The sequence below is a fragment of the Pelophylax lessonae genome (assembly GCF_965119305.1).
Source record: "Pelophylax lessonae genome assembly, chromosome: 9".
NCBI classification, from domain to species: Eukaryota; Metazoa; Chordata; class Amphibia; order Anura; family Ranidae; genus Pelophylax; species Pelophylax lessonae.
Window position 1 is genome coordinate 249,434,953 of NC_138776.1, and position 72,089 is coordinate 249,507,041.

Genomic DNA, 72,089 nt, shown 5'->3' on the forward strand with positions numbered 1-72,089 from the left:
AAAGTTTAGAGGGACGGCCAGGTCTTCGTAGATTTGCAGTGGTCTGATACTCCTTCCATTTCAATATTATCGCTTGCACAGTGCTCCTTGGGATGTTTAAAGCTTGGGAAATCTTTTTGTATCCGAATCCGGCTTTAAACTTCTCCACAACAGTATCTTGGACCTGCCTGGTGTGTTCCTTGTTCTTCATGATGCTCTCTGCGCTTTAAACGGACCTCTGAGACTATCACAGTGCAGGTGCATTTATACGGAGACTTGATTACACACAGGTGGATTCTATTTATCATCATTAGTCATTTAGGTCAACATTGGATCATTCAGAGATCCTCACTGAACTTCTGGAGAGAGTTTGCTGCACTGAAAGTAAAGGGGCTGAATAATTTTACACGCCCAATTTTTCAGTTTTTTATTTGTTAACAAAGTTTGAAATATCTAATAAATGTTGTTCCACTTCATGATTGTGTCCCACTTGTTGTTGATTCTTCAGAAAAATTACAGTTTTATATCTTTATGTTTGAAGCCTGAAATGTGGCAAAAGGTCGCAAAGTTCAAGGGGGCCAAATACTTTCGCAAGGCACGATAGATAGATAGATAGATAGATAGATAGATAGATAGATAGATAGATAGATAGATAGATAGATAGATAGATAGATAGATAGATAGATAGATAGATAGATAGATAGATAGATAGATAGATAGATAGATACAACTTAAACTATTCACAGAAGATAAGGACAAATCTCACTTGGCCTCACCAGGATATTTCTGGAAGTAGACACACTTCTTTGACCATACTGCCACTTGTATGGAAAAAGTTCTCTTGCTTTCTATAGCAGTAGACTTGATGCAACTACATTACCTTCAGGACACTCTCTAGCTTCCCCTTGACTGACACCGGTCCACTGACTCTTCTAGCAGAAAAGGTGGCCCTCTCAGGACAGGCCCCACTACACAGATCTGTACTCACTGTAGGCAGAATCAGATCCTTTCCAGTGTCTCCTTTCCAGTCAGTTCTGCAGGACCTCTGGGTTCAGGTTCTCTCTAACTCTCAGGCCCTCAGGTCAACCACCTGAGGCCACAGCTGCCCCCCTCCTCCAGGACCCTGCTCTCCAGCTGAAAGACCCTGAGCACATGTGCCCTTGACATTTATACAGTATCCCAGCATGCATCAAGGCACCTTCCTCTGCCAATCACCAGGGCTGTAGTGAATGCCTGTGCACTAATTTCTCAGGTTTCCTCCCACTGTTCAATATGCCTCCCTATTGGACCAGTGTGAAACATTTCAGACAAGCTGAGTTGCACCTGAGCACCATGAGAAGACCTTACTAACATCCCGCTCTCTGGTAGGCAGAGAGCAATATAAATTTACCTGGCAATCTCTCTGGTAAGCAGAAAGACCCAAAAAACGATACTCTCTTCTAGCATCTAACTAGGAGGGTGCGATAGATAGATAGATAGATAGATAGATAGATAGATAGATAGATAGATAGATAGATAGATAGATAGATAGATAGATAGATAGATAGATAGATAGATAGATAGATAGATAGATAGAATTCAAGACAAATAGTACATTTTTTAAGGTACTGATTTTGCACGGTTAACATTTGTAGATGTTCCCTCAAATTACTTTTTAATTCAGCCCCGTAACCTACCAATCACTGAAATATCAATTGTACTGTAGCGTTGGAGAAAAATTTACCAAGACTGGAGAGGCCAGAAGCTGGAGCATCTGTATATGCCAACCAATCAACTTCTATTTTACATTTACAAAGCTTAACTAAACAAGCTAAAGATAGAAGCTAGAAGCTATAGGCGCTTTTCCACTGCATGGAACTGAACGGTTCGGCTCGCTTTTGTGCTTTTCCACTGCTGGTACCGCATGGTACGGTGTAGGAATGGTTCGGTACGGTACGGCGGCGCTTTTCCACTACATGGAACCGAACGGTACGGCTCTCTAAAACAGTACCAACTCGGTTGTGGTTCCAAGAGGTACCATACCCGGTACCATATCCCACAATCCTTTGCATGCAGCTGACTGTTTATCACTACTAGCCACTGATTGGTCAGAGAATCGTTGTTATCCCACCCACTTACTTTAGTTGAAAAGCAAAACATACCAAACCATACCGAACCGTTCCAACACCGTACCATGCGGTACCATGCAGTGGAAAACCAAACCGGGCCAAGCAGGGCCGAGTAGAGCCAAGCCGGTACTTGCAGTGGAAAAGTGCCATAAGTGGTTACTATGCACCACTGATCCAGATTCCGTCTGCTCCAATTTTAGTAAAAAGCCACCTTGAAATATATATTTATTTTTTAATCTTATTTTTATCAGATGTTTGATTTTCCATGGAAAGATGACTCATAGTGAACGTGTTCTTTAAAAACTGGTATATCTCTTCTAGTGACTGTGAAGTGGTGACCTACCTAGCTAGCCATGGCAGCTTCAGCTCCAGGAGGTGAGAATTTTGTTATAAGAACAATTACATTTTAAAATGTTGATATATTTTAAATACGGTATCCCATAAAGAAGTAGCAGTAATAGTAGTTCTATCATGCTAAGGCCACATTACACCATAAGATCACTGTGTATCGTCAATGAGAACCCTCTACAAAACTATAGGACAGCCACTCACCATAAAATGACCACCCGATTAAGAGCTGCTTAATACATGTTTGCTAAGTCCTCCTCTGTAGGAATAACATCAATTCGAAGCTGATGGTCAAATACCGCTTCAGTTCAATCTCTGGACACCTTCCACCCAACTGCTCCCATTAGGCTCTTCTGGGATCCTCTATTAAGATTGATACTTCAAACTTTACTTTAGGACAGTGGTCTCCAAACCTCGGCCCATGAGCCTGATGCAGCCCTTTATTTGCCTTTTTCTGGCCCTTAGGGCACTATTCCTCCCACTGATATGAGGGACTACTCCTCCCACTGACATCAACAACGAGGCTCCATACACCAACATTGGGGCATAGTTCCTCCCATTGGTATTGGACACTATAGAACATTATTACTCCTACTAAAACTAATGATAGGGTACTTTTCCTCCCATTGATACCATCGATGGGTCCATATTCCTCCCACTGACACCCCTTTTGGGGCACCATTCCTTCCACTGACACCAGTGCTGGGAGACTATTCCTCCCATAGACTCCAATGATGGGGCACTCTTCCTCCCAATGATGGGGCACTATTCCTTCCACTGACACCAATGATGGGGCACTATTTCTGTGGCATTTTCCACTCCCCCTGACCACAGTTTGAACCCCCTAAAGTCTGAAGGCCAGTAAACTGGCCCTTTGTTTAGAAAATTTGGAGGCCCAAGGACATCTACATTCACACTGGTACGACTTGTCAGGCAACTTGGTCAGCCTGACAAGTCACGCACCGTCGCGTCCCATAGTGTAGTACAGGAACGGTTCTAATAGGAGCGACACGAGTCGCTCCAACTTAGAAAAAGGGTCCTGTACTACTTCGGGGGGGGGGGGGGCGACCTGGGGCGACTTGCATAGACATTCACTTTATGAAGTCCATGCAAGTCGTGTCGAAGTCACGGTGCACGCGACTTCACAGGTCGCCCCCTAAGTCGGAGCGCCGTAGTGTGAACCGAGCCTAAACTGAGGCAACCATACCTCCAGGGCAGAGGGAGGGCCTCAAACTTCCAAAAGTTTAGTCCAGTCTCAGTATTTATTAAAAATAAATAAAATAAAATCAATGAAAGGACCTTAACCTCTGAATATCACAGTTCTAGGAGCATTATCTTGGTATCCTAGAGTGAACAGAGAGTGATAGGGGCAGTTGGACACAAGCCAATAACTGGTTTATAGTTCTGAATGATTGCCCGTAGAGATATTTGTTCTTTGAAATGTTGTTGGGGTGAATCCCTATTAACCACTTGCGTACCTGGGACTCCAGTGGCCACAACAATTCTGGATCTACCTTTAGCCCCAAAAGATATAATAGGTCAATGGTCAACTCAACCTGCCAACATTAACCAAAACTGAGAAGTACGTTTTTTCAGGGTAATTTTTTATTTTTCGAAGTATCTCTAGCGTACCGATCAACATTGTACCAAACTCTTTTTGATGTTCTTCAGGCTCTGAGGCTCAGGAAGATACTACTCCTGGGGATGTCCTGGTCGATACACTTGAGGATCTCACAAATCGAGATTTTAAACGATTTAAGAACAAGTTATCAGATTTCTCTTACCAGGGTGGAAGGCGTATACCACGTGGACGTCTGGAACATGAAGACTGCGTTGCTGTAAAGGACATTCTTATAGATTTTTATGGAGATATAACAGCTGTAGAGGTGACTGTACAAGTTCTTAAAGCTATTGGACTCAAGGGCATTGCAAGCAGACTAGTGGAACACATTCAAACTGGTAAGATTTTAGAATGAAAGAATCTACAACAGCCTTTCTCAACTTTTTCAACACAGAAGAACCCTTGAAATAATTTTCAGGTCTCAGGGAACCCTCTGCTAAAAATGACTATATCTACAACTCGGAAGGTGTGCTCTCACTGTGTCCCTAAATATGAGTGCCACATCCCGATATGAGAAGCATATTTGAGGATTCCCCTTGGGGTGGGACTTTGAAGGTCACTCAAAAGATATACAAAAAATTGTATTTAAATATATATTGGTTTTATTACAAAAATAGTAAAAAGTAAACATACACAAATAACATTGAAAGCTAATAAAGTTATTGGCAAAACTGATATTGATATGAAGGTGTGCAAATCACTCAACCAATTATTCCAAGCAAGATCCGACGTTTCAAGGTAAGAACCTCTTCTTCAGGGATTTTTTGGGGAATAATTTTATCTGTAAGTATTGAAGAAATATATCAAAGCAAACAAGCAGTTGTTGATAATATAAAATATAGCAACAAAGTATTCATATGAACATGTTTTTGAGTATAGACATACATTCATTATAGAACAACATTGTAAGTAAAAAAAACGTTGTATACACTTACATGGTTGAAGGATGCATGAACACCACAATTGTTTTGCCATAGATTAAAAACATGGAACATTAGCAACACCCACAGAAATCATCGTCAGCCTTGTCTATAAAAGGGAGGTTTGGTATTTGGAGTGGATCCAATAAAGAATATAGCATATGGTAGAAAGTGTGCAGACCAGAGGGGGCCCAAATTGCTCCAGCTGGAGTCCAAATTGGCTCAACCAAGGGGGCGGGGGTCAGTCACAGTAATGCTGTAAATAGCAAGGAGATACAATGAATAAGACGTAAAAGATAAAAATAAAATACAAAAATGTTTGTTTTATCTGGGTACAATGTACAGAAAGTACAATGACGCGACAAAACCAAAAATATGCACGTATATACAAATACTACATATATAAAAGGCAATAGCCCGATAGATATATGTCTAATGAATGCATGTGTGGCATCTTATTAGGATCAGGCATGGTTGATAGCACTGCAAAAAAAGAAGCTAGTGCATAGAGTTAAATAGAGCCCATGCTCTAGCAATTTTGTGACTATAGAGGGTAGCCAGTGAGACTGGATATATAAAGATGAAATATAGTCATGACATAGGCTAAATGTGCATATTTGTATATGAATAAAGGTTGGTAAATCCCTTTGAAATAATGAAAACTGACCTTAAGACAGCAGACTCCAAGGCAAACTTCCTCCCAGCAGTGGATGTACTCTGTACTCCATGCTGGGAGTGGTGCCTAAATAGGAGCGCAGTCCGATGAGAGCAATCAAGCTGATTGCATCTCCGCCCCCTGGTGGCCCTGGGCTCCCTGAGCGGCGCTCGCCAGACCCGCCCATAACCACGCCTCGATGACCACAGGAAGTGCGTCACCGGAACGAGAGGCCAGAGGCGTAGCCGGCGGGCGTCTCCCACCGGCACGGGATGTGACGTCGCTGAGGCGCACGAATGCGTACAGCGGCGTGTCCCGGAAGTGGAGAGGACATCCGGAGATGTCAGCAGGGAAGGTCCCCACCGCCAGGAATCTCTGGGTCTTGTAAAACAGACCCGGACCCCGTGCCGGGTTAGAGCAAAGGGTCCCCGAGGATGCACGAACATATCTATATAGAAGAATGTCAATCAAACAGATGCATGTACTCTATATAATACATGCAAGTATTCGAGACAGAGATGTCTACATGTTGTAACCATAATAACATCCACTATTATGATCTTGGGCTATTTTATGCTATAGTGGTGCCAATTGGCCACTTGTTAGTAGGCAGCCAAACATACACTCAGCTGCTCTAGTGACCAAAAAGAATATATATAATACATATTAGTATCAAGGCTGAATCGACGAGGCCGTAGGTGGTGTCAGTTCCATGTCCTTTTACAAAATATTTCAAAATAAATCCATTGCATTGCATAGACAGAAAAATGTGGGTAGTCAGGTGAATATACAGAGTATCCAAGGAGCTTGGTAGGGAGAGCGTACTATGTGAAAAACTCTGGGAGGAGGAAGATGTCATCTTTCCATACCTCCAGAGGCAAACCCCTCCAAAAAGGGTCTAAACGACACCATGTCGTTAAGGCCTGGGGGTTCCGTTGCCCTTAGCGAATGGATCCATCTCAGCTCCATTTGGAGGAGGCGCTTATTCCAGTCGCCTCCTCTGGGGCTGGGATGGATCCGGTCGAGGGCCAAAAACTTGATCTTAGGGAATTTGCCCCCATGTGCACTGGACACATGGCGGCCCAAGGGCAAATCGGGGTCACGTTTACGCATACTTCTAATATGCTTGTACATGCGTTTCCAAAATTCTAATTTCGTTTTTCCAACATAAAAACAATTACATTCGCAAATCAAGAGGTATACGATGCCGATAGTCCTACAATTCACAAAGTGCTTGGCCTTAAACCTCTGGCCAAATAAGCGCCTCCTCCAAATGGAGCTGAGATGGATCCATTCGCTAAGGGCAACGGAACCCCCAGGCCTTAACGACATGGTGTCGTTTAGACCCTTTTTGGAGGGGTTTGCCTCTGGAGGTATGGAAAGATGACATCTTCCTCCTCCCAGAGTTTTTCACATAGTACGCTCTCCCTACCAAGCTCCTTGGATACTCTGTATATTCACCTGACTACCCACATTTTTCTGTCTATGCAATGCAATGGATTTATTTTGAAATATTTTGTAAAAGGACAAGGAACTGACACCACCTACGGCCTCGTCGATTCAGCCTTGATACTAATATGTATTATATATATTCTTTTTGGTCACTAGAGCAGCTGAGTGTATGTTTGGCTGCCTACTAACAAGTGGCCAATTGGCACCACTATAGCATAAAATAGCCCAAGATCATAATAGTGGATGTTATTATGGTTACAACATGTAGACATCTCTGTCTCGAATACTTGCATGTATTATATAGAGTACATGCATCTGTTTGATTGACATTCTTCTATATAGATATGTTCGTGCATCCTCGGGGACCCTTTGCTCTAACCCGGCACGGGGTCCGGGTCTGTTTTACAAGACCCAGAGATTCCTGGCGGTGGGGACCTTCCCTGCTGACATCTCCGGATGTCCTCTCCACTTCCGGGACACGCCGCTGTACGCATTCGTGCGCCTCAGCGACGTCACATCCCGTGCCGGTGGGAGACGCCCGCCGGCTACGCCTCTGGCCTCTCGTTCCGGTGACGCACTTCCTGTGGTCATCGAGGCGTGGTTATGGGCGGGTCTGGCGAGCGCCGCTCAGGGAGCCCAGGGCCACCAGGGGGCGGAGATGCAATCAGCTTGATTGCTCTCATCGGACTGCGCTCCTATTTAGGCACCACTCCCAGCATGGAGTACAGAGTACATCCACTGCTGGGAGGAAGTTTGCCTTGGAGTCTGCTGTCTTAAGGTCAGTTTTCATTATTTCAAAGGGATTTACCAACCTTTATTCATATACAAATATGCACATTTAGCCTATGTCATGACTATATTTCATCTTTATATATCCAGTCTCACTGGCTATCCTCTATAGTCACAAAATTGCTAGAGCATGGGCTCTATTTAACTCTATGCACTAGCTTCTTTTTTTGCAGTGCTATCAACCATGCCTGATCCTAATAAGATGCCACACATGCATTCATTAGACATATATCTATCGGGCTATTGCCTTTTATATATGTAGTATTTGTATATACGTGCATATTTTTGGTTTTGTCGCGTCATTGTACTTTCTGTACATTGTACCCAGATAAAACAAACATTTTTGTATTTTATTTTTATCTTTTACGTCTTATTCATTGTATCTCCTTGCTATTTACAGCATTACTGTGACTGACCCCCGCCCCCTTGGTTGAGCCAATTTGGACTCCAGCTGGAGCAATTTGGGCCCCCTCTGGTCTGCACACTTTCTACCATACGCTATATTCTTTATTGGATTCACTCCAAATACCAAACCTCCCTTTTATAGACAAGGCTGACGATGATTTCTGTGGGTGTTGCTAATGTTCCATGTTTTTAATCTATGGCAAAACAATTGTGGTGTCCATGCATCCTTCAACCATGTAAGTGTATACAACGTTTCTTTTACTTACAATGTTGTTCTATAATGAATGTATGTCTATACTCAAAAACATGTTCATATGAATACTTTGTTGCTATATTTTATATTATCAACAACTGCTTGTTTGCTTTGATATATTTCTTCAATACTTACAGATAAAATTATTCCCCAAAAAATCCCTGAAGAAGAGGTTCTTACCTTGAAACGTTGGATCTTGCTTGGAATAATTGGTTGAGTGATTTGCACACCTTCATATCAATATCAGTTTTGCCAATAACTTTATTAGCTTTCAATGTTATTTGTGTATGTTTACTTTTTACTATTTTTGTAATAAAACCAATATATATTTAAATACAATTTTTTGTATATCTTTTGAGTGACCTTCAAAGTCCCACCCCAAGGGGAATCCTCAAATATGCTATATCTACAACTCATGATACATTAGTGTGATGGCCAGTGGGATGAATGCTCCTTACAGTTGTGGACATTGGGAAGAATTACAGTGGGGATCGAAAGTTTGGGCACCCCAGGTAAAAATTTGTATTAATGTGCATAAAGAAGCCAAGGAAAGATAGAGAAATCTCCAAAAGGCATCAAATTACAGATTAGACATTCTTATAATATATCAACAAAAGTTAGATTTTATTTCCATCATTTACACTTTCAAAATAAAAGAAAACAAAAAAATGGCGTCTGCAAAAGTTTGGGCACCCTGCAGAGTTAATATCTTGTGCTGCCCCCTTTGGCAAGTATCACAGCTTCTAAACGCTTTTTGTAGCCAGCCAAGAGTCTTTCAATTCTTGTTTGAGGTATCTTTGCCGATTCTTCCTTACAAAAGTCTTCCAGTTCTTTGAGATTTCTGGGCTGTCTGCCACGCACTGCTCTTTTAAGGTCTATCCATAGATTTTCAATTATGTTGAGGTCAGGAGATTGTGAAGGTCATGGCAAAACCTTCAGCTTACGCCTCTTGATGTAATCCCCCGTGGATTTCAAGGTGTGTTTAGGATCATTATCCATTTGTAGAAGCCATCCTCTCTTTAACTTCAGCTTTTTTACAGATGGCATCAAGTTACCATCCAAAATTTGCTGAAATTTTATTGAATCCATTTTTCCTTCTACTCGTGAGATGTTCCCTGTGCCACTAGCTGCAATACAACCCCAAAGCATGATTGATCCACCCCAATGCTTAACAGTTGGACAGAGGTTCTTTTCATTAAATTCTGTGCCCCTTCTTCTCCAAACGTACCTTTGCTCATTCCGGCCAAAAAGTTCAATTTTAACCTCATCGGTCCACAGAACTTGTTTCCAAAATGCATCAGGCTTGTCTATATGTTCATTTGCAAAGTTCAAACGCTGATTTTTGTGGTGAGGACGTAGAAGAGGTTTTCTTCTGATGACTCTTCCATGAAGACCATATTTATACAAGTATCTCTTTATAGTGGAATAGTGTACCACAACTCCAGTGTCTGCCAGATCTTTCTGGAGGGATTGTGCAGTCAAACGTGGGTTTTGAATTGTTTTTCTCACAATCCTGCGATCTGTTCTGTCTGATATTTTTCTTGGTCTTCCAGATCTTGCTTTAACTTCCACTGTTCCTGATGACTGCCATTTCTTAATTACATTCCGAACAGAGGATATTGACATCTGAAAACGCTTTGCTATCTTCTTATAGCCTTCTCCAGCTTTGTGAGCGTCAACTATTTTCAGTTTCAGTTTTCTAGACAACTGCTTAGAAGATCCCATGGTGCTGATTGTTGGGGCAAGGTCAGATGAGTCTGGGCATTTAAAACCTTTGAGATTGACATCATCTGGTCTTCCCAGACGATGATTGAGAACAATCCATGACACTGGCAGGTCTCAGCCTTGCAAAGGGGGCAGTGCATGCTATAAATTCTGCAGGGTGCCCAAACTTTTGCAGATGCTATTTTTTTGTTTTCTGTAATTTTGAAAGTGTCAATGATGGAAATAAAATCTAACTTTTGTTCACATATTATAAGAATGTCTAATCTGTAATTTGATGCCTCTTGGAGATTTTTCCATCTTTCCTTGGCTTCTTTATGCACATTAATACAAATTTTTACCTGGGGTGCCCAAACTTGCGATCCCCATTGTACCTTCTTCCAGATAGCTAAAAAGATCAATGGTGTCAGGGGAACTTATAAAAGTGAAATATAAAACAGTTTAAAAAACATTAAAAAAGCACTATAATAATTTTAATTTAAGGATAGTGAATTCAAGACATTGCAATTGATCACTTATGAAATACTAGTTGTTTAGTTATGAAAAAGTAGCCACCTTTTTTATACAACAGATAAAGCCTAAACATATAGGGATTCCTCCAACTTTTATACATATATATAGATCCCAGCGAGTTAGCAATCAGTTTTACAGGGATATGCAAACTGTGGCCCTCCAGCTGTTGCAAAACTACAAGTCCCATCATGCCTCTGCCTCTGGGTGTCATGCTTGTGGCTGTCAGTTTTGCTATGCCTCATGGGACTTGTAGTTCTGCAACATCTGGAGGGCCACAGTTTGCATATCCCTTGTTTAGAAGATGAGGTAAAACATGTGGACGAATGAGATATAAAAACTATAAAGGACCTGTGGGAGAGGACAAAAAGGAGCGAAAAAGCTTAAATAGTATGAAAACTCAACATTTCATATTCCTGATATGTGCCTGCTGTTCTACTTGTATGAAAAAGTTTCCAGTTTTCTTTGTATTGCTTCCTATGTGTGAAATCCCTGCTGCCAGTCCCTCTGCTTTCCTATAAAAAAAAACTGACCACACTAAGCAGGAGAGAACAGCGTGGCCAGTTATCTAGCTATGCTGGGAACTCAGCCTGCTCTCCTCCAATGATCAGGCTTGTCCTGACACCCCCCTGCACAACCCTTCCCTGGAAAGATCAGTTTACTGTTGCTTTTCCTCCCCTAGTTGTTATGCAGCTGAGAACAGAGGGATTGTGATCCCTTATAAATAAAAAAAAAAAAAAGGAAAAAAAGGTATTTTTATTGTTCTTTTTATGTCTATACATAAATGTTTTGTCTTTAATTTCTATTTTAAACTGAATGGGTTGATTTACATGGTGTGGGTTTACAATCACTTTAAAGCGGTGCTGCCTATCAGTGTTCATTGGTGCTTCATATCAGTGGCACCTATCAGTGCCCATCAGTGCTGCATATTAGTGCCTCTTCATCAGGGCAGTCCCAACAGTGCCCATCAGTGATGCCAGTCTGTGCCCATCAGTGAGGCCAATCTGTGCCCATCAATTATGCCAATCAGTGCTGCCTATCAGTGCCGTCCATCAGTGTCACGTTTCATTGCTCATAAGTGCTGCCTATCAGTGCCCATCAGTGCTGCCTATCAGTGTTCATTGGTGCTTCATATCAGTGGCACCTATCAGTGCCCATCAGTGCTGCAAATTAGTGCCTCCTCATCAGTGCAGCCTCAATAGTGCCCAACAGTGATGCCACTCTGTGCCCATCAGTGACACCAGTCTGTGCCCATCAGTGAGGCCAATCTGTGGCCATCAGTTATGCCAATCAGTGCTGCATATCAGTGCCGTCCATCAGTGTCACGTTTCATTGCTCATAAGTGCTGCCTATCAGTGCCCATCAGTGCTGCCTATCAGTGTTCATTGGTGCTTCATATCAGTGGCACCTATCAGTGCCCATCAGTGCTGCATATTAGTGCCTCTTCATCAGGGCAGTCCCAACAGTGCCAATCAGTGATGCCATTCTGTGCCCATCAGTGACACCAGTCTGTGCCCATCAGTGAGGCCAATCTGTGCCCATCAGTTATGCCAATCAGTGCTGCCTATCAGTGCCGTCCATCAGTGTCACGTTTCATTGCTCATAAGTGCTGCCTATCAGTGCCTATCAGTGTTCATTGGTGCTTCATATCAGTGGCACCTATCAGTGCCCATCAGTGCTGCAAATTAGTGCCTCCTCATCAGTGCAGCCTCAACAGTGCCCAACAGTGATGCCACTCTGTGCCCATCAGTGACACCAGTCTATGCCCATAAGTGAGGCCAATCTGTGCCCATCAGTTATGCCAATCAGTGCTGCCTATCAGTGCCATCCATCAGTGTCCCGTTTCATTGCTCATAAGTGCTGCCTATCAGTGCTGCCTATCAGTGTTCATTGGTGCTTCATATCAGTGGCACCTATCAGTGCCCATCAGTGCTGCATATTAGTGCCTCTTCATCAGGGCAGTCCCAACAGTGCCAATCAGTGATGCCATTCTGTGCCCATCAGTGACACCAGTCTGTGCCCATCAGTGAGGCCAATCTGTGCCCATCAGTTATGCCAATCAGTGCTGCCTTTCAGTGCCCATTAGTGCCGTCCATCAGTGTCACCTATCATTGCTCATAAGTGCCGCTTATCAGTGCCCATCAGTGCTGTCTACCAGTGTTCATCGGTGCTGCATATCAGTGGCACCTATCAGTGCCCATCAGTGCTGCATATTAGTGCCTCCTCATCAGTGCCGCCCCATCAGTGCCCTTTAGTGCCACCTCATCAGTGCCCATCAGTGCCACCTCATCAATGCCCATTAGTGCAGCCTCATCAGTGCCCATCAGTGAAGGAGAAAAATTACTTATTTACAACATTTTCTGACAGAAACTAAGAAAACATTCTTTCTTTTTTAGCAAAAAAAAAACCCCAGCAGTGATTAAATACCACTAAAAGGAAACTCTATTTGTGTGAAGAAAATGATAAAAAATGAATATGGATACAGTGTTGTATGACCGGGCAAATGTCATTCAAAGTGTGACAGCGCTGAAAGCTGACAATTGGCCTGGGCAGGAAGGGGGTGAAAGTGCCCATTATTGAAGTGGTTAATGTCTTTTTGGAATTGGAAATAATTACTATTTATCAATTCTTTTTGGAGTCTTCCTGTGGGTGATGCATATGATTCATTAATGTCTTTTTACCTTTTCAGACTTGCAGCTTCTTCGAATAGCATCAGACGAATGTTTAGAAGGTATGAGATTTTTCTACGTTTTTTCCATGTGTACAGCCATATTTTTTTGCAATTGTGGTGGCCCAAAGTTCCTTTTGTGTCTCTGAGATAGGAAGTGAATTCTTCCCAATGTGTCACAGACAAGCAGTCCCTAAAACTTTAAAATATAATTACTTTTTCATGTTTCTATCATTTCTATTTAGATGGCTAGAAAAAGGTTTGAACATAATAAATATGAAAAAAAATATTGTTAAATTAGCAGACATTTCCTTTTAAGTAGCCGTCCTCAACCATTTTGGCACCAGGGACCGACTGCATGGAAGAATATTATGCTAAGGCCCGATAGGGGGATGGGTTTGGTGATGCAGTTTTCCGCAGGCAATTCATTGAGGCAATGGCTGGTGTTGACGTTTCAATCATCACGACACTATGGTTGATATGGTGTCAGGATGATTGAAGCGCATTATTTCTATTATTACATTGTAAAATAAAATGAAACAGTTCAACTCACCATATTGCAGAATCAGTGGGAGCCCTGAGCGTGTCACTTGCCACCGTAGCCTGCCACCAGATGCAGCTTGTTACTTTCCACGTCCCTTGCCACGTCCCCTGTCACCAGACGCAGCTTGTCACTTGCCACGTCCCCTGCCACCAGACGCAGCTTGTCACTTGCCACGTCCCCTGCCACCAGATGCAGCTTGTCACTTGCCACCTCCCCTGCCACCAGACCCAGCTTGTCACTTGCCACGTCCTCTGCCAGCAGATGCAGCTTGTCACTTGCCACATCCCCTACCACCAGATGCAGCTCGTTACTTTCCACCTCACCTACCACCAAATGCAGCTTGTCACTTGCCACGTCCTCTGCCACCAGATGCAGCTTGTCATTTGCCACATCCTCTGCCACCAGATGCAGCTTGTCACTTGCCACATCCCCTGCCACCAGACGCAGCTTGTCACTTGCCACGTCCTCTGCCACCAGAAGCAGCTTGTCCCTTGCTACATCACCTACCACCAGATGCAGCTTGTTACTTTCCACATCACCTACCACCAGATGCAGCTTGTCACTTGCCATGTCCCCTGCCACCAGACGCAGCTTGTCACTTGCCACGTCCTCTGCCACCAGACGCAGCTTGTCACTTGCCACGTCCTCTGCCACCAGATGCAGCTTGTTACTTTCCACGTCACCTACCACCAGACGCAGCTTGTCACTTGCCACGTCCCCTCCCACCAGATGCAGCTTGTCACTTGCCACATCACCTACCACCAGACACAGCTTTTTACTTTCCACATCACCTACCTGCAGATGCAGCTTGTTACTTTTCACGTCACCTACCACCAGACGCAGCTTGTTACTTTTCACGTCACCTACCACCAGATGCATCTTGTCACTTGCCACCTCACCTACCACCAGATGCAGCTTGTCACTTGCCACGTCCTCTGCCACCAGATGTAGCTTTTTACTTTCCATGTCACCTACCACCAGACACAGCTTGTCACTTGCCACGTCCCCTCCCACCAGATGCAGCTTGTCACTTGCCACGTCACCTACCACCAGACGCAGCTTGTCACTTGCAATGTAAAGGCAATTTAGTGGCAGGCAACAGTGACAGCAGAAAAAGAGGCTTCTCTCCCCAGCTTTTCAGCACATGTGCATTGGATGGGTCCTAGAGTAAGGGTGGGCAGTGAGAGATGATGTAATCTCTCTGCTGCCCGTGGCTGCACAGTGAGGGTGGAACTGCGGTGATGCAGAGTGGGCGGTGAAAGATGATGTCATCTCTCTGCTCGCCTGCCCGCCACACTCACAGCCCGGCTGCAGAGAGGCTACGGGCCGTTACCGGGCCACGGCCAGGTGATTAGGGACCCCTGCTTTAAAGTATATCTAAAGCCATTTCTAAAGTGAATTTAGTCCTCAATGAAAACATAGATCAGTCCCTGCCATTGCTTCTCAGGTTGTAACCTAATACAAAGTTAAGTTGGCTATACACTAGTAGATTTTTGTGAGAAAATTCATACAAACAATAAAATGAAAATAATCAGTACATTTGATGACTTCATTAATGTCGTTTGATAGAAGTTCAAAATTTAATTTGCTTTTAACAATCTGATTTGGAATGAATGGACATTACCGAACCACAAACACTGTTAAAAATTTAGTTTGCTCAAGTAAAAAAATTTAATTTTGCCCCTTCAAATTTTCTTATCCCTGGGGTCAAAAACAAATGTCCATTTGACCCCACTAACAATTAGAAAATTGAACAAATTTTCTTAAAATTAAAATTTCATACGAAATTCTTCTAGTGTTTAGCCAGTTTTACAATATTGGAGTCTGATCAGAGGGGCACAGGAGACTGTAGAAATGCCTTCTCCTGCCTGAAACAGACTGATGACACCCTCCCAGCCTAGGCAGTATTTTGTTTGATGATACCGTCACTGTATATTGTGTGATGTCATGAATTGTTCATGCAGTCTTGAAAAGTTACTCAAAGGTCCACTTTTAAAAAAAGGACAATAGACTTGTGACAGGGGCGTAAGTACAGGGTTTGCAGGGGTTGCAATCGCTACCGGGCCCCATGCTCCAGGGGGCCCGGTAGCAAACCAGTGGGTGAACTTCCAGGATCGCAAAGGTCACACTTGCGACCGGACCCTGGCATTGCACCACTGTGGGGAGGCCCCAAGATTGCAAGAAGTGGGCCCACAAGATTGCAGGAAGGGGGCCCACTGCAGAACTTGTGAAAGAATCCTGCTGCGGGACCGTAATAAAAGGCCATGCAACGAGTGTAAAGAGCCCCAGGATTAGTGGGAAGAGCCCTGGGCTTGAAGGTAAGGGCCCCGGCCAGGGGTCTGGGGGGCCCTTCATGGTTTCTTGCATCAGGGCCCTGAAGGTTCTAGTTACGCCTCTGACTTGTGAGTAAAAAAATCATGATATTATGCCACAATGATATGCTACCTCTATTGTCAACTGCAATTAGCGATTCCAAATAGACTTAAATTTGTATGTGTGACATTTTAACATTTATCTTATGCAGAATACAGAGAGAATTATCTGCATCGCCTAAAGAATAATTATTCAACTTTCGAAGAAAGAAATGCTCGCTTAGGAGAGGTGGTTAGTTTACAGAGTAGATACACCAGACTGTTGATTATAAAGCAACATCGTAACGAAGTGGAGAGAGAGCACGAAATTCGGTCTTATGGACGGAGACACTTACAAATAATGGACAACAGATCTTCAAATGAGTATTCCTCAACTAATATCGACCTTCTGTTTTCCCCTGATGAACATAAGGTTGCCCCCAAGATTGTTGTTCTGCAAGGTCCAGCAGGTATTGGTAAAACAATGACCTCCCATAAGATCATGCTTGACTGGGCCTCTGGAGATCTGTGGAAAGAAAAGTTTAACTTTGCATTTTATCTGAACTGTAGAGAACTCAACACCATCACCACAAACATAAGCCTAGCCAAGCTACTTTGCCGAGTTTGTCATTTAGATTTTGAACAAGGCCTTGTTATGTCAATCTTCAGAAATCCCGAAGAGCTTCTGTTTTTGATTGATGGTTTTGATGAGTTGACATGTTCCATAGATAAGAGAACTGGGATGTGCGAAGATCCTTTTCAAGAGGTTCCAATAGAAATCCTTCTAAACAGTTTACTTAGAAAAAGAATACTCAGAGACTGTTCGATAATCATCACCACAAGGCCATTCTCACTGATGAATCTTCGGGAACTTATTAGACGCCCTCGTTATGTGGAAATTCTTGGGTTCACAGGGAATGACCGCCAAAAATTCTGCCACAATTTCTTTAAAGACGGCTATCAAGCAAACTTGGCTCTCAGTATTATTATGGACAATGACACCATCTTTACCATGTGTGCCGTCCCAATAACATGCTGGATCGTATGTACTGTAATAAAACAGAAAATTGAAAAGGGGGTTGATGTGGTAAATAATTGCAATACAACTACTTCTATTTACCTCCTCCACCTGAAAAGTTTAATAAAGTATCACACTACTGGATCCAACCAGGTAATTGCATGTGTCAAAAAGTTATGTGCATTAGCTAATGAAGGAGTTTGGGATCAGAAGATTTTGTTCGAAGAAGAAGATGTTCAAAGACACAGGCTTTCTTTATCAGACGAAGAGTCTGCTTTTTTGATTCAGAACATTTTTCTCCAGGATGTTGATATTAAAACCTGCTACAGCTTCATCCATCTAAGCGTCCAGGAGTTCTTTGCCGCTCTGTACTATTTGCTGGTTGATGAAACTGAAAGACAACTTGTTTATACTGCCAATAAATGTACAACCGTCAGCCAATTGCTGAAGACATCAGAAGAAAATTCTCACCTGGACCTAACTGTACAATTCTTGTTCGGTCTCGCTGGTGATATTCACCTGACAAGAAAATGTCTAGGTTGCCCGATATCGTTCAATGAAAAGTCTGTTCTAGAAATGTGGCTTAGAAACATTGGTTTTTCTCATTCTTGTAAAATATTCAGACTCTTGTATGAAACACAAGATGTCAACTTGGTTGAAAGGGTTATGTCCCTTTTCCCCAACATGGACATTAAGTCGCGTGACTATGAATATAGGTTCAGTGATATGGATTACAGAATGTTATCATACTGTTTGAAAAACAGCTTAATCAAACATACGATTAAACTTACTCAATGTGTGATAAGGCCAAAGGCACAATCAATTCTAGCTGCACCTCTTCAGAAATACTCAAAGCTTTGGTGAGTACTTATCATGTCACTTAGAAATCTATAGAAAGGTCAATGAGTTTTTAGCATCTCAGAAGCCAAACTTGATTCAGGTCTAAATTAGAAGAAATTAAAGAGAAATACGAAGGCGCCTGGTCCTTTTTAAAGATATTAAAAACCTGCTGCCCTTTTAATTGTTAAATAACAATAAATAGATAGGTGAGTGATAAAAAGGCGCTGGTAATCTTTTAAATGTGACAATCTTAAATGTTAATCAGATAAAATTATTTGAATAATGTGGTCTTATAAAAGCCTACTAAAATTATTATAACTTAATATAAATACCAGTGGTAAAATATATATAAAATCAATATTTATTTATTTATTTTTTTTTTCAATTGGTTTTTATTTGAGTTTTCACAAAAGAGAAACAAGCATATAAAAAACATAATGAGTTAACATAAAATAACAACAGAAAAAAAGGAAAAAAAAAAGAGAATATTGATATGATATGTTGATTACAATACCTTGTGACATTATATGTAGCAAGAACAGGAGACAAATAAGTCCAATGCTATATACATTCAAGACCTAGGAGACTACTTAGGAAGTATATGCAAGATACATAGGAGGTACTTAAAAAAGCACCAAAAAGAAAAATAAAAAGAAAGATACCAGAAGAAGGAAGGAAGCACCACCACACTCCGAGTCGCGCCATCCGCCGGCCTCAATTTTTCCGTTAAACACCGTGGAAATAGGGGCTTTGTTGCCAGAGAAGCCAAGCTATGTGAAATTTATTACCTCGAAAAATTGAATAGGCATATGCCTTTTCCAAAGAATAGTGTTGGTTAACTAAGCCTATTACCTCTATATGGGAGGGGGCTATAAGTTGTTTCCAACTTCTAGCGATTACCGTTTTGGCTGCTATCAATATGTGTATAAATACTGTTCTGATATCAAATGGTATGTTTTCAATACCCAAAAATAGTAGCGCTATTGCGGGTTCAGGTTTGATTAATATACCCGAGACTTCAGAAAGTATTTCAAAAATTTTCCTCCAAAAACTAATAAGGCCTTTACAGGACCAAAATATATGAAAAATTGTGCCAGTTTGATCGCACTTACGCCAGCACAATGAGTCATATTTAGGGTATATTAAAGACAGGCGGTAAGGGGTCAGGTACTATCTAGTAATTATTTTCTGAAATTTTCTTAAAATCAATATTTAAAGTGCAAGTGATATACAACAAACTGTGCAAAATAAATAAAGTGCTTGAGTGTGCAACCACGGGTATATTAGATATCATAAATTAATGCACAATTTATAAATTTAATAAAAATTGTGACTTATATTTAAGTGCTTAAGTGCTTTTTAAAGTGCCTATAAATAATTCATAGTCCAAGCCAATTCATGCAAGGAAAACTGGATATATTATTGCTTGGATCCTGAGTGCTTCGGTGATGGGGTGTGTCACTCTTTACTTCTTACCAAATTGAAGCAGGTCGCAAAGACCCTCCAACGCCTGCGATCCCTTTATATAGGTGGATCAAACCTTACGAACTCCTCCTTACAAACAGAATATATTGCTCCTTTCTCCTACTTTTCCATTGTTTAATATTCATACAGGTGAAGGTAGAGCCCACATATAGGAAGACACATAAACAGCCAAAATAGTGTAATACTGTTGGTTTAATTCAGATATATAGTAATTACAACGATTGGCTCCTTACTTTTAGTTGTGCCCTCCTGGCACTGGGCAATTCGCATGGGCTGCTATGGGTAACAGGAAAAAAAAAAGCTCTGCGAGGATCTGCAGTACCCTCTCTTCAATTCCTTTCCCCCTTTCTAGCGTTCGGCGTGCGTCCCAGCCTGCGCTCCAATGCTGTTACTCGCTACTTCCGGGTTTAGCAGAGACCACAATGCATTTCGCTATGCTTGCGTCAACTCATCAGGCTAAATTAGAAGAAAAATGGCTTGGATGGGCAAAAAGAGCACCACACCCCTTAATAACCAATAGTAAAGAGGAAAGAGAAATAAAGTTTGGGATTTTCAATGGTACTCAACACCCCAGGAATGTTACATCTTTTTTTTTTTTTTTTTCAAATTCGACTTTATTGAACATAAAAGAGAACACAGTATACAAAATGCATAGTATAAACAGAGGTAGAGCACATCAGCAATAACCGTGATAAAGTGCATTCACAAAGTAAACATGTCAAAGAACTGAGAGATTCATAATACATATGAATGCATAACGTGGAGGTTAAAGAGCCTAAGTACAAGGCATCACAGAAGTAGGGTAGAAATAATCAGCAGGCGAGGCAAAGAAGCGCGTGTACTGGAAGCCAAAACCATTGGATTCGTACGCTTAAGGTGGGGTAAAGTGAAGTAGCTGTGTATGTAAGGAGAGGATATGGGGCAAGAGGAGGGAAAGATGGGTAAGAAGGAGAGAGAAGTGGAAATGGAACATGTATTGGGAAAAAGCCATGAGTGGGAATATATAAAGGGAAGAGGGTCTACAGGTAGCGATGAAAGAGAAGGGATACGAGAAACTCCGTCTCCATTCAGGCAGTGTCCGGTGGGGGGGTAGCGCTCAAAGCCTGTCCCTCATCTGACAGTATAAACATATTCCAACATGCCCATGTTTTAGAGTATTGCTCTCATCTACCCTGTACCAGGTCCTCCAGGTCATGAATCCATTTCACTCTGCACAACCAGAGAGAGATCGTCGGGGGGGTCGTGCTTTTCCAGCAGAGGCTAATACAGGACTTAGCCGCATCTGTGAGGTGTCGGGTCACGGATCGTTTGTAGCGCTTCGGAGCCATCCCAGAGCAGTGTAGTAGAAAGAATGCTGGGTCATCTGGAATAACATATTCCGTCATTAGCTGGGTAATCCTACGTACTTCAGCCCAGAAAACCAGAAGCAGAGGACAGCTCCAGAAGATGTGGGACATAGTACGCTCATCCTGTTGGCAACGCCAGCACCTGTCAGATGTCTCCGGGAAGATATGACGGAGTCTGACCGGGGGGGAATGTTACATCTTTATTCCATACAAAACATCAGAAGAATCTTAAAATACAAGAATCGTTAAAAACAAGTATACCAGACACAGTAGCCTTCAGCCCACATGATATTATATATATCATAAGTAACCCCGAGTGGAAGTATTAAATTAACAATGATAGGACATTCGCATTCAAGGACTATAAGGCTGTGAAAGTTTATACGCGTTTTGCTTGGAAAACTTCATCAGGAAACACCTAATGTGCTGGTAATAAGAAAACATATGTTAAAATACATGAATAGTCAACCAAACACACCATTATTTGATACATAGATACTAACAGCTGGTATATATATATATATATATATATATATATATATATACACAGTATATATATATATATATATATATACAAAGGTATAGACTTGTGGTCACCAAAACGAGAAAGGAGTCAGAATGGCCAAGTCCACCCTGCAAACTTTATTTTGTTTTCAGCTATATTGCTTTACTTCACAGCCCTTTATCTGTCCTGGCAGGGCAAGATGCAGGTCTGGATGGAGAAAGTTCCTCTTCCATTCTCTTGTGATGCAGGGGTTGGGGCATTCATGTGATATCATTGCTTGTTGGGATGCTGCCAGTTCTAACAACCATTTACTGCAGAGGAAGGCTGTAACCTTTACTAGGGACTGGTTGGCTGGTGGTCCAGATAGAACTGTCACTCGGTCCACCATTTAGTGATGCCTGCTCTAGTGAATCCTCCAAAGAAATAGAATAAAAGTCCAGAAGGTCAAGCGTGACACCACTGGCCATCATAAAACTGAGAAATGTTTCATTAGGGAAAGATTCTAGGGCCATTAGGAGACATAAAAAGAATTAAAGAAACCTACCGTATTCCCTTAAAAGTGAGATATTAGTCTTGTGTGAAGGGATGAATTGAGAGTTTTCACTTTGCCCAGCTAAGGCCATTTTAGTGAACTTTCGCCATTTTGGTTAAAATGCATTAAAAGAAAACATAGCCTTCGATTTCTGTGTTGTAAAATCGGTTTTAGCAAAATTATTCCACCCATCTCTATCTGGTGTTGTTGTCTACTTTTAAGTAAGCACTTTTGCAAATATTTGCTACTATTGGTCTTTTGGAACATTGGAGCCTATGGTATTGAAACTGCTATGACTGTCTTAATGATAGACAGCCATGAGTGGTACTGTTTGTTAGGTGATGCTTGTTATGTTTCTTCCCAGAAATTTTTACAGATATTTTTTTTTCAGGTTTGATCATTGCAGCTTTCCTGACCAAGAAAATATTGAACCAAAAAGGAGAGACAAATCCAGCATCTCCAATCTTTTTACATCCCATTGTGGAATAAAAACACTTGTGTAAGTATAATGGAGAACATGGGATAAAGGTGGATGTAGGTTCTCATGTAGAGCACTTAGAATACTTGGCTCAGGGCAACTCTGTTTAGTAACACTAATGGCACTTTTCCACTGCAAGTACCGGCTCGGCTCTACTTGGCCATGCTTGGCCCGGTTTGCTTTTCCACTGCTGGTAACGCATGGTATGGTGTTGGAATGGTTCGGTACGGTTTGGTATGGTTTTATTGTTTGCTTTTCCACTAAAGTAGTACTAAAGTTAAGTGGGTGGGATAACAACGATTCTCTGACCAATCAGTGGCTAGTAGTGACTGCATGCAAAGGATTGTGGGATATGGTACCGGTATGTTACCTCTTGGAACCACAATCGAGGTGGTACTGTTATAGAGAGCCGTACCGTTCGGTTCCATGCAGTGGAAAAGCACCGCCGTACCGTACCGTACCGAACCGTTCCTACACCGTACCATGCGGTACCAGCAGTGGAAAAGCACAAAAGCGATCCGAACTGTTCGGTTCCATGCAGTGGAAAAGCGTCACATCCCAGTATAAAGTTCTTGGCCCATTTTACACCTCTATGCTGCTCTCCAATTACAGATTCTTCAAAATGACAGATAAATCATACAAAAAAGTGGGAAAAAACTGACAAGCCACAGAGATAAGTAATATTGAGATTCTTTACTCACAAAACTTTGATGCCAAAAATACCCAGGTCTATTCATCATGATTTATTTATGGGGTCAGGTCACCCAAGTTGGATAGTTCAGCTTTTGGTATATGTAGTATAATTAAATTACCTTAAGGTATTCTAGAGCTTATGAGGACTCTATTAATGGTATTTCTGTTGTCTGTAGGCCTCCTACAGCCATTATGAAAAATACAGTAGCTACTGTTCTTGGATTTGGATACAAAAATGTTGATTTTGGTTAACCAGGGCGAATGAGGCACTGGATCTGCAACTTTAGCATATCTCCATCAGACTTTAGATGGGGATTAAATTGTTTAACCATGATTATGATATGGATGTAGGTGGGGTGCAACGTGGTGCGGCTCCAGCTTGCTTCCTCTGGTTTGCGTGGTGTTCTTTATCAACACCTGGTCCAGATGTTTCACTTGTTCCTCAAAAGTCTTGGAGAAGATGATAATATCATCAAGGAAAACGAGCACAGTCTAGAAATTGAAAACCTCAAGACATCTCTCCTTTAGGCGCTGGAAGGTGCTGGGAGCATTGCTGAGGCCGAAGGGCATACGATTTAACTCAGACAGGCCCAGGAGTGTAATAAAGGTGGCCTTCTTCCAGTCTTGGTCCCCTGCTGGGACTTGCCAGTAGCCACTGGCCAGGTCCAGGGTAGAGAGTAACTTGGCTTGTCCAAGAGCCATTAGCGATTCCTCAACCTGAGAAAGGGGATAAGCGTTCCTCTGGGTGCAGGCATTACGTTTGCGCTAGTCCACACGGAACTCTAGACTGCTGTTTTTCTTATGCACCAGTACAATGGAAGCTTCCCATGAAATTCGGCTTTCCTGAATCACCCCACCTTGTAGCATATTGCAAAAATAACTCCTTAACTTCTTGGCACAGCGCTGGGGAAATGTGGCGGAAGTCCATGGGTAATCTATGGAACTACTGAAGGTATGGGTGGATGCCGTCATCCCTAAATAATAGAACAGAATTGTGTTGGTTTCTCAAACCAAAATAAAATGTGGCAGAAGTCCTTCCAGAAGGGTGGTGTCCCCCCGTATAAATAGGATGGTCAATGGCTTCAGTGAATCAGTAATCTTTAGGGCTGGTGGCAAACACCAACAAGTGCTTCTCCAATAGCTGATGAAGCAGCCTCTGTTGAGGTATTGAGAAGTCTAAGGTAATGTCCAGCTAAGAGGGACTTGTATCAGGTCTCATCCCAAGAAGCTCAGCTGCCTGCAGGGGGGCACATACCGCCCTAACTCCTGGTTGGGCCTCGGAGATGCAGTGGGGAGGTACAGGATATATGTTGGCCAATGCAGCATGCCTGGGCAGCGAGATTGGTGTTGTTCCCAGGTTGATGAGCTCTATCAACACTCTTCAATGGTGGACCTTAAATATAGTAGGGTATGGCTCACCAACCATTCTCCTGGCATTACAGGATCCTTGTGGGGCTCTACCATCACTGCAGCTCCTTGTATCTCCCTGTGGCTCCCACTGGCAGGGACTGGATAGAAACCAATCAGCTTCCAGGTTTTATTGTCGAAGCTTAATTGTACAAGCTGAAGTTAGAAACTGATTGTCTACCATGCACAGCTGTACCAGATTCTGAGCGTACCAGTTTTAGTAAATCTCCCCCTAAGGCCCCTTTCACACATACGGTCCGTTCAGTTCATGAGTTCAGTCAATGTATCAGTTTTCCATCCGTTTTTCATCCATTTTTCATCCGTTTTTCATCCGTTTTTCGTCAGTTGTCATCCGTTTTTCGTCAGTTGTCATCCGTTTTTCATCTGTTTTTCGTCAGTTGTTATCTGTTTTTCATCCATTGTCATCCGTTTTTCATCCGTTGTCATCCGTTTATCATCCATTGTCATCCGTTTTTCATCCGTTGTCATCCGTTTATCATCCGTTGTCATCCGTTTTTCATCCGTTGTCATCCGTTTTTCATCCGTTGTCATCCGTTTTTCATCCGTTTTTCATCCGCTGTCATCAGTTTTTTGTCTGATCCGTTTTTTTGACGGATGAAAGATAGGGCATTCATCCGTTCATAAAAATGGACATTGACGGAAGCGGATGAAAACAGATGGTAACTGATGATCATCTGTTGTCATCCGTTTTTACATAGAGATACATTGATGTCCGTTTTTCATCCGTCAATGGATGGATGAAAAATGGACAAACGGACAGCATGTGTGAAAGGGGCCTTAGGGCCCTTTCACACGGGCGTTCCCCATGTCCGTATATCATCCTATTTTTTTGCGGATGATATACGGGCATAATGTATGTCAATGGCATTGCGGATGTCAGCGGATGACTATCCGCTGACATCCGATTTTCGTCCTTTCAGTTCTGTTCCATTTTTTGGAACGGAACAGAACCCTATATTGTTCCGTGTAAAAAAAGGAACGGATGCAAAATCGGATGTCAGCAGTGTCATCCGCTGACATCCGCAATGCCCATAGACATACATTATGTCCGTATATCATCCGCAAACGGATGGGATGATATGCGGACATACGGAACGGATGACGCAATGCGGTCCGCTCTGTGTGAAAGAGCCCTTAGGGTCATCATAAAGGATCCCATTCCAGTCTGGCCAGGAGATGCTCATGTAAAAACTAGGCAGTTAAGGGGTAACCGTAGGAGTGATAATCGGCAATCCTGACACTGGAAATGTTGCTTATATCTCATGGAGTTTTTCCAACCTTTAAGGTCCATCTTCATGCATTCGAACCAATTCTTTTCTCCTCTCATGAAGAAGGAAGGACGTTAGACATGCATACACTGCTGATGACCATATAATTGGTTTGCTGCATATTACTGTTCTTTGCATTCATCTGCTCACCGATGTCTTCTTCTCTTTAGGATGAGGAACTGTGGCCTGACCTCATTGTGCTGTGACGACCTTCTCTCTGTTATCTCCACAAATCAATTGCTGATCAAAATTGACCTGTCAGGGAATAACCTACAGGACTCTGGAATAAATATTCTGTACATGGCACTGAGACGTCGGAGCTGCACCATACAAGAGCTGAAGTAAGAATAAATCTGTTACTGAAACAAAACCTGTGCTGCAATGAGTATCAGGGCTGCCATTGCTGACCTTCTTGTGACCATGCAAGTTGCGTGGCTGTCTCTGGGGTCAGTACTTTCTAAACCATTGACCAAGTACAAGCATATGGACAGTTAAAGTGATTTTAAGCGATCGCCACATCTGGAGTATTCTGTCCAGTTTTGGTCGCCAGTCCTCAGGAGGGATGTGTTGGAGCTGGAGAGAGTCCAGAGAAGGGCAACTAAACTGATTAGGGGATTGGAGGACCTTAATTATGAAGAGCGTCTGCAATCGCTTGATTTATTCTCCCTGGAAAAGAGACGCCTGAGAGGGGACATGATAGCAATTTCTAAATATCTCAATGGTGATCTCGGCATAGAAAAACAGCTATTCAGTGGAAGGGATTGCATGAGGACTCGGGGGCATACAATGCGATTAGAGGAGAAGCGTTTTAACCTCAGGCAACGTGGGGGGTTCTTTACTGTTAGGGCTACAAGATTGTGGAATTCTCTACCACAAGAGGTGGTTTCTGCGGGAAGTATGGTGGCTTTCAAAAGACTCTTAGACGTACATCTCAAGGATCAGAACATTCAGGGCTATGTGAGATGATTACAGCCACACTCACCTACACAGGTTGAACTGGATGGACTATTGTCTTTATTCAACCTCACCTACTATGTAACTATGTAACCATGTAAAACAACCCATTCAGTTTAAAATAGAAATGAAAGGCAAAACATTTTTGTATAGCTATAAAAAGAAAAAGATAAAAAATGGAAAAAAGTTATTTATAAGTGATCACATTCCTTCTGTTCTCAGCTGCATAAGAGCTGAGGGGGGGGGGGGAGAAGCAGCAGCATACTGAGCTTGCTAGTGAATGGGGCGTGTAAGGACAAGTCTGATCATTGGAGGAGAGTACACTGAGTTCCCAGCATAGCTAGAGAACTGACCGCGATGTGCTCCCCTGCTTAGTGTGGTCAGTTTTTAAAAGGAAAGCAGAGGGACTTTCATGAACACCAGGGATTTCACATAAAGGAAGCAATGCATAGAGAACAGACGAAGAGGGGAGCAATGAAACCCTCCCTATATTTCACAGCAACACAGACGGAAGACATAAAATATAACATTATATTAAGCACAAACAAGCATAACCCTGCCAATGCAGAAGCATTGGAATAATATTTTTTTTTAAACACTTGCCCAGTTTTACTGCGGCAGGCTGGCTTGGCTCCACGAAATGACGTAGCCCCGCCAGCGCCTCTCTCCCGCCCCCACTAGGCACCGGGGATGTTGATCCACAGGATGGGTGGCGGCGATTGCTTCCAGCGGAGATAGAGGGACGGTGAGCTGTTGTAAACACAGCTGACCGTTCTTCTCTCTGAAATGATCACAGAGCTCCTGTTATCCTTCTATATAGGATCACAGGTCTCTATGGTCATTTCACAAGTCCCTCCCCCATACAGTTAGAAAACACTCCCCTAGGCTCACAGTTAACCCTTTGATCCCTTCCCAGCCAATGTCATTATTACATTAACAGTGCATATTTTTAGCACTGATTACTGTCACTGGTCCCCCCCCAAAAGTGTCAATGTCAGTTAGGGGTCCGATCTGTCCGCCGCAATGTTGCATTCCCGCTAAAAATCGCTGATCGCCGCCATTACTAGTAAAAATAAATAAATAAAAATGACATAAATCTTTCCCCTAGTTTGTAGACGCGATAACGCTTGCGCAAACCTCAAAATACGCTTATTGCGATTTTTTTTTTTTACTAAAAATATGTAGCAGAAAACAAATTGGCCTAAAAGAATGAAAAAAAATAAATAAATAAATATTCAGACCATTTGTTCAGTACTTTGTTGGCTGCCACACAGCGCAACATCCACACCACCAGTGGCTCTGGGGAAGACTGTTTGGCCAGATGACCAGCTTTTGGTAGAGTCCTGGTTGTGCCAAACTTCTATTATTTGAGAGTTATGGAGGCCTATGACGATTTCTAAGTACCAATGTTTGTCGCCATTCCAGGAGCGTGCACAATTTTGAAACATGACATGTTGGGTATCTTTTTTACTCGGCGTAACATTATCTTTCACATTATAGAAAAAATTGGACTAACTTTACTGTTTTCTTATTTTTTAGTAAAAAAAAAGTGAATTTTTCCCAAAAATTTGCGTTTGTAAGACCAATGCGCAAATATGGTGTGATAAAAAATATTGCAACAATCTCCATTTTATTCTCTAGGGTCTCTGCTAAAAAAAAAAAAATATATATATATATATATATATATATATATATATATATACAGTGCATTGCGAAAGTATTCGGCCCCCTTGAACTTTGCGACCTTTTGCCACATTTCAGGCTTCAAACATAAAGATATAAAACTATAATTTTTTTTTGAAGAATCAACAACAAGTGGGAAACAATCATGAAGTGGAACGAAATGTATTGGATATTTCAAACTTTTTTAACAAATAAAAAACTGAAAAATTGGGCGTGCAAAATTATTCAGCCCCCTTAAGTTAATACTTTGTAGCGCCACCTTTTGCTGTGATTACAGCTGTAAGTCGCTTGGGGTATGTCTCTATCAGTTTTGCACATCGAGAGACTGAAATTTTTGCCCATTCCTCCTTGCAAAACAGCTCGAGCTCAGTGAGGTTGGATGGAGAGCGTTTGTGAACAGCAGTTTTCAGTTCTTTCCACAGATTCTCGATTGGATTCAGGTCTGGACTTTGACTTGGCCATTCTAACACCTGGATATGTTTATTTGTGAACCATTCCATTGTAGATTTTGCTTTATGTTTTGGATCATTGTCTTGTTGGAAGACAAATCTCTGTCCCAGTCTCAGGTCTTTTGCAGACTCTATCAGGTTTTCTTCCAGAATGGTCCTGTATTTGGCTCCATCCATCTTCCCATCAATTTTAACCATCTTCCCTGTCCCTGCTGAAGAAAAGCAGGCCCAAACCATGATGCTGCCACCACCATGTTTGACAGTGGGGATGGTGTGTTCAGGGTGATGAGCTGTGTTGCTTTTACGCCAAACATAACGTTTTGCATTGTTGCCAAAAAGTTTGATTTTGGTTTCATCGGACCAGAGCACCTTCTTCCACATGTTTGGTGTCTCCCAGGTGGCTTGTGGCAAACTTTAAACAACACTTTTTATGGATATCTTTTAAGAAATGGCTTTCTTCTTGCCACTTCCATAAAGGCCAGATTTGTGCAGTATACGACTGATTGTTGTCCTATGGACAGAGTCTCCCACCTCAGCTGTAGATCTCTGCAGTTCATCCAGAGTGATCATGGGCCTCTTGGCTGCATCTCTGATCAGTCTTCTCCTTGTATGAGCTGAAAGTTTAGAGGGACGGCCAGGTCTTCGTAGATTTGCAGTGGTCTGATACTCCTTCTATTTCAATATTATCGCTTGCACAGGGCTCCTTGGAAAGTTTAAAGCTTGGGAAATCTTTTTGTATCCTTAAACTTCTCCACAACAGTATCTCGAACCTGCCTGGTGTGTTCCTTGTTCTTCATGATGCTCTCTGCGCTTTAAACGGACCTCTGAGACTATCACAGTGCAGGTGCATTTATACGGAGACTTGATTACACACAGGTGGATTCTATTTATCATCATTAGTCATTTTGGTCAACAATGGATCATTCAGAGATCCTCACTGAACTTCTGGAGAGAGTTTGCTGCACTGAAAGTAAAGGGGCTGAATAATTTTGCACGCCCAATTTTTCAGTTTTTTTATTTGTTAACAAAGTTTGAAATATCCAATAAATTTCGTTCCGCTTCATGATTGTGTCCCACCTGTTGTTGATTCTTCACAATAAAATTACAGTTTTATATCTTTATGTTTGAAGCCTGAAATGTGGCAAAAGGTTGCAAAGTTCAAGGGGGCAGAATACTTTCGCAAGGCACTGTATATATATATATATATAATGGTTCTAAGTAATTTTCTAGGAAAAAAAAACCTGATTTTAACTTGTAAACAACAAGTGTCAGAAAAAGGCCTGGTCCAGAAGTGGTTAAACAACTGTGGTATCAGGCTGCAAGGTAAAAAAATAATCAAAGGGGTCTGAATACTTTATGAATGCATGGTAAATGTTATTCGTAAGGTTTATATATACTTTACATTTTCTAAAGGTTGGATAAATGTGGTCTTACCTCATCCTCCTGTGGTTACCTCTGCTCAGTTATCAGAAACCCATCCCTGATCACCCTGGATCTGTCACGTAATGACCTGCAGGACTCTGGAATAAAATGTCTATGCCGAGCACTTGGACACAATCGTTGCAGCTTGCAAAATCTAAGGTAAGAATTATGTTAAGTCATATATAGGAAGATCGCAATAAACTGGGGCTCCTATGTTGTGACCTGAGATATAACATTCATATTTTTAAATAAAGTTAGTTGGTCCAAGCATTACACTGTCACTGATGGAGGAATTTAATAATCACTAATACATAAGAATGCATCTTAAGCTTGGGATCCCAAAAGGGGAAGCTCCGCTTGTTTGCACCCTTCACTGCCACATTTGGCACCTTTTGGGGGGGGGGGGGGGAGCGGGTACCTAGTTTTGACAGGTACCCGCTCCCACTTCCAGGTAAGATCGCCGATCGGCAATCTACGACATTTCTGAGCCCTTCCTTCCCTCCGCTGCCTTCTGGTACACACACACACACAGAGCCACTGATAGGGGGGACCACCAGTCCTCCTGTAGGGGGCCCGGGCACGCAGAGGAGCCCCAACAGCATGGGGAATCGATATTACATCAGGGGACATTGTTTTTTTTTATTTTTTAATAAATGATTTGTCAAAAACTCTTCTAGTGTCTTTATTCATTTTTATTTTTTATTTTTTGGGTGAATTGGCCCTTTTGTTAAAGGTGGCTTCCAAATTCTGATAAGCCCCTCTGCCTGCAGACTCCCACAACCACAGGCCAGGGTTGTCAGGGAGAGGCCCTTGTCCCCATCAAAATGGGTGTATTATGCAGTTCTGTACCCAGCGCTCTATGTATTATGTAGTCCTGTGCCCAGGGCTCTGTGTATTATGTAGTCCTGTACCCAGCACTCTGTGTATTATGCAGTTCTGTACCCAGCGCTCTGTGTATTATGTAGTCCTGTGCCCAGCGCTCTGTGTATTATGTAGTCCTGTACCCAGCACTCTGTGTATTATGCAGTTCTGTACCCAGCGCTCTGTGTATTATGCAGTCCTGTGCCCAGCGCTCTGTGTATTATGCAGTCCTGTGCCTAGTGCTCTGTGTATTATGCAGTCCTGTGCCTAGCGCTCTGTGTATTATGCAGTCCTGTGCCAAGGGCTCTGTGTATTATGTAGTCCTGTACCCAGCACTCTGTGTATTATGTAGTCCTGTGCCCAGCGCTCTGTGTATTATGCAGTTCTGTACCCAGTGCTCTGTGTAATATGCAGTCCTGTGCCCAGCGCTCTGTGTATTATGCAGTCCAGTGCCCTGTGTATTATGCAGTTCTGTACCCAGCACTCTGTGTATTATGTAGTCCTGTGCCCAGCGCTCTGTGTATTATGTAGTCCAGTGCCCTGTGTATTATGCAGTTCTGTACCCAGCACTCTGTGTATTATGTAGTCCTGTGCCCAGCGCTCTGTGTATTATGCAGTTCTGTACCCAGCGCTCTGTGTATAATGCAGTCCTGTGCCCAGCGCTCTGTGTATTATGCAGTCCTGTGCCCAGCGCTCTGTGTATTATGCAGTCCTGTGCCCAGCGCTCTGTGTATTATGCAGTCCTGTGCCCAGCGCTCTGTGTATTATGTAGTCCTGTGCCCAGCGCTCTGTGTATTATGTAGTCCAGTGCCCTGTGTATTATGCAGTTCTGTACCCAGCGCTCTGTGTATTATGCAGTCCTGTGCCCAGCGCTCTGTGTATTATGCAGTCCTGTGCCCAGCGCTCTGTGTATTATGTAGTCCAGTGCCCTGTGTATTATGCAGTTCTGTACCCAGCGCTCTGTGTATTATGTAGTCCTGTGCCCAGCGCTCTGTGTATTATGCAGTTCTGTACCCAGCGCTCTGTGTATTATGCAGTCCTGTGCCAAGGGCTCTGTGTATTATGTAGTCCTGTGCCAAGGGCTCTGTGTATTATGCAGTCCTGTACCCAGCGATCCGTGTATAATGCAGTTCTGTGCCATTTGCCATTAAAAAAATAAATATATGTCCCCGGATTTAATTTTAAAAATCTGGTCACCTTATTGTAGGGCAAAGTAACAGGTTCACTTTAAAGCCCCTCTGTAACAGCTTATACCTCGCTGTTCGGAAATGAAGCTGTCAGGGACTGAACCTGGGTGGACTTGACCTGCACCATATCTGTGATGTTTTTGAGAAGGAAGGTGTCTCATAGAGGGCTCATTCAAACCATGTGCGTTGCACGCGATTGCAGAGCAAGTGCAGCTAAGCCCAATGTACTTGAATGGTCGTGCTCTCCAAATGCAACAGGAGGTATAACTCCTGCTGCGGCTGCAAAGCAAAGTATTGTGGTCATGGCATGTGTACAACCCTTACCACTGCCTGTGCAACTAAAGGGGAGCAGATGAGAGGCAGTAAAAACATGGCTCTATTGCGAGGTTTTACACCAACAACCACTAGTGTAAAACACAGCTGTTTGTCTCTGGTCAGTTCACCCAACTTACAGCTTTCTTGCCTGATTATTGATTTCATTTGCCCTGCTTACTGGCTGTCTGCTTCTGCAACTTTGGCTTGCTACATGAACTCTGATTCTTCTGCCTGGACTGAACCCTGCTGCTATGCTGTTGTTATCCAGTCCATCTAAAGGTTCTGGGTTCTGGTTTCCATTACAGGTAACATTTGTAAGACCTTTCTTTTGCTCCCCCTCAGCTCTGTTAAGGGAGTGAGAGAGCAGAAAGAAGCTTCCCTGTATAAGCTCTGAGTGGTTCCAGTTGGAGCTTGCATAGTGCTGAGCAGTGGCGGCTGGGGCATTGGGTGCACAGGGGCACCCCCTCCCCCATCCATGCGTCCGGCCCCCTAATCTACATACAGGGCGCCGGACGCATGGATTCCAATGGGGTTTTTTTTTTTTTTGAAACACTTTATTAGAGCCAGAGGCTCTAATAGGCTTCAAAAAAGGGTGGGCTTGGGGCGCAAAGCACTGCGCCCTGAGCCCACCCAGTTGTGTGACAATATCGAATTAATATTCGCTATTGCCACATTGATTCTCCTCCTGGCCAATCAGGAAGCAGGTCCTGAGGCCAGTTTCCCAATTGGCCGAAAGGAAAAGCCATTCTATTGGCCAAGGAGCAGAGGAGGAGGAGGAGGGAGGAGACTGAGGGGAAAGCCACCGCTGTGCGGGCTGGTGGGGGACAGTGCAGGTTGGAGCTGGTGGGGGACCGGCGACCGGGGGGGGGGGGTGACAACAGTGTGGGCTGGAGCTGGTGTGGTCGGGGGGGTATAATGTGGGCCATGGAGCACCAGCTGCCCCTGGTGCTGAGGACTCTCTGCCTACCCCATGACAGTGCTAAGCCAATCACATAAATATTTACATAGTTAATCTGGTTGAAAAAAGAAGACACAAGTCCATCTAGTTCAACCAATAAAAAGGGAGAAAAGAAATTATAATATCCTATATACACAATACTATACCCACAGTTGATCCAGAGGAAGGCAAAAAAACCCGCAGCATAGCATGATCCAATTTGCTCCAGCAGGGGAAAAAATTCCTTTCCGATCCCCCAAAAAGGAAATCGAATAGTACCTGAATCAACTTTGCCTATATGTTATTATCCAGTTATCTTATGTACATTTAGGAAAGAATCCAGGCCTTTTTTAAAGCAATCTACTGAGCAGCTCTTGAGGAAGACTATTCCACATTTTTACAGCTCCTTCTGTGAACCTTTACGTATTTGGAGATTACATCTCTTTTGCTCTAGCCATACAGTAAAGAGTGCCCCCTTGTCCTTTGTGATGTCCTTAAAGTGAATCACCAAGCACCAAGGTTTTCACATGAAGCAGTATATGCCCCTCTATACCTGAAGCTACTGAGTCATTTCTTAGCTTCCCACTGCAGAATGGAGAGGAGGTGGCATGAAGAAAGGCTGAGTATGTGCTAGCTCTTGACAATGTAAAGAGCGTGTCATCGAGATGTCTTCATATATCTCATGCTGGCTGGTTTATACGTGTAGAAGCACTGATTCATGTGGGGTGTGTTTTTTTAAATTATTTTTATGATTACCAAAAATAAATTCTATTTTTTTTTTGAGGTTACATACCATCTATGGAGAGGTCCTACTAGAAAGAATTGAAGAAAAGTTGCCTTAAGCCTCGTACACACGCAACGAATTTCCGCCGACCGGCCGTCCGTCTTTTGTCCAGAGTGGTGTCTGTTGGTTGGAATGTGCTCTAGACTGCACACAAATTTTCCCGCACGACAGAATTCTACTTCAGAAGTGATGTCATGTGTTGGTTTGCTTTCTTTGTGTTGTTTCATCTCTGAGCATGCCTAGTCTTGCTCATAAGATTTTTCCCCATCGAAATCTGTACTAATGAGCCGAAAATCAGACGTGTTTTGGCGGTCGACAAAAATTATATAGCCTGCACACCAGGATTATTTCGGCCGAAAAGTCGGAGTCGGTTGTCGGAAGCACCATACTAACAAGCCTAAAATCGGCAGATCGGGCGTCGGACGAAATTTCCCGGTCGAATTTCTACTCGTGTGTACGAGGCTTTAGGCTCCATTCACACTTATAAATGAGACCATTTGGATTAGCTATGGGAGACTCAGGGGGGGGGGGGGGGTTCCCTGTGGTTAGCTGTGGGCAGGAAGCCCCATTAAAAGCAATGGGAGGCTTAGAGCTCCCTCAGTCTTCATGACCGATAGCATATAACTGATTACCTGCAAATGATCAGCTTCCTGCTCACAGCTAATCTGAGGAAACCCCCACTGAGTCTCCCGCAGCAGATCATGATTGGCCCCAAGTGTGAATGGGGCCTTATACAGCTTACAATTATCAAAACCAGAGGGAGCTAAAAAGCACTGTAGCGGACCCCCAGAACCCCCTAGGGCCTAGTGATGACCTTCAGAGGCAGAGAGGGGCTACATACCTCCTGTGGGTGTGGATTGTCAGGCATGGTGGGTAGTGATGCAGGTAAAATAAATGCTGGGCGCCAGTCACTTTTATGCTGAAGTAAAAGAATAGTTTATTTCTTCTCAACAGGACAAGAATAAACCGGGGGAGAGAGGGGTAGGGTCCAGGACACCCTTTGAGAACAGTCTATTAGGCAGACTCCCATTGCAAAAGACAGGTATTCAGACAGCAGTACAGGATAGCAGACCTTGAGAATCATTAGGTATCCATAAAACTTCAGATCGATCTGGGAGACATCTTCTCTCCACTAGACACAATCCCTTTCTGTGGTCTGTACTGTCTGGACAGCTGTCCTCCATAAGAAACAAGCAGGTTACTCACACAGGCTACTGGATGTCTGTGGATGATCTTTCCCATGTGGGTCGCTGGCTCTCCTCAGCAGAATCCCAGGTATCTGACCAGGCCTCAGGCTTCAGGCCTAGTCAGCAGCAAACAGCAGCACACACCCTCCCCCAAGGGGGTCCGGGCGGGAAGAGAGCGATTATTGGACCTCCCATCCTTTAAATAAGATCTCCCAGAATGCCGTAGTGACACTGTAATTGGCTGAGAGACACATGGACATTAACAGTTTGTTTAACTGTAATTCTCACACTAGAGTCAGAGGCAACAGTGCCACCTACTGACGGAAAGGGAGAAACGCAGTCAAACCAGATTAAGAGAGGAAGTCCAATTAACCACAGTAAAATTACAGCCAAGCTAGTTAAGGCCCAGCAAACTAAATTTAACAGCAACCTTGCATTAAGACAAGGGTGCTACAGCACATTAAGACCTTAATTTTTAAAAATCTTACTCGTTGCAAACCCTTTTTCCAAATTCTCATTGGTTGGATACCTTTGTTATTTGTATGTCAGAATAAAGTGATGTTACAATTGTTGGCCTTTTTATGTCTGCAGGTTGAGTAAATGTGGTCTAACCTCGTTCTCTTGCGTTGACCTGTGCTCCATTATTACAAATCGATCTCTGATCAGCCTGGACTTAGCAAGTAATAATCTACAGGACATTGGGATAAGGCGTCTCTGTGAAGGACTCAAAAATCCAGACTGTACCCTGCAGGAGCTCAGGTGATGTTCACGCTAACATAGTGGCATAGTTACAAAAGTTGAAGCCCTAGTTTTCATTCTACACATAGATCCTTTCTCCACTGACTTTCTATTAACTATCCTTGTGTTTACATGGGTTTCTCTGGTAGGTTAGTGGGCCATCACCAACAAATATTAAATGGTGTTCATATGATCTGGTCTGGATAAAGGGGCAAAAGCAAATCAGTAGCTGACCATAACTGATTCTTTCCTAGCTGGCAGCTCTGATGGTTTGGGAAAAACCAGACAGGCTGATAATTGTACACAAGTTGATCGATACTTTTCGTTAACCACTTAACGACTGCCCACCGCAGATATACTGCGGCAGGCAGCCGCTGCTGGGCAAAGTGACGTATGGGTACGTCACTCACTCAGCCGCCCGCGCGTGTAACCGGCGACTCCGATGTCCACCGGCCACTCGCGATCTCCCGCTGGAGAGGGAGAAAGGCAGGCGGCTGATGTAAACACAGCTGTCTGTCATTCTCCCTGGTGTAACTGTAGAGACTGTACGATCCTGCTATGTAGGATCGTATGTCTCTGTGGTTACATCACAAGCCACACCCCCCCCCCCCACAGTTAGAATCACGCCCCTAGGGATACATTTAACCCACTGTTTACCAATAAAGTTAACCCCTTCCCTGCCAGTGTCATTATTACAGTAACAGTGCATACGTATAGCACTGATTACTGTAGTAATGTCACTGGTACTCCCAAAAGTGTCATAAACGTCACTCAAGGGCCCGATCTGTCCGCCGCAATGTCGCAGTCCCGCAAAAAAAATTGCAGGTCGCCGCCATTACTAGTTAAAAAAAAAAAACAATAAAAATGACATAAATCTTTCCCGTAGATAGTAAACGCAATAAAGGGGAAGCTCCGCTTGTTTGCACCCTTCACTGCCACATTTGGCACCTTTTGGGGGAGGGGGGGGGAGCGGGTACCTGGTTTCGACAGGTACCCGCTCCCACTTCCAGGTAAGATTGCCGATCGGCATCTACGACATTTCTGAGCCCCTCCTTCCCTCCGCTGCCTTCTGGTACACACACACACACAGAATTTTTGCGCAAACCAATCAAAATACGCTTATTGCGATTTTTTTTTACCAAAAATATGTAGCAGAAAACAAATTGGCCTAAATTGTTAAAAAAACTTTGATTTGTACATTTTTTTGGGGGAATTTCATATAAAAAAATGTGAAAAATTATTTTTTCAAATTTGTCACTCTTTTTTTGTTTATAGCGCAAAAAGTAAAAATCGCACAGGTGATCAAATACCACCAAAAGAAAGCTCTGTTTGTGGGGGAAAAAAGGACGTCAATTTCATTTGGGTAAAGCGTTGCACGACCGCGCAATTGTCCGTTAAAGTTACGCAGTGCCGAATCGCAAAATAGGCCCTGGTCTTTGAGCAGCCAAATCCTCCGGGGCTTAAGTGGTTAAAGTAACGCAGTGCCGGATCACAAAAAAATGGCCTAGTCATTAAGGGGGTAAAACCTTCCGGAGCTGAAGTGGTTAATCACTGTAAATTTCAGCCTGAGCTTTCTAGGCAATTGACTTCATACAACAGAGGGGTAAAGAACAGTCTAAAGTGTGAAAAGAAGTCCAGAGCTTCACCTTCTGCCTGAATATTTTGTTGCAACCTGTAAGCTTAGAGCAGTGGCATATAAATGTGAATAATAAATTACTTTAAATGTTACCATTTTCAGATTGAAAAAATGTAATTTGACCTACTCCTCTTGTTATGAGATTCGCTCTACTATTGCTGCCAACCGCTCTCTGATCAAACTGGACCTGTCATTCAATAACTTGATGGACTCTGGAATAAAACTGCTATGTGAAGAACTGAGATCGTCAAGTTGCACCCTGCGGGAACTATGGTAAGGGATCTGCTAAATGCTCCATAACGAGCTGCAGGACACTGTAGAAATAGGACTTTCGGGCTGGTGATTTTTCCAGAAAGCTTAAAAAGTCTGGGCATAAGCAAATTTCTGTGTGAAGATTTCACATAAAGTCTATAGCAGCCATTCTCAGTCAGGGTTCCATGGAACACTAGGGTTTCTCCAGAAGTTGCCAAGGGTTCCTTGAGCTGTGGCTGATTGCCCTCCCATCTGATGGTTCCTGCATAGTTCCAGAGCCAATGCCACTTGGCAGAGCCAACTGTATGACACCAATGGTCTTTTTAGTTGTCTGTAAGGATGGCAATCTGACCACCACTGTAAAGGGGGCGTTCTTTTAACTGACCACCAATGTTGTGACAGACCCTACCGGGACAGGAACTTTTGGAGGGGACTAGGGGCTAGCCTCCTACCCACTGATTATGGCCCATGGGGGAGACTGGGGATTTTATCTGCTTCCTCCGGTCAGAGCATGGAAAAAAGCTCAGTTCATCCGCTGATCCTCCAATCCCATAGAGAGCAGATCATCCTCTAATGATGGACAACAATGTGATGAATAAAGCTCCCCTACTGAAGTTGATGGTAAAATGTAATATTATTCTTGTACAGGTTAATGATCAGAGGGAATATGGTGGCCCTTTTGCAGACTGGGTGGGAGAAGCTCCTTCAAATGGGACAGAAATATGTATCAACAATATCCCTCAATAAAGCTATGAATATAAATGAATTCCACTTTTTCAGACTGCTGGAACATTGTATGAGTTTTTCTCATAGACTGCTGTAGATTGTCCGGATAGTCTGAAGTGGGGTGGGATCACTGTTTTTTATGTGTTATTTGTTGAGTATGTCACCCCCATTGTGTGCCTTCTAGGTGTGAATTCCCATTGTTAATTGAGTCACCTATTGTTTCTGTCTGTTGGCTACTTTGGCTAACTCTTGGAGGTTTCCTAGTATGGGATAAGCCTTGTGACAACTTTAGCTCATTATCTAACCATTGTGTGATGTTTTAGGTAATATTTGGTTTTATTATTTATGTAGTGACTGACCTACTTTTGAAGTGTAGAAAAACCTGTATTTCTGTTCAATAATGTCATGGATATGCAATAGTGTCTGGCAGCTTACCTTCTCCTCCATGTCTCCATTAGAGGCCTGACTCTCTTTCTGGCTGCCTTTTATCATCTCTCCTCCCTGTATAGCTCCACCCCAGGCCATTCCAGAAAGTCTGTATTAACTAGTGCACTGCAGGTCTGCTTTGCTGTTCGACTTTGTTTGTTAGCTTGTGTTCCTGTCTGCCGTGTGCTACGTCTACCTTGCTGTGTACCGATTTTGGCTCGTCTCTGACTACTCATGTTTGCCTGTGACCCTGACCTTTGGCCTGTCCCTTGGTTACCCTCGTCTGCCTGATTGCCCCGACCTCGGTTTACCCATCACTATCCTTTGTGTCCTGAGTGGCTGCTTCCCCTCTCTCCCTACGGAGCGTGACCTGGGGGACCCCAGGGGCCGCAACCTGGGTCCAGCTGCAGCGAAGTCCATCCTTACCATTAGAGGCTCTGGGCCTTAGACTCCGCGCCCTGGGGAATCTTGGGCTCACATTTCCTGTCCATCCACTGCAGTCAGCTATTGGGTTCACTACCTTGTGGTGCACCTCTGTCCCCAACAGGGTGCAGTTGCCACCTGGCCACAGGTGACCTGACAAATAAATGGTCATTCCTTTGGCTCTACTTCAACATCTTGTCTGTGTACGATGCTTGGGGTAAAAGGGCTTGTATTAGCTCTTGGTCTGTTGGAAAGGTTTGGAGAGCAGGAGGCACTGTTTGGGGGATGCACCAAAGCAGAGTGCCACGCATTCCGTCACAACTGTAAGGGGCATTTTCTCATTAACCACCAATTAACCAGTTTTAGAAGAGGTCTCCATGACCTGAGAATAATTTCAAGGGTTGCTTTGGGGTAAAAATATTGAGAAAGACTAGTCTATAGCATGCAAGTGCCTAAAACCCAACTCAGGGCAAGTAAAAAAACGTATCCCTTGCAGTAGGGCTGCACCTGCACTGCTATGGCTGTTTGCTCATTTAAGTCTAGGGAAATAATAAAAGAAGATTTACTTACCTGCTCCTCCACACAGCTAGACTGGTCGCCAAAGCATCTTCTGCCCCATGCTCCAATAGTCTAAGATTCTGATGTCATCAAGACTCAAGAAGGGACCATAGCCCTGCATTGAATGTGTTGACACTGAGGGACAGTCCACCACCAGAGCACAGGGGAGCACCATATGCCAAGAGAGCGGAGGATCAGGTAAGTAAAAGTGTTTCTCCACCTACCCTAGACAAACAAGCAATTAACCCTTGCTTTAAGCTGGCCACTCTTAATGAACCAGCCAAAACTTTGATCAGCGGGCAGCCCTGTCAGCACCACTCCGCCCGCCTTCCTTCAAAAGCATCTAATCAGATGCAAGAATTGAGGTATTCTGACAGCTGAAGTGGGAAATGTATCCATCTGAGCTGTTTAGCTTTCATGGAACAACCTGTTAGATTTATTTTATTCTGTCCGCAGGCTGAACGAAAAAAATCTATAAGTGTATGGCCAGCTTAAGGGAGAGTTATACTAAACAATCCTATAGAACAGCCTTTTTCAACTCGTTCAATACAGAGGAACCCTTGAAATAACTTTCCAGTCTCAGGGAACACCTGATTAAATCGACTATATCTGCAACTCATGATACATTAGTGTGATGGTAGGTGGGATAAATGCTCCTTACATTTATAGTCATTGGGAATAATTACCCCCTTACAGAGAGCTAAAAAGATCAATGGTGTCCGTGGGAACTTATCTGGAAGGCAGAAATTTCTCATTGCTCAAGGAACCCCTAGCAATCTCTGGAGGAACCCTAGGGATCCACAGCACCCTGGTTAAGTGTCCCTGCTATAGCACAAAAGAAAACATAAAAATAGCTGATATTTCAGCGACACTATGATCCCTTTTCTCAAGGTGGCAGATGAAAGGGGACCATAGTGTCTCCAAAACATTGGTGGTGTTTATGTTCAAGCTATGTTGTCATGATTACAGTTAAGACCTCGGTAAAGATTTAAGGTTTTTAATTTCTTGCGTGCTGGCTATTTTTGCTATTTGGATTCCCACGGTGTCACCGTTGGCCACCCTATGTGTTAAAGGTGAGGGTGCGGATGGAATGTTGTCAAGTTTTTTTTTTATTGCAGCCTGTTTCCTTATTTGGAGATTTACCCTCAAAAAACAGTTTTTAGTAGAATAGGGAAGGGTTAGAACTCAACAAAAGTTTTTGTGATCCCATAACAGTAACAACTGCTTTCTCATTCCTTGTATGAGTGTCAACTGGACCAAAAGTGAGGGAAATTTTTCCCAATGGGGTCACAAACAAAAACCTGATAGAAATGTTAACTCTTCCCCACATTTGACAAAAATAAAAATGAGGCTTTAAGTAATTTTGATAGAGTGGGCCAAAAAGGATCAGCCTCTGAGTAAAATGTGATACAATAACCCAAATAATATATTGCAGCACCCTCTAGTGTGTGATACTAGTACGGAGAGTAGAAAAACTATACTCTGACTCATGTTAACTGGTGGGTCTGTAATTGGGTCAGGGTCACTAAAGTTCAGGACTGGATGACTCATGACAGCTCTCTGGTGCCTCCCCCTATTTCTAGAATGTTGGAGAACGTTCTAGAAAATGGTGGGCAGCGGCTAGGAGGGCTGCCTTGAATATTTATGGGCTCTCAGCCAATCCCCAGGAGTGGGCCTGGCAGGGAACTGAGAACCCCATTAATAGACACGGACTATGCCAGCAGGGGAGTCAGGTGGTAGATGGAGAAGCAGTGTCGAAGAGAGGCTGTCGGTGGCCATTAAGGGACCCCTGCCGGGGAGGGGTTTTACCTCAGGCTGGGAGCTCGGGAAAGCTGGCCTGGAAGGATCACATCACAGGAGGCAGGTGAAGGGATTCATGTCGGAGAGGCAGCAGGGAAGAGCAAGCGGAGACCGTGAGTAGATCAGCACGGTGCAGGGACAAAGGGGAGAGACTGTCAGCTGTAACAGTGCTCTCAGGAGGACTGAGGGAAGCAAGCCGCGAGGTGGGCTGGTGGCAGCCAGGCAGGCTGGTAGTCTACTGCAGTGGTAGAACTGGGCTCAGTGTCTACAGGGAGGCAGAAGGAGATGCTGTTCATTCCACAATGTGCTAAATTATACACAACTAGTCGGGATGTTCCACTGGAGTAATCAGCGGGGGCTATTCATAGTGAACCAAGTTTGTGCAGAAGGAAGAAAGATAGGGAAGAAGTCGTCCCCCTTTTTGTTCTGTGTTCTGGAAATTTTCAAGTTGGGCATTCCAAAGACCTATGAACTCTAATTATTTTTGGTACAAGGGACAATATTTTGTACAAACAAAGGGAGTAGCCATGGGGGCTAGATATGCCCCCAGTGTGGCCAACATTTTTATGCAAAAGTGGGAGGAGGAGCAGGTTTTTAGTGTGGACAGACCTTTTTTAAAATTTTATCGAAGATATATTGACGATATTATTTTAATATGGCGGGGCACCCCAGAATCATTGCAACTTTTCTTTGACAAGATTAGCAATAATGGATATGGAATCACGTTCACGGGTAACTGGGACTTGAATAAAATTTCATATTTAGATCTGGAGCACTGTAAAAACAACGGCAAACTAAAAAGTAAAACCTTCTTCAAGAAAACTGATAAAAATGGGTATATACCTACACGCAGTTGCCACCACCAACGGTGGCTGGGTAATATACCCAAAGGTCAATTACTGCGAATTCGGAGGAATTGTAGCGACTTACAAGACTTCGACATTCAAGCCGACATTTTGATTACCAGATTCCTAGAAAAGGGCTACAGGAAGAAGGAACTGGAACACATAAAACAGATGGTCAGTAAAATGAAAAGAGAAGATCTCATTAAAGAAAATATCAATAAAAAGAAAAATAACAGTGATAGGTTTGAACATGCCTTCATCACAGGTTTCAACAAACAACATAAAGATTTAGAAAAGATTATCAAAAAACACTGGCCAATTCTCAGAGCAGATAAAACTCTTAAACAAATCTTGCCCATTAAACCATCATTTATTTACCGTCGAGCTCCCACTTTAAGAGACAAAATTGTACACAATGTAATTAATCCACCTAAAAAGATCCTACTACCCACAGCAATTAACGGTTTCTTCCAATGTCAAAAATGTCTTCCTTGTAAAAACAATAGGAAACAACAGAGAAAAATAAAAAGTTTCAAATCCAATGTCACAGGTACAGAATATAAAATCAAAGATACCATCACATAAAGAATATTAAAAAAGGATTCGAAAAACACACTTTATCAAGGCATTTTAAAGAGGCCCATGCACAGAACCCAGCAGGAATGACTTTTTATGGAATTGATAAAATAAAAAATGATTGGAGAGGTAGCAATAAAAGAAGAATGGTATCAAAGAATGAAACAAAATGGATTTTCTTAATGCGCTCTCTTCGACCCGAAGGGTTAAATGCTGATATCGATTTAAATTGTTTTATCACAGACACATAATTCCATTTTTTATCCTGTTGGTTTTTATTTTTCTACTACGAAACAACCTCTGATTTTATCTTCTTTTACATATGTTTTTTCCCTTTTATATATAATATTTTTATAAACATTTTTATACATGTTTACAATACATATGTTTTTACGGGGATGCATATTGCAGCGTGGCAATCCACCCCCCCCCCTTTTTTCATCTGATATGTGTGTTTTTTTCTGATATGCTTTCTTCCCTTCATTCAGCTCTTGGGATGTTGCGCCTTCTTCACCCAAGCAGACTCTGTTAACCTTCTCATCCAACATCACGTTACTACAATTATCCGGTTTATACCATTTTCGATGATTGGGATCTCCTTAAACGGTTTAATGACTGTTATTCCCCTATGGGTACTTTTTAGAGTTTCTTTTTTTAGAGTTCCAATTTTTTTAGAGTTCCAATTTTCTATATGTTTTTACATAAATATACCCACTTCACACAAGTATCTGGATTATACTACCCTTTATGAGAAGATATAGATTTCAACTCATTAAGCAATTGACTACTACATTGATATAATTTTTTCCTCCATCTGTTTGTTCTTCTTTTTGGTTGTTTGTAACCTTTTCATCCAGCATCACTTCAACCTTCTCATCCAGCATACATGGATATAATTTTTTCCTCCATTTTTTTCCTCCATTTGTTTGTTTTTTCCCTTGGTTGTTCTCAACCTTCTCATCCAGCATCACTTTATTTAAAATTTTTTAATTTTTTAATTCTTTGATTTTTTGAACTTTCTCCCCTCTATGTGGAACCCTTTACTTTTTGTCTTTTTAGAAAAAATGGACAGACCACTTCAAGTTATAAGCCTGCTTTCTATTTAAACATCTTTTATATGAAATATTTTGAATATCCCTTCCCACACTCGCTTCAATGTATAATTTTCAAGTTCTCACGGGTGTTCTTTATCTATCTTCACTTCACTTTCATTATCCACTATAAGTACATATACCAAATAATTTATATCTCGGACACTAAAGATTTGCTTATTTATTCTTTTACTTCAACGTCATTTCCTTTACTTCAACGTCAGCACTTTTATATATGTGCCCTTGGCTTATATATTATATTTTAACCACTTACCACAGTCCTTTCCTTTGGACTCGTCTCTCCTCTTTTTTTCACTAATATACACTGATTCACTATTAAAGCACCTTACAAAATACGTTTATCGCCTTTTTTAACTATATCTTTGTCTTTTTATTAATTCTATATATACATTTTATTACACATATTTGTTCTTAATAAAGTTAATTTTAAATATCCTTGTAATATAAATTGGATCCACCAGATGGCAGCACGATCTAACATGATGATAACAATAGCCTTTAATATGCATCCCATAATAAGCCTGCACGTCCCATCTGTTTCCAATACTGAGCAACTATTGGCAGATGTGCATTGAGGCAACCTATAGGCCGTTGGGATGACTATGGCTATATTAGGACAGTGAGGTCGACTGACGGGCACCGCTCCCCATAGACGTCCTATGACGAAACGTACGTCGGGCGGAAACCCACGTCACTTCCGGTCCGCAGCTCGCCGATGCTTGGAACGCTGTAGTTTTTCCCCGGCGCAGACTGCCAGTATCTGAGAAGATCTGCTGCATCAATCTCAAGCGTGAGTCGATACTATTGCCTTGTACACTTGCTCTTTACTTGTCACACTAAGGATCTTTTATTTTTCCCTTTACACCCAGATGGGATCTTTCTGGTCCTGTGGGACCACCAACAGGCAGGTTTGAGAATTACTTAGTTCCTGTTATCTGGCTTATACACTTCTGTGTGTCCCAGGGTAAGTGTGACCCCTAGTGTCCAGACCGACACATTACATGAGCATTTATCAAAAGGATATACAAATGGCATTTTTATAGTATTTATGACTAATTCACAACTACCTCATTCAGCATTTTATAGTGGCAATTGTAACCACTAACTTTGTATACATACCCAGTTTTTTTACTTCACTTCAAACACCATATATTTAATAACTTTTTTCTATTTTTTATTTATTTATTTATTGGATTTATTATCTATTCATTTACAAGATTAATTATAATTGTCACATTTTGCACTATTTTGTATGCACTAAGCACTTTTTCCTCTTTTACTCACATCATTGCACATGTGGTAGGTAGCGCCGATTTCCAACCCTTCACCCCCACATTACATTCCTGCCCCTAAGCTTCTTAGAGGTCGGTTGGTGGCTGCAACCTTTTATATTTTTACTGCCTGGCTGTTCTTATTCATAGCGCTGGTTCTACACCCCCCATTTACATTCCATAATGACCTACCCCATCCAAGTTATCATCCTCTAATAAAACAACAAATAAGCTAAGGGCTGTTTACTGCAATTGAGTGAATAAAGGAAATGCTATGTGACTGGCTGTGCAGCAGTGGGGACCCGGAAATCAGCAGCTCCTACAGGGGGGTAGTGCTACATATTAAGGAAACTCTTCTGACTTTCTTAGTAAAATTACTTGATAACACAACTAGTCTTTTTCCTCTTTGCAGGTTGGATCAATGTGGCCTGACCTCCCACTGCTATGAGGATCTGAAATCTGTCATTACAACGAATCTACATCTGACCACACTGCACCTGAGCACTGATAATCTAAGGAACATGAGAAGGCAATTTCAGGGTCTAAAGCGCCCCGCTGCTTCTACACTAGAACTAAGGTGAGAATGGCATTGTGAATTATATAAATAAGAAATGTCTTAGTAAGGAACGTAGGGCTCACTTACACTTGCATCGACTTTAACACACATTAAAGCACATACTGCTTCAACATGCTTTTTTTTAAGCTTTATTGACGCTTGGCAAATGCCTTGTGGGTTGTTGATTTTCTATTTGTTTTAAAGGGGTCCAGTAGAACCCCTGACTCAGTAGTACCCCCACTCAGCAGATCCCCAGCTTATTAGTACCCCTGTTCAGCAGATCCCTAGCTTATTAGTACCCTCATTCAGCAGATCCCCTGCACAGTAGCATCCCCAGCTCTGCTGATGCCCCACTCAGCAGTACCCTCAGCTTTGCCGATCTCCTGCTCAGTAGAAACCCACAGCTCTGCTGATCCCCCAGATTTGATGATCCTCTGGTTTGCTAATCCTCCTCTTTCTTATCCTCCCGGTCCCCGCTTACTTTCTGTTATATTGTTCCTACACTGCTCACCACATGTGATATCTGCTGGTTTCTCCTGGTCTAGCCCCCAGCTCTGCTAATCCTCTGCCGCTCAGTCCTCTCTCTCCGGCCCCCGATCACCTTCCGCTATAGTGTTCCCATGTTGCACAGCACCTGTGCCGTCTGCTAGTTGCTTGGCTCCAGTCCGGTCACCTTCCGCTATAGTGTTCCCATGTTGCACAGCACACGTGCGGTCTGCTAGTTGCTTGACTCCAGTCCAAGCCCCGCTCACCTTTCGCTATAGCGTTCCCATGTTGCACACCACACTTGCTGTATGCTAGTTGCTCCGCTCCAGTCCTGACCCCACTCACCTTCCTGCTACTCCACGCTGCACACCAGATGTGACGTCTGCACCAGATGCTCCCAGAATATATACACATGAACCAGAAGTGACTGCTGATTATGTCTTTTCGGTTTGATTGTTGGTTTCCCGGTGCATCCTGGGATATCTCATACCTGCAGTACCTCCAAAACAAAGCAAAACTAAACTTGGGTAAAAGCCTCTCCAAAGCATCAGGTGCTGTTAGCGAGCATTGTCATAGACTTCTTTGGAGGCTTTGGAGACGCTTTAAAGCACCAAGAAAGCAACATGGGGATCATTTTTGAAGCAAAGAGAACACAACATGTGATCAGGACTGTAATGTAACCATTTTATTTAGTGACAGGGGCTCTGATTGGCATTCAGAGTGCTTTAAAAAAGCGTGTCCAGTGCCACATTTTAAAGCAAGTGTAAACGAGGCCTTACACGCATTAAAGTGCCTACCGCTTCAACATGTTTTTTGTGTTTTTATGCTTTTTTGAAGCTTTAATGATGATTGGCAAATGCCCTATGTGTGTGTTGATTTTCTATATTTTTTAAGGGGGTCCAGTAGAACCCTGGGTCAGTAGTACCTACACTTAGCAGATCCCCAGCTCATAAGTACCCCTGTTCAGCAGATCCCCAGCTTATTATTACCCTCGTTCAGCAGATCCCCTACACAGTATCACCCCCAGATCTGCTGATCCCCCACTCAGTAGTAACCCCAGCTCTGCTGATCCTCTGGTTTGCTGATCCTGCTCTCTCGGTCCCTGCTTACTTCCCGCTATATTGTTCCCACGCTGCTCACCATGTGTGACATCTGCTAGTTTCTCATGCTCCAGCCCCCAGCTCTGCTGATCCTCTGCCGCTCAGTCCGCTCTCTCCGGTCCCCGCTCACTTTAAGCCATAGCGTTCCCATGTTGCACAGCATGTGTGCCCTCTGCTATTTGTTCCGGACCCCGCTCAACTTCCTGCTGTTCCACACTGCACACCGGATGTGACATATACATATATATGACAATATATACACATGAAGCAGAAGTGACTCCTGATGATGTCTGCATGTTGGTTTCCCAGTGCATCCTGGGATATCTCATACCTGAAATACCTAGAACAAAGCAAAGCTAATGCTTAATAAAAGTCTCTCAAAAGCTGCAGGTGCTGTAAGTGAGCATTGTCATAGACTTCTATGGAGGCTTTGGAGACACTTTGAAGCACCAAGAAAGTGACATGGGGGATCATTTTTAAAGCGAAGCAAAGCAAACACAGCATTTTGAACAGGACTGTAAAGGCTCATTTAAACTTGCCTCAACTTCAACACACATTTGATGTGTTTTTGATGTTCCGTGGTACTTTTTTGAAGCTTGAATGAAGCTTAGCAGATGCCCTGTGTGTGTGGATATCTCATACCTGCAATTTCTCCAAAACAAAGTGACGCTGAAGCTGAATTAAAGCCTCTCAAAAACATCAGGTGCTTCAAGCGAGTGTTATCATAGACTTCTATGGAGGCTTTAAAGATGCTTTGAAACACCACTATAGCGACATGGGGTGTAATTTTTGAAGCAAGGCAAAGCAAATGCAAGGTGTTAACAGGACTGTGAGCTTACCATTTATTTAGTGACAGAGGCTTTAACTGGCCTTCAGAGAGTTTTACAAAAGACTTCTATGGAGGCTTTAAAGATGCTTTGAAACACCACTAAAGCGACATGGGGTGTAATTTTTGAAGCGAGGCAAAGCAAATGCAAGGTGTAAACAGGACTGTGAGCTTACCATTTATTTAGTGACAGAGGCTTTAACTGGCCTTCAGAGAGTTTTACAAAAGTATGTCTGAAGCCATGTTTTGAAGCAAGTGTAAACGAGCCCTTCGATAACCATTTTATTTAGTGACGGGGGCTTTTGACTGGCGTTCAGAGAGATGTAAAAAAGCCGGTACAAAGCCATGTTTTGAAGCAAGTGTAAATGAGCCCTTCGATAACCCTTTTATTTAGTGACAGAGGCTTTGATTGGCATTCAGAGTGCTTTCAAAAAAAGTGTGTCCAATGCCACGTTTTAAAGCAAGTGTAAACGAGCCCTTAAAGTGTTATAGACATTAGATGACCAGCAGGTACCACTAGAAGTGCCATCATGTGGAAAGATCGGGGGTGGGTATTGAGGAGCACTAATTCCCCGTTTCCACTGAGCTTTCTGGTACGGTTCGGTTCGGTATGGTACGCTATTTATGCCATTTCCATTACGAATGGTACCCTAATTCCAAACCGTACCATACCACTTTTTTGGTACCCTTTCGTTGGGGTACCAAGAACATTAGTACCGTACCAGCTGGGTGGAGCTACACTCTGCAGAACTTTGATTGGTTGACAGAGAATTCTCTATCACAGCTTTCCTGCTACACCACGCCTATCATGAAAGGGTACTATTGGCAGTGGAAACGCAATGTGTATCGTACCGAACCGTACCGTACTGAACCGAACCGTACCGTACCACTCAGTGGAAACGAGGCATTAGTGCAATAGTTCATGACATGTAAAACAAAGAACGTTTGCCATCCACTGAGTGTTTTCCGAGAGATCATCAGATAGGCAACATCCCAATACCAGAACAAGGTCCATCTACAAGCCATCCTCATTGCACATCAGCCCTTGTGAAGGAGGTCTGAATTCTATCATTCATCCAATAATATCAACACCCCACTTCTTTTAGTCCAGCACAATCAGAACCTACACATCAGCTATCATGGGGAAAAGGCTTTTATCTTGGGTTGGATTTTGCATAGATTGGCGTCAAGGTGTCAGGAACATATTTGGTGTCAGTAGGCATTTAGCTTTTGTTCTCCTACATACCCTGACCCCTACCCTTAAAGTGTATGTAAACCTTCACAAATAAAGTTTTACTAAACCCAGAACAGTAAAATCAGTCTGTATATGCAGTAGAGCAGGAATCCTCAAACTATGGCCCTCCAGCTGTTGTGGAACTACAAATCCCATGAGGCATTGTAAACCTCACAGGCATGACTAGGCATGATGGGAATTGTAGTTCCTGAACAACTGGAGGGCCATAGTTTGAAGACCCTTGCAGTAGAGCATGTTTAGAGTACTCACTATGGAACCTAAGGAGTTTTCCAGTTTATATTTACTAAAATAATTGCATTTCCATGTTCTGTGTACTGTGGGAAACCAGATATAGTGAATACAGTCTCCTGGGTTTAGTAACACGTTAACTTCTCTTTTTTGCTCCCTTTTAGTCTGTTAAATATAAAATTGAAAGTGTTTTGTTAAATCAGTTCAACAAATGCAAAAAAAATTACTTTTGATCCCATCAGAAATTTATAGCTGTCATGCGTTCCTGTTCGCTCAGCCCGTGTTATCTCAAGGAGTACCATCAGCTCTGCCTAGCTCAACTTCCCCTTTGTTGTGGAGGAAAGGAGAAGGGATTCTGTAATTCAGAAAAAGACAACTGGATAGGGCTGACACCATTCCTTGAGTTTTCAGGTTCAGCCTACAATAGGAATTTAAGATCTGGATGCATTTCTAGCAAATCAGCAGGTACTTTTGTGAACTTGCACAGTCCCTAAAAGGGATACATGCGCATGTACTTTGTTTTTTGCTTTGCAGTACATTTTAACCAAACCTTTAGGTTTACCCCAATGCTTTACTTGCCTTTCACTCTACCTTAAAGTGGTTGTAAACCCGAAAAAAAACAGAAAAAAAACCTGCAAGACAAAGGCATAATTGGCTAGTATGCATCGCATACTAGCTCATTATGTATTACTTACCTTAGAACAAAGCCCCGACACGGACCCCCGGACATCGCTGCGGGCGCTGCCATGATCCCTCGGCATCTCTTCTGGGTTCGGCAGCTCTGGCGCTGTGATTGGCCGGAGCCGCAATGACGTCACTCCCGGGAGCGGGAGTGATTTTCCGGCAAGCTCCCGGCAAGGAAAACTGAAGGTCCCCCCGGACCTTCAGAGCGCATGCTCCGCTCGCGTGAGCAGCTGCATGCACTGCAAATATCTCCTAAACCGTACAAATTGGGAATTTAGCTCTTTGTAACATAGATGCTAAAGCTAAAGTACTATGTTTTAGTGCATTTGTATTCAAACATTATTTTCTATTTTTTTTTTTCAGAGTTCATTTTGGACAGGAAACTATTATTTTTTCACAGTGAAGATGCGGAGTCCATTGATATGGTAAATATATTACCTATTAGACCATTTTATTATTATGAAGTATTTTTTAAATGTGAAGTCTAACCAGGCCAGGAAAGCCCTCCAACTATCCCCAAACAATACCCCCTCTAGGGTATCATTCCATTCAATAAAACCAAAATACGTAGAAGTATTCTACGTATAGGTTTAGGCTCTACCTGCCTGATGCCCTCCATCATGTTGCATACAATTAGGCACAAATCGCTTTTGCCTGGTTTTCTATGCAGTCATCTGACTGCAAAGCCCCCGCCCCTTCGTGTGATGGGCACGTCTGACAACAGGGCGGAATGCCTTAGACTTCATCTAGGTGGAGGGTTGTCGAAAGGGCAGAGCATCTCCTTCCACCAGCCACACATCAAACAGATGGGCCGAGGCTGTGCGGTCATGTGACCACATAGAAACTGCAATGTGTGCATAGTTGCATGCAGAGCAATGGGGAGCAGTGGAGTGGCAGCTTTATAAAGGGTAGGAGTTATAAAGCCTAAACACCTACTTTAAATGGCCAAAGTATTAGTACTACCTAAATCTGTAGTAATGGGATGCCCTGGGACTTAAGTCTTCCCACCTCTTCACTGCAAAGTGGGAGGATCCTTCTTCGGGTGCCCACATCGCTGCCTGGTGACATGGGTCCTTCTTAAAGTCCATCTGCAGGATCCTCATTGGGTAAGGGGACCAGAATTTCAAAATGAAATCTGGGGATATCCTACTGACCAAACTCACTTTTATTGGGGGGGGGGTGGAGATAAGAGTGTCATGAAGAGTGTCACATCAAATGATGGGAGTGGTCAAATTGTGCTAACAGTGGGAGGGGCTTAAAGGGGTATGGTTTAATAATACTCAAGCTTACCTTGCTCTTGGCCAAAAATGCAGGCCCAGGTGCACACTGCAGGTCACCATCACAAGCAAATGCAAGGCAGAAAATAATCCATACTCTTACCTCCCAAAGTCTGAACAAGTTCAGAGGGGGGTAACTAAGAAGGCCGCATAATATTGGCATCTGACATTATCAATAACCCTGGACAAAGCCGGGAGCAGACATACCCCTCCCCTCCCTCCTCCTGCTCCAGGCCAGTCATCATAGGTGTGCGCAGCCTGTGGCATTAGGGTGTGCACCCAAAAGCTGAAACACACATGCGTGTGTGTGTGTGTGTATATATATATATATATATATATATATATATTGTGACAGGAAGTCAGGTAAATCTGTGGGTGTTGTCACAGACGGGAGATACATTTCTGCCTTGTTTAGACAATTCACCAATTACTATCAGGTGTCGGCTGCGGAGATAGCCAGAAATGTTTAAGGACGTTGGAAAGCTTCAGCTATTCAGAATGAGGCAATTAAGGCCTCTATAAGTTATCCAGAGGATGACTACTGATTGCTGCATCCTGAGGCTTTTTGCGTTAAGGAGAGCAGTGAGCTGAGAAAGACTTCTGAAGGTGAGGTGATGTTGACTTTATCTGTGTGAAAAGAAAACAAATAGACTATTGGTTTTCTGCTGTATGACCAGCAGTGTCTGCCCAGCAGTAGGTTGTGACAGACTCCATAGTTAGGTTCCTGTGTTGTGAAGGTAGACGCCCCAAGTGGCCAGGGTTTATTTTATGTTTGTTTGGTTTATGCTGTTTGGATGCTTGCACTTGTTTCCAGCAAATTGGAAGAATAAACCATAGACCGTTGTTTTCAACCACTCCTCGGCTGTCTCTCTGTGTAGCAAACCCACCCAGGGGGTCACCCACAACCGCTACCGAGCCAAACCCTTACAATATATATATGTATATATATATATATATATATATATATATATATACTGTATATATATATGGCCCTGGCACATTGATCTCCCTGCCATCACAGTGAAAGAAGTGCGTAAGCACTTCTCCTATGGCCGAGCCAGTAAGAGGGAGATCTTTCTCATCTCCCCGCTGCTACAGAGTGCTAATGCTAATGCGCACTAGGTGATTAGGGTGTCCCCAGGCACCTGGCACACCCTGTGGGCATACCTATGCCAGTCATAGAAGTGTTGCTAAGATAGAATGTCCTTCCACCTCCCCCAGGCCAGGAACCACATTACTAAGTACAGTCAAAGCTCGTTTGGCTGTATTTCTCCTGTGGATCACTGGAGTGCAGTTCCTTCTGCACTCCTGTGACCCGTTTTCAGCAGACAGCTGACATCACAGAGCAGGTCCAGGATTGGGAAAGATCGCAACAACATAGTCGGGCTTTGCCCACATGCCTGGACCGGCACCCGGTTCAGCCTCTCAGCGGGCCGCTGAGAGCCTATGCTGGCTGCTCCCACCCCCTGCAAAGCCCAGCTCCCCAGTGAGCGCTGGAGGGGCAGAGCAGACAGCGGTGACTAACAGTCACCAGCTCTCTGCTCAGGGAGCTCTGGGAACCGAGCGATCAGCGTTGTTTAATTGCTTGGTTCTCAGCCTTAGAAACATCGGACCGATGCTGCATCCACCTAGGTAAGTATGGTTCCAAAATAAAAAACATTTGAATACTTTTCTTTTACACCTGTACAGAAATCGAGGATACATTGTTTTAACCAGGGATGAAATCCGGGACATTTTTTTTCCTAGGGACAGCCCCTTAAAATTGGGGACTGTACCTGGAAACTGGGGATGTCCGGTCACCTTACCATAGGGTCCTGAAGACTCCAGCAGTGGTGATGTTAGGATGGGGAGCAGCAGCAAGACTTGTCAGTGGCAGCACCAGGCTGCAGCGATGGATCACCCTAGAAGAGGTGCCACGGACAGCAAATTCAGGTGAGTAAATAGGGGCCTAGGAAGGGTGTTTTTTTTAAGTGAATGGGCGGGAGGGAGGGCTGAAGGAGTTGCAATTTTTGCCAGATGTGCTTTTAATATACTAATATATTTCTATAGTAGCTCTGGCATATATGATGCTGTCAATAAATATACTGGTAGTTCTAAATTATTACATTTTATAGGCCACGATATTATAGTGAATAAAGGCTGGTGTTTAGCTTAAAGGCCCCACTTAGGCTACCCAAGATCCATGAGGTAGATACCGCTGTTTATTGAGGGTTCAGGCTGGGGATGAGTCCATCCTGACCCAAAGCACACACGGAAGAGAAAGAGAAGTGTTCTGACCAACGCACTACTCACCCAACTATATGATTAGCAGATAAAACCAGCCTCAGCGCTCTACATCAAAGCCACGCCCCCAAAGCGTTTTGCCCCAACGCGTTGGGGGAGTGGCTTTGATGGAGTGAGCTGAGGCTGCTTTTATCTGCTAACCATACAGCCGAGTGAGGTGTGCGGTGGCTGGGACACTTCTCCTCATCTCCTCTGAATGAAGGGTGGTGGTCATATTCTGTCTCATTACTCCTTCAAGAGAGAGCCCATTAGAATTGCACATTTTTTAAGAATCCAAATTCTTACAATACACACAAAACAAAAATTGCTTATGAGTTTGTAAATTAAAAATGTACTTTCTTGTGTTTGATTTCCATTTTTAGATTCACTGCCTGGAAGAAAATGTATCGCTACTTGACCGTTTGGACCTCTATCAAGAAATTAAGCCTTTCTCAGGCGGATTATATTGTACATAATGAATAAATATTATATTGAAGCCTTTGTGCTTAATATAGGCTCAGATAATGGACACATGCTTCTACCAGAGTTATGAACCTCTTATTTTGGTTATATCTTGTCAAAGCAATGCCTAAAAAAGTGTAGGTGAGGGTCAAGGACTAGTAAGTAGTTTCGTTGGTAGGGTCCCTGCAGTTGACCTTTCCCCTGGACCATGCCTCGCTCCATGCTTTTTCACTTTGTAGTGGCGGCCATCTTTGCAAAAGCAGAACTTTGCTTCCTCATTTGAGAGCTGCCTCCCCCCATGACTGGTGATCTGATAACTGGTGGGGTAATATGCCAGAAGCAGCACGAGAGGTACAGGAAGCACATATCCTTGCAATTGACCTTTCCCCTGGACCATGCCTCGCTCCATCCTTTTTCACTTTGTAGTGGCGGCCATCTTTGCAAAAGCAGAACTTTGCTTCCTCATGTGAGAGCTGCCTCCCCCCATGACTGGTGATCTGATGACTGGTGGGGTAATATGCCAGAAGCAGCACGAGAGGTACAGGAAGCACATATCCTTGCAGTTGACCTTTCCCCTGGACCATGCCTCACTCCATGCTTTTTCACTTTGTAGTGGCGGCCATCTTTGCAAAAGCAGAACTTTGCTTCCTCATGTGAGAGCTGCCTCCCCCCATGACTGGTGATCTGATGACTGGTGGGATAATATGCAAGAAGCAGCACGAGAGGTACAGGAAGCACATATCCTTGCAGTTGACCTTTTCCCCTGGACCATGCCTCGCTCCATGCTTTTTCACTTTGTAGTGGCGGCCATCTTTGCAAAAGCAGAACTTTGCTTCCTCATGTGAGAGCTGCCTCCCCCCATGACTGGTGATCTGATAACTGGTGGGGTAATATGCCAGAAGCAGCACGAGAGGTACAGGAAGCACATATCCTTGCAGTTGACCTTTCCCCTGGACCATGCCTCACTCCATGCTTTTTCACTTTGTAGTGGCGGCCATCTTTGCAAAAGCAGAACTTTGCTTCCTCATGTGAGAGCTGCCTCCCCCCATGACTGGTGATCTGATGACTGGTGGGATAATATGCAAGAAGCAGCACGAGAGGTAAAGGAAGCACATATCCTTGCAGTTGACCTTTCCCCTGGACCATGCCTCACTCCATGCTTTTTCACTTTGTAGTGGCGGCCATCTTTGCAAAAGCAGAACTTTGCTTCCTCATGTGAGAGCTGCCTCCCCCCATGACTGGTGATCTGATGACTGGTGGGATAATATGCAAGAAGCAGCACGAGAGGTACAGGAAGCACATATCCTTGCAGTTGACCTTTCCCCTGGACCATGCCTCACTCCATGCTTTTTCACTTTGTAGTGGCGGCCATCTTTGCAAAAGCAGAACTTTGCTTCCTCATGTGAGAGCTGCCTCCCCCCATGACTGGTGATCTGATGACTGGTGGGATAATATGCAAGAAGCAGCACGAGAGGTACAGGAAGCACATATCCTTGCAGTTGACCTTTCCCTTGGACCATGCCTCGCTCCATGCTTTTTCACTTTGTAGTGGCGGCCATCTTTGCAAAAGCAGAACTTTGCTTCCTCATGTGAGAGCTGCCTCCCCCCATGACTGGTGATCTGATGACTGGTGGGATAATATGCAAGAAGCAGCACGAGAGGTACAGGAAGCACATATCCTTGCAGTTGACCTTTCCCCTGAACCATGCCTCACTCCATGCTTTTTCACTTTGTAGTGGCGGCCATCTTTGCAAAAGCAGAACTTTGCTTCCTCATGTGAGAGCTGCCTCCCCCCATGACTGGTGATCTGATGACTGGTGGGGTAATATGCAAGAAGCAGCACGAGAGGTACAGGTAACAAATATCCACAGAATGGATGAAGCAGAAGCAGGGAGATCCTTGCACTGCAGATCTTCAAAGACAGCTTCTCTTCCAGCAAGGAAAAAAAAATTACCAAAATCGAATTTAATTTCAGAGGTTGGTGTTTATCTATCCCTTCTGGTGAAATTATTTTAAATTGTTTTTAGTATGCACTTTATAAAATTGACATTGACTAACACAGACACGCCTTAGACACCCGCTCCCTTTGAACATGTCTGTTGTAGTGACCAACTAGCCAAAGGTACACTGTCTTTGATCTACAAATCACTACTTTGGAATAACACTAGCAATTCCCTATTTTATATCTTGCAATGGGAGAAAGATTTAAAGCCCGAATAGGCAACCTTTAAAGTCGACCAAAGATGGTGCGATTTTCAAAAACAAAGAACAAAATTCCAGCTCACTTACCAGCTAGCCTGCACCAAAATCAAATTGACCCTGTCTAACAGTTCATGTTAAAAACAAGGGGTTTAGTTACACACATTGTGTAAGCTGCAGTGGCCTCGTAAAGGCACCCCAGTGTACTGCGGTCCTAACTCAATCATTTTTAGAGTGTCCTAAGTTGGAGCCCATCTATAGCAATGGATAGATTAAGGTCAGGTTTAAATGGAGAGAGCACACCCCTCCTTAAAGTTACAGGAATGCACAGGACACTCAGCAAGGTTGCTGAAGGTATCCAGTGCGTCCCCGCACCAATTCACCAACTGTACAAACAAATGGCAACCACCTCAACCTATAACTAGCCTTTGCAGCAAGAAACAATTTTTGCATGGGGTGGAAGGATAAAAAATTGCTTGATTCCCCCATCAACGCAGTCAGTGTTGATGGGGGAATCCATTCGGTGGAACTATTGTGTTCTTCCGGAGGCGGGAGCCGTCCCTGCCGGGAGAACACACAGTGATTATTGCACTTGGGTACACTCAGCCTGCCCATACATGGTTAGAATCTCAGCCAGTCCCTGCTGAACTGGCCAAGACTCGAACCAACTATGGTCAGCTTAAGAGAGGTGGAGATGTACCTGAACAACATAAGGGAGATCAAAGATCACTGGGGTGAGATTCCCCTTTTTTAAAGAAATTAACTAGCAAGGCCTAACTAAATGGTAAGGAAAACCTAGAAAAATATAATAAAACGAATTTCACTGTAAAAATAATAAAATTAAGCCTACCTTAAAAGTGGACAGCGTCAGTAAGTAAAGGAGTGGACAGTGTCAGCAGGACAGTGGATGGTGTCAGCAAGGCAGTGAACGATGTCAGTAGTGGGTGTCGTCATTCACTTACCTTGAGGTGGTGGTATCTCGTAATGTCAAATCATGTTGAATTGAACCTGCTTCCTGTATTGTCAGAGGTTAAAAATAAGCTTAAGACGTTGAGAATTTTGCCCTTATCTTTACTTGGTCGTATAATTTTAGCTTAAAATGAAAATTCTGCCGAAGTTAACATACCTTTCGAAAATTCCCAATTTTTTCTTTAACAGCTTAACCATACGTTACTTTCCTTCCTATGGGGATCTCAAACTCCACAATACAATCTTACCACCATGACTAGACCAACCCTAGAGGGTGGGAAAGCTATGCTAGATTTTTATAAATACTTTTTAGTCACTCAGCTAGTCACCGCTCATTGGTGGTTGGTGCCGAATCTGAATGACTCCTTCACCATGTTGGAAGCAGTCATTCTTGGCTTAGTATTGGCTTAGTATTCCAACATCCTCTCTTTTGAGGTATCAAAGCCCCATACTTACTTACCCCCCTCATAAAGACTACTATTAAAGCCTGGTTGGTGGGGGTCAAATGGGAAGCATAGGCTTCTGTTAATCTCTCCCCTTACGCCTCATTGTACACCCATCTTCTCATGTTCATTGACCCTCACTACTGGGCCAAATTCAAAATTTCAAAAAGACTATTTCACACATTGTTGCTAATGGGGAACTGAAACCTTTTGATCAGCTCTGTCACAGGTTCAATATCCAGGTTCAGATGTATGAAACTTTCTCACACCTTCCACGGTCAAATTCTTCATCTGAGTATTTCTTTATGCTGCTCACCACTGGAAGATTTGTTACCCACAGACCAGCTGTTGAAACTGGCTTTGTCCTTATATCAACATGTCCTCATTAATACCAATATCTGAGCTTTCTAGTTTCCAGGGGAAAGGCAGAGGGACATACCCGATATGGATGATGATGACTGGGCAGATATTTACGACATCCCTTTTAAGCAATTGGTCTCTGCTCAAGATAGACTGATCCAGTTCAAAATCCTATATAGTGCATACTTCACTCCTCATAGGTTGCTAAGGTAAATCCTAATCTCTTCTCTACCTGTTGGAGGTTTAGCCACCTAGAAGATGACTTTATTCACATTTTTTTAAATGTCTCTGTAACCTGTCTTATCCTGAAGCCCAAACTGTGTCTATTGGGACTGGTGGAGGACACGACCTCCACTGTAGCAGAAAGAAGGCTCTTAGGACTGTTACTTTTCTGTGCAAAGAAATCGATCACTATGTACTGGAGGAAAGCAACTTTATCCATCTCTTGCATTTTGGAAATGCCTGGGTAATTCATAGCTCCCTCTCTACTAGGATACATAGGAAAATAGAGGTAAGAAGAAAAAGTTTCACAATGTATGGACAAAATGGCTAGAGGAACCATCCACTGCTGCTGATCAAGGCTCTTAAGCCTCGTACACACGAGTCGAAATTCGGCCGGGAATTTTCGTCCGACGACCGATCTGCCGATTTTCGGCTTGTTAGTACAGATTTCGACAGGGAAAAATCTTATGAGCAAGACTGGGCATGCTCAGAGAAAAAAGAACACAAAGAAATCAAACCAACACGTGACATCACTTCTGAAGTAGAATTTTGTCCTGCGGGAAAATTTGCGTGCAGTCTAGAGCACATTCCAACCAACAAAACACCACTCTGGACAAAAGATGGACGAACGGTCGGCGGAAATTCGTTGCGTGTGTACGAGGCTTTAATATATGCTTTGTTGGAGGCTTCCTGTACCCCCTCATGTCTGATAAACCCAATTTGGTGTCCCTAATAAGAGGAGATGCTTTGTTATGTAATCCTGGTGCTGTGGACTGGTTTGTAAGCCGTCACATTAGGTTGGTTTTTGCTAGATGTACTGTGGGACCCAAGTCACCAGTGACCTCCCCTGCGTGGGTTGGGCCATCAAGGCTTGTACTGTTTCCTTTATCTTTTAAGCTCAATAAAACAGATTTTTAAAAAAATATTCAGGTTACAATTATGAATGGATGTTTGTACTTTCTGGAGCTGAAGGTATGTGACAGTCATTTTCTACCTTCTTTTTGCCTAAAAAACCTGCTACTGGAAATGGATTGTTTGGGCCTCATGCAAACAGGGCATTAAAAAATTGAGTACTGACACAAGATGCTTCCGACAACCGACTCCGACTTTTCGGGCAAAAAAAATCTGGTGTGCAGGCTATAAAATTTTTGTCCTCCGTCAAAACACGTCCAATTTTCGTGCAGTCAGTACAGATTTTGACAGTGAAAAATCTTATGAGCAAGACTGGGCATGCTTAGAGAAGAAAGAACACAAAGAAAGCAATCCAACACATTAAATCACTTCTGAAGTAGAATTATGCCCTGCAGGAAAAAAGCGGCTGAAACACGCTGTTAGAAGCTTTTTGCATTGGCGTTAATGCGCGTTTAGCCACGTTATTGAACTCTGCAATATGTGTGTAACACACTCCAGAACCCTGCACCCTGTGCATAAGGCACTGGAGAATCCTGCACTTTGTACCTAGTGATCTCCTGAGCCCTGAACTCTCTGTACATAACACACTCCAGAACCCTGTTTCCTGTGCATAACGCATTCCAGAACCATACGTTCTGTACGCAGCACACTCCTGAACCGTGCATCCTGTGAGTAGTGCACTCCTGAAACCTGCACTCTGTACATAGCACACTCCTGAACACTGTATGTAGTGCACTCCGCCACAGGTCACTTTCTCCCTCAAGTGTCCCTTATTCTGAAGTTCAAAAGTTGGGAGATATGATGTGTATGATCAGCTTTAGGCAGTTGTCACTGGACACAGGTGTCCTCATTGGAAATTGTTCTTTCTGACACTGCTTACATCAGGGCTGAGGGCTCCTTGGAAGAGCACTGAGGCAGGGTGTTGTGATGTTTTCAGGAAGCTATGTACATCACCCTGCTGGACCCACCCACAAGCCATTATGTACCTGCATTACATAGAAAAGCACAGAAAATATTTATTTAAGAATTTCATTAGCATGTTGCTGAGGGTGAACGACACAACCAAAGAAGGTACAATCTTTAAAGTGGTTTTTGGTATTGCTTTTAATGGTGCAAGGGATTTTATTAGGCTCCTGAAGGCTATAAAAGCACTTTTCAACTATGCTGTTCTTCGGGAAAAATTTTATGTCGATTTCAACAAACAAAAAGGAAAATAAAAAATGTAAAGTGACAATACACAAACAACAATCAAATAAAAAAAAAAAAACAGATACAAAGAACACTACATGAAATGAAGTAAACTATTCCAAATACACCTAAGCAGTTGAATGGGCGGATGAGAAAGTTTTTGCTTTGACAAATTTTCACCAAAATCCTTCGGCCCAATTCTATTGATAAAATCTTCACTATCCCCTGAGTTCCCCTGATCCTCCTGAGGGATCTCCTGATGTTCCTGTGCAGAGTCCCGGGAATACAGAGGACGGGGACATCTCTCTGGGGGATTTCTGGTACTGGATCCATCTGTAGGCGACACAAATAGAAGTAACTGATAGTAGTAATGGGAGAATTTTATTGGGTTCGATTCACAGGCACATTCAGCAAACATATCCAAAAAAATCTCCAAATTGGAAACTTTAATGCGAACCCCATTGAAGTCTTACTTTTTAATATCTTTATAAATGATATTGGGTCTGGGATTAAAAGTACCATTTCAGTCTTTGCAGATGACACCAAGCTTTGCAGTGGAATAACTTCCTTACAGGATGTCTCCAACTTACAAGACGACCTCAATGCACTGTTTCATTGGGCAACTATGTGGCAAATGAGGTTTAATGTTGATAAATGTAAAATTATACACTTGAGGGCTAAGAATTTCCATGCATCATACATACTAGGGGGAGCAGAACTGGGGGAATCCATAGCGGAGAAGGATCTGGGTGTTCTGATCGATCCTAAGCTTAATAATAGCATGCAATGCCAAGCTGTGGTTTCCAAATCAAGCAAAGTCCTTTCTTGTATCAACAGAGGCATGGACTCCAGAGAGAGAGATAAAATTTTGCCCCTGTACGAATCATTAGTAAGAACTCATCTGGAATATGCAGTTCAGTTTCGGGCACCAGTTCTCAAAAAGGATATCGGGGAACCGGAGACAGGGCAGAGAAGGGCAACCAAACTGATAAGAGGCATGGAGGAGCTCAGCTATGAGAAAAGATTAGCGGAACTGAATTTATTCTCTCTTGAGAAGAGGAGATTAAGGGGGGATATGATCACCATGTATAAATACATAAGGGGTCCATATAGTGAACTTGGTGTTGAGTTGTTCACTTTAAGGTCAACACAGAGGACAAGGGGGCACTCTTTACGTCTAGAGGAAAACAGATTTCGTCTCCAAACACCAAAAGGTTTCTTCACCGTAAGAGCTGTGATAATGTGGAATAGACTCCCTCCAGAGGTGGTTCTGGCCAGCTCAGTAGATTGCTTTAAAAAAGGCCTGGATTCTTTCCTAAATGGACATAATATAACTGGGTACTAATATTTATAGGTAAAGTTGATCCAGGGAATATCAGATTGACTCTAGGGGGATCAGGAAGGAATTTTTTTCCTCTGCTGTAGTAAATTGGATCATGCTTTGCTGGGTTTTTCGGCTTCCTCTGGATCAACTGCGGGTATAGGATTGTGTATATGGGATTGTATGGTTGGGTTTTCTTTACTGTTTTTTGTTTTTTATTGGTTGAGCCAGATGGACTTGTGTCTTTTTTTCAACCTGACTAACTATGTAAGTCAATGAGTGACAAATAGGCAAAGGATTGTGAAATAAAGGGCATGGGTAGCTGGGTACTGCCAGGGGTGACATTTACCAATGCTAATTTTTTATTATACAGCTCTTTTAATGAGGCAGAAACATTTAAAAAATATTGGAAATAAAACTTATAATCATTAATAATCAGAGATGTATAGTAACTAAGTAGAACTACTTCACTACTGTACTTAAGTACGGAAAGGCGGTAACTGTACTTTCCTGGAGTAGAATTTTTTTCTCCTACTTCCACTTTTACTTCACTACATTTTTTCGATGATTTCAATACTTCTACTCTGATATTTTTATTTTGTGCTGCATTGTTACTCGTTACTATTATAAAAATGACCACTGCCAGAACAGTAGATGGCAGGTTTCATGAAGCTCAAAACATGTGTATTATCAGCGCATACGAAAATAAAAGCTACTGTATGTATAAATAAAAGCTGCATTTGAAATAATAAAAAACAATATGATGTTCAAACTTTTGACTTCTTTCTTTAATAACTACATAACACAGTACTTGTACTTTTACTTTCAGTACTTGAGTAGCAAAAGTTTTAAAAAAATTACTTGCAATACTTAAGTACAAAAAATGTTGAATACTTTAGTACTTCTACTCAAGTCCCTTTTTGATCGAGCACTTCCACTTCTACTCAAGTCACTTTTTGATGGAGCGCTTGTACTTTTACTCAAGTATGGGTTTCGAGTACTTTATACAACTCTGTTAATAATGTCATCCTGTGATGTAGATTCAACATCAATCACAATGAACACCAATCTCATCAACACAATAAGACGACTCCGAAAATCTTCTTCTGATGCAACTGACAGATCCCCAGCAAAGAACTGAATGTAAACAAAAGAGTGGGGATGCTTATTGACATCATTGACCAAATATGGCCAAATGTTTGGTCAATGATGTCAGCCAGAATCCTTGTTTACATTTAGCTGCAAGCCAGGCGATACCCTGAATGGGCCAGAGGATGAATCATTGGTTGTTAGGACACAAACAGTCACCAACATCCTAGCACTGAAAATACAAAGCAAAAAAGAGGGCGCACCAGCCTAGCGCATTATCCTCAGCGAGTTTATTTAGATAAAAATGCGGTGGTGCGCGCGCCAGTTCCGGGGTGAGCGGCGTGCGTTCCACCGCTACCCCGCCGCTATAGTACACTGAAGTCGGAAGTCGTCACTGCCTGGACGGGTGCAAAGTGACGTTGTGCGGTGGTGCGCACGCCAGTTCCGGGGTGAGCGGCGTGCGTTCCACCGCCGCCCCGCCGATATGGTGCACTGTTTACAATACCCTGATAGCCAAGCCTACAGTGGACACCACTAGACCACCAGGTTATGTGCCTTGTATGAAAATCTTCCCCAATTACCGATTTACATCTGACAGTTTATTATGGCAACCCCTAACAGTCCGCAGTGTACTATTATGGTAATTTCACACACTATCTACCCACAAAGAGCGTGTGCATGTACATCTTTTTGGATGTGCATAAGCAATGGCTCGATTTCCACCAGGCGCTGGATTGTCCCTGTGTCACTGCTTGGAAGATGCGATGCTCTATTTGGTTCGGACCGAGACATGCACAGGTCAGTTTTACCACACCAGATCAAACGATGAGTTGGGAAGTTTTGATTGATTGGACAGCTCACCAGTGGAATAAATAGTCGTTCAGGGCTAGCGAATTGAAATGTAATTATAATTGTGATCTGCAATAGTTTTGGGCAATCAACTGTGTAGTCACGCCCATTTGGGCATCATCTCCTCCCACATCCCCGAGGGCCATGTGGAGGCCTGGCCTTTCATATCATATTTAAACTACGGACTTGACCATGGCCTCCAGGCTCTGAGGAAGAGGCACGGCCTCGAAACGCGTCAGCCCTCTGCTTCCAGTAAAGACGTTGATCCTCTGGCAGGAGGCAGGTGTATGGAATTGATGTGCCTGAATTTCACGATTGTTTGTGAGTAGCTGATTTAAATTTTTATCTAAATAAACTCGCTGAGGATAATGCGCTAGGCTGGTGCGCCCTCTTTTTTGCTTTGTATTTTCAGTGTTTGGTCGATCGCCCTGGTCGTAAGGGGCAGCAAAGCCTAGCCATCATGGATGCCTAATATCAGCATGAGTTCCGGGATTGAGGCAGCCTGAGGACCAGGTTCCGAGCGCAGGAAAAGGGGGTGCTGTATAGCACTTACCAACATCCTAGCAACCTGACTGGGAAGCTGTTATATGTAGTGGAAGTAGTATTACTGCCACTAAATAAATTACTTCCTCTACATTCTACAGCATGGGTGCTCAACCTGTGGCTCTTCAGCTGTTGCGAATCCACAAGTCCCATCGTGCCTTCCTTTGGGAGTCATGCTTGTAACTGTCAGCCTTGCAGTGCCTCATAGGACTTGTAGTTCTGCAACAGCTGGAGGGCCACAGTTTGAGCACACATGCTCTACAGCCAGACAAGCGAACAGTCTATTTTAAGAGTTCATGCCGACCCATGTGCCACTGCAAACCCAAAACCTATCCCTAGTAGTGACTTTCCAATACGCAGTAAACAAATGGCTCAGCTTTAACGTTCCATCTATCCACAGTACCCAGTCCCCCAAAATGCCTTTGCACATAATGAATGCAAAGTTCTAATGATAGCTCAGGCACTGTGCATTGTACTGCTGTATCCAGCATGGAGGAATACAGATCTCTAACATCCAGAAAATGACTGCTAACTGAACCTGTGCTTTGCCCATCCTTATTCTTCACCTGTGTTGATCTCTGGAGATATTCCTTCTTTATTCCTCACGTGTCCTTCTTCCTTCACCTGAGCTATCAGGTCTCTCTAAAGCCTCGTACACACGCAACGAATTTCCGCCGACCGGTCGTCCGTCTTTTGTCCAGAGTGGTGTCCGTTGGTTGGAATGTGCTCCATACTGCACACGAATTTCCGCCGACCGGTCGTCCGTCTTTTGTCCAGAGTGGTGTCTGTTGGTTGGAATGTGCTCTAAACTGCACATGAATTTTCCCGCACGACAAAATTCTACTTCAGAAGTGATGTCATGTGTTGGATTGCTTTCTTTGTGTTCTTTCTTCTCTGAGCATGCCCAGTCTTGCTCATAAGATTTTTCCCTGTCAAAATCTGAACTAATGAGACGAAAATCGGACGTGTTTTGACAGAGGACAAAAATTTTATAGCCTGCACACCAGAATTTTTTCGGTTGTCGGTAGCATCATACTAACAAGCCGAAAATCGGCGGAGCGGTCGTCGGACGAAAATTCCCGGCCGAATTTCGACGCTTGTGTACGGGGCTTTAGTCTCTCTGGTATCGCTGGGGTCTGTGAATAAAGAGGAGAGTGAAACCCCCTGTACTGAGATGTATGAGAGACCCCAGAGAGTGTGTGGGGGAGACTGGTCACATCTCTTGGCTGGTAACACACAATGACATGATGTGAGGAGGAGAATCGGAGTCTAAGGCTCCATGTACACGGGACGTTGTTAAAAGTCCCTTTGAATGCTGGAATTTTTAGGACGTTTGAAACGTCCGTTCAGTCGCGTTTGTACCCGCGTTTAGCGGGCGTTTAGGGGCGTTTGCGTTTAGAACCGTTCCTAGAGGTCAAAAAAATTATTCCCCTTTAAAATGGAAAAACGCGAACGCTAAACGCGGGTCATCGCGTTCAGACGCGTTCGGACGCGTTTGTGCTTTTGAAACGCCGGGAAACACACGTTCGAACGCAAATAATTGCGTTCTAAAAAAAGTCCCTGAACGCAACTGCCTGCAAATGACTGTAAACGACCCTGTGTACATGGACAGATAAGATAAAATGTAGATGGGTTCAGGGGCTTCTGAAAAAAACGCCCAACTGCTCCTAAACGGCCATTTCCAGCGTCCCGTGTACATGGAGCCTTATAGAGGCTGATGTAGAGTTGCCATCTCATCCCTTTAAACCCAAACACATTTGAATTACAAAGGTTCTGAGGCTAATTTGATGCAGATAAGGCACCAAATGAGTTTAATTACCACCTTAATCAGCCACAGAACCTATGCAATGAATACAGTATCTCACAAAAGTGAGTACACCCCTCACATTTTTGTAAATATTTTATAGAAGAGGCTCTGAGCAAAGGACTTTCCATAGTGGTTCTTACTAGTTGTCTGGCACTGACAGGTGGAGTGAACTCCTTCCCAACACTGCCTTCATGGTTTCAGGGCTCATTCACACTCCAGCACATGCGTGTTGCGGTGCAATGCATTTTTTGTAATGTGTACATTTTACATGCGCTGCTGCTGCATTTTGGGGGTATTTTGCCATTTTTTCCTTGATTTGCGAGCAGTGCATTGCATTCATGCTTGTAGTGCATGCTGTACTTTTTTTTTGTTAGTATTGGGCAAATGCAAGCTGCAGTTTGAACTGCATTCATAGGGAACTGTTATTTTTTTGGTTGCCATGTGTTATGAATAAGCTCACAAATGAACTCCAGCACATGTGGTGTGAAGAACCCCCAACTGGTGATGCAATCTAGAGAGACAGCTAAGTGCCCACTCAACATCAATGCTGGGGAAAGGGTCTAATGTGAGGGGCAAAAGGGGTAAAGCTAGGGATAGGGGGTTACTTTGGGGAATAGATGTGTAATGAGCCAATGGGGGGAGTCCAATGCTGGTAAAGGGATCCAATGCTTCGGGGGGGGGGGGGGGGGGTTAATCTGGGGAAAGTGTCTAATTCTGGAAGAGCTTTGCTGCTGAGGAAGAGGTATAATGCAAAGGAGAGAACTAGAGAACTTGTTTTAATGTAAAGCGGGGGGTTCAGTGTTGTTGAAGGGATCTTATGTGGTTCAGGGGGATCCAATATTGAGGAAGGGATCTAATGCTGGCGAGTTTAAATGCTGGGGAGGGGGTCTGATGCTGGTGGGATCAAATTCTGGGGAAGGGGTCTAATGCTGGTGGGATCTCATGCTGGAGAAGGGGGTCTAATACTGAGGGAAGGTTCAATATTGGTGATGGAGTCTAATACCAGGGGAAGGGGTCAAATGCTGGTGGGATCCCATGCTGGAGAAGGGCGTCTAATACTGAGGGAAGGTTCAATATTGGTGATGGAGTCCAATGCCAGGGGAAGGGGTCTAATGCAGGGCGATCAATGCTGGAGAAAGGATCTAATGCAGGGCGAGCAATGCTGGAGAAGGGGTCTAATGCAGGGCTATCAATGCTGGGGAAGGGGTCTAATGCAGGGCAATCAATGGCAGGGAAGGAGTCTAATGCAGGGCTATCAATGCTGGGGAAGGGGTCTAATGCAGGGCGATCAATGCTGGAGAAAGGATCTAATGCAGGGCGAGCAATGCTGGAGAAGGGGTCTAATGCAGGGCGATCAATGCTGGGGAAGGAGTCTAATACAGGGCAATCAATGCTGGAGAAGGGGTCTAATGCAGGGCTATCAATGCTGGGGAAGGAGTCTAATGCAGGGCGATCAATGCTGGAGAAGGGGTCTAATGCAGGGCGATCAATGCTGGGGAAGGGGTCTAATGCATGGCAATCAATGGCAGGGAAGGAGTCTAATGCAGGGCGATCAATGCTGGAGAAGGGGTCTAATGCAGGGCGATCAATGCTGGAGAAGGGGTCTAATGCAGGTCGATCAATGCTGGAGAAGGGGTCTAATGCAGGGCGATCAATGCTGGAGAAGGGGGTCTAATGCAGGGCGATCAATGCTGGAGAAGGGGTCTAATGCAGGGAGATCAATGTTGGAGAAGGAGTCTAATGTAGGGCGATCAATGCTGGGGAAGGGGTCTAATGCAGGGCGATCAATGCTGGAGAAGGGGTCTAATGCAGGGAGATCAATGGCAGGGAAGGGGTCTAATGCAGGGCAATCAATGCTGGAGAAGGGGTCTAATGCAGGGCAATCAATGGCAGGGAAGGGATTTAATGCAGAGAGATCAATGTTAGAGAAGGGGTCTAATGCAGGGTGATCAATGCTGGAGAAGGGGTCTAATGCAGGGCAATCAATGGCAGGGAAGGAGTCTAATGCAGGGCGATCAATGCTGGGGAAGGGGTCTAATGCAGGGCGATCAATGCTGGAGAAGGGGTCTAATGCAGGGCGATCAATGCTGGGGAAGGGGTCTAATGCAAGGCGATCAATGCTGGGGAAGGGGTCTAATGCAGGGCAATCAATGCTGGGGAAGGGGTCTAATGCAGGGCGATAAATGCTGGAGAAGGAGTCTAATGCAGGGCAATCAATGCTGGAGAAGGGGTCTAATGCAGGGCGATCAATGCTGGGGAAGGGGTCTAATGCAGGGAGATCAATGGCAGGGAAGGAGTCTAATGCAGGGCGATCAATGCTGGGGAAGGGGTCTAATGCAGGGGGATCAATGCTGGAGAAGGGGTCTAATGCAGGGCAATCAATGGCAGGGAAGGAGTCTAATGCAGAAGATCAATGTCGGGGAAGGGATTTAATGCAGAGAGATCAATGTTAGAGAAGGGGTCTAATACAGGGCGATCAATGCTGGAGAAGGGGTCTAATGCAGGGCAATCAATGTTGGAGAAGGGGTCTAATGCAGGACAATCAATGTTGGAGAAGGGGTCTAATGCAGGGTGATCAATGTTGGAGAAGGGGTCTAATACAGGGCGATCAATGCTGGAGAAGGGGTCTAATGCAGGGCAATCAATGTTGGAGAAGGGGTCTAATGCAGGGTGATCAATGTTGGAGAAGGGGTCTAATACAGGGCGATCAATGCTGGAGAAGGGGTCTAATACAGGGCAATCAATGGCAGGGAAGGAGTCTAATGCAGGGCGATCAATGCTGGGGAAGGGGTCTAATGCAGGGCGATCAATGCTGGAGAAGGGGTCTAATGCAGGGCGATCAATGCTGGAGAAGGGGTCTAATGCAGGGCAATCAATGGCAGGGAAGGGATTTAATGCAGAGAGATCAATGTTAGAGAAGGGGTCTAATACAGGGCGATCAATGCTGGAGAAGGGGTCTAATGCAGGGTAATCAATGTTGGAGAAGGGGTCTAATGCAGGGCAATCAATGTTGGAGAAGGGGTCTAATGCAGGGTGATCAATGTTGGAGAAGGGGTCTAATACAGGGCAATCAATGCTGGGGAAGGGGTCTAATACAGGGTGATCAATGCTGGGGAAGGGGTCTAATACAGGGCGATCAATGCCGGGGAAGGGGTCTAATGCAGGGCGATCAATGCTGGGGAAGGGGTCTAATACAGGGCGATCAATGCTGGGGAAGGGGTTTAATACAGGGCGATCAATGCTGGGGAAGGGGTCTAATGCAGGGCGATCAATGCTGGAGAAGGGGTCTAATGCACGGCAATCAATGGCAGGGAAGGGGTCTAATGCAGGGCGATCAATGCTGGAGAAGGGGTCTAATGCAGGGGGATCAATGCTGGAGAAGGGGTCTAATGCAGGGCGATCAATGGCAGGGAAGGGGTCTAATGCAGGGCGATCAATGCCGGGGAAGGGGTCTAATGCAGGGCAATCAATGGCAGGGAAGGAGTCTAATGCAGAAGATCAATGTCGGGGAAGGGATTTAATGCAGAGAGATCAATGTTAGAGAAGGGGTCTAATACAGGGCGATCAATGCTGGAGAAGGGGTCTAATGCAGGGCAATCAATGTTGGAGAAGGGGTCTAATGCAGGGTGATCAATGTTGGAGAAGGGGTCTAATACAGGGCGATCAATGCTGGAGAAGGGGTCTAATGCAGGGCAATCAATGTTGGAGAAGGGGTCTAATGCAGGGTGATCAATGTTGGAGAAGGGGTCTAATACAGGGCGATCGATGCTGGGGAAGGGGTCTAATACAGGGTGATCAATGCTGGGGAAGGGGTCTAATACAGGGCGATCAATGCCGGGGAAGGGGTCTAATGCAGGGCGATCAATGCTGGGGAAGGGGTCTAATACAGGGCGATCAATGCTGGGGAAGGGGTTTAATACAGGGCGATCAATGCTGGGGAAGGGGTCTAATGCAGGGCGATCAATGCTGGAGAAGGGGTCTAATGCACGGCAATCAATGGCAGGGAAGGGGTCTAATGCAGGGCGATCAATGCTGGAGAAGGGGTCTAATGCAGGGGGATCAATGCTGGAGAAGGGGTCTAATGCAGGGCGATCAATGGCAGGGAAGGGGTCTAATGCAGGGCGATCAATGCCGGGGAAGGGGTCTAATGCAGGGCAATCAATGGCAGGGAAGGAGTCTAATGCAGAAGATCAATGTCGGGGAAGGGATTTAATGCAGAGAGATCAATGTTAGAGAAGGGGTCTAATACAGGGCGATCAATGCTGGAGAAGGGGTCTAATGCAGGGTGATCAATGTTGGAGAAGGGGTCTAATACAGGGCGATCAATGCTGGGGAAGGGGTCTAATACAGGGTGATCAATGCCGGGGAAGGGGTCTAATGCAGGGCGATCAATGCTGGGGAAGGGGTCTAATACAGGGCGATCAATGCTGGGGAAGGGGTTTAATACAGGGCGATCAATGCTGGGGAAGGGGTCTAATGCAGGGCGATCAATGCTGGAGAAGGGGTCTAATGCACGGCAATCAATGGCAGGGAAGGGGTCTAATGCAGGGCGATCAATGCTGGAGAAGGGGTCTAATGCAGGGCGATCAATGGCAGGGAAGGGGTCTAATGCAGGGCGATCAATGCTGGAGAAGGGGTCTAATGCACGGCAATCAATGGCAGGGAAGGGGTCTAATGCAGGGCGATCAATGCTGGAGAAGGGGTCTAATGCAGGGCGATCAATGGCAGGGAAGGGGTCTAATGCAGGGCGATCAATGCTGGAGAAGGGGTCTAATGCAGGGTGATCAATGCCGGGGAAGGGGTCTAATGCAGGGCAATCAATGCTGGAGAAGGGGTCTAATGCAGGGCAATCAATGCTGGAGAAGGGGTCTAATACAGGGCGATCAATGCTGGAGAAGGGGTCTAATGCAGGGTGATCAATGCCGGGGAAGGGGTCTAATGCAGGGCGAGCAATGCTGGAGAAGGGGTCTAATGCAGGGCAATCAATGCTG

General features: G+C 43.8%; 1 protein-coding gene across 1 annotated transcript; it reads left to right on the forward strand.

The window, feature by feature from the left end:
• The first annotated feature begins 2,414 nt into the window (after nucleotides 1-2,414).
• Nucleotides 2,415-55,231, forward strand: LOC309562624 (NACHT, LRR and PYD domains-containing protein 3-like). The gene is made up of 12 exons (XM_082266877.1): nucleotides 2,415-2,462; nucleotides 4,107-4,394; nucleotides 13,452-13,493; nucleotides 16,499-18,203; nucleotides 22,443-22,550; nucleotides 26,089-26,259; nucleotides 30,418-30,585; nucleotides 36,289-36,456; nucleotides 38,174-38,344; nucleotides 46,473-46,637; nucleotides 51,559-51,620; nucleotides 55,118-55,231. Exons 1-11 carry the CDS (start codon nucleotides 2,441-2,443, stop codon nucleotides 51,596-51,598), a joined length of 3,048 nt encoding a protein of 1,015 aa, XP_082123003.1. The 5' UTR covers nucleotides 2,415-2,440; the 3' UTR covers nucleotides 51,599-51,620; nucleotides 55,118-55,231.
• The last annotated feature ends 16,858 nt before the right edge of the window (nucleotides 55,232-72,089 follow it).

Excerpts from the sequence above, each read along its gene's own strand:
- LOC309562624 (XM_082266877.1), top strand. The coding sequence starts at position 2,441 with ATGGCAGCTTCAGCTCCAGGAG. Across the intron at positions 2,463-4,106 it reads GGCAGCTTCAGCTCCAGGAG|GCTCTGAGGCTCAGGAAGAT; the intron begins GTGAGAATTTTG and ends GATGTTCTTCAG. Across the intron at positions 18,204-22,442 it reads CAGAAATACTCAAAGCTTTG|GTTTGATCATTGCAGCTTTC; the intron begins GTGAGTACTTAT and ends TTTTTTTTTCAG.